Source organism: Arvicanthis niloticus, chromosome 24 (assembly GCF_011762505.2).
Source record: "Arvicanthis niloticus isolate mArvNil1 chromosome 24, mArvNil1.pat.X, whole genome shotgun sequence".
NCBI lineage: Eukaryota > Metazoa > Chordata > Mammalia > Rodentia > Muridae > Arvicanthis > Arvicanthis niloticus.
Genome location: NC_133432.1, coordinates 30,258,939 through 30,326,917, shown reverse-complemented (window position 1 = coordinate 30,326,917; position 67,979 = coordinate 30,258,939). Strand labels below are relative to the sequence as shown.

General features: G+C 48.5%; 1 protein-coding gene across 1 annotated transcript; it reads left to right on the top strand.

Moving 5' to 3' along the window:
* Nucleotides 1–53,278: 53,278 nt before the first annotated feature.
* Nucleotides 53,279–67,717, top strand: Zfand2a (zinc finger AN1-type containing 2A). The gene is made up of 7 exons (XM_076923475.1): nucleotides 53,279–53,501; nucleotides 56,073–56,167; nucleotides 56,833–56,927; nucleotides 60,129–60,260; nucleotides 63,574–63,725; nucleotides 65,196–65,264; nucleotides 65,447–67,717. The coding sequence occupies exons 2-7, from the start codon at nucleotides 56,113–56,115 to the stop codon at nucleotides 65,460–65,462; spliced, it is 519 nt and encodes a 172-aa protein (XP_076779590.1). The 5' UTR covers nucleotides 53,279–53,501; nucleotides 56,073–56,112; the 3' UTR covers nucleotides 65,463–67,717.
* Nucleotides 67,718–67,979: the final 262 nt, after the last annotated feature.

Genomic DNA, 67,979 nt, shown 5'->3' with positions numbered 1-67,979 from the left:
TAATTTGAGAAATGGTGACGCCAATTTGTGAGGAGCTCTTTGTGCGGAGACATTTGCATTTTCGCTGGCTGGGTTTGCTGTTAATCACAGCTCCGTTTGATGGGGGGGGGCGAGGGTTTTTTCTTTTTCTTTTTTTTTTTTTTTGCAATTTGACTTATTCCTTATTATAAAACTTCAATTTAGTAATTTAACACAATGAGAGAGAAAATGTAACCAAATCTTGAGATAACCCCCATTTCATTTCTGCAACACCTACAGAGTTCGGGAGAGGGAGAGGGGGAGATTTGAATTGGAAATCAGCTTCATTTTCTGGTGGTTTAAAAAAAAAAAACAGTTTTAGAATTCTTCATTGAGGGGCAAAAGGCAGCCCTATAGGTCTGAAGGTTTTAATCCAAATTTTATAACTTTTTTCTAACACACACACACACACACACACACACACTGCAATATGTCACCCACTATAAAGAGCCCAGAGAAAGCGGTTTTTTTTTTTTTATTACTCCCTCACCCTGTCCCTTCCCTAAGAGAGTTGGTTGTTTCAAACCCCTGCACTCCCCAGCCCTCCAGCACTTCACACACCCCATGGGGAGCCCCTGCTGGCCCCTGTTCCCTGCTGGCCTCAGTCCAGTCAGGCCCAGCCAGAGGGGCCCCTCTGACTGCCCTTCCGTCCTGGGCCCATCTCTTCCCTCCCCTCAAGCCACCAGTTTCCCTCCTCGGGTTTCTCAACTCTTTCCCTCTCCTAACTCATCCCTGATTTAATCACCCATGGATTTGTTTCGCAGGCTGCTCCTAATTTGCTGTGCTTTATTTGAAAGTGCAATGAAAAGTAATAAGAAGGTTAATATTTTATAAACAATAAAATTTTAGCTCCAGTGGTTGCCTTGTATTTTATAAATTCAATCTGCGCCGTGTGGCCCTCCTGTGAGCCATTTGTAACTGCCTTGCCTTCCCCACTAGATGGGCCAAACCCAAGTCACCTTGGGCCAGGTTCTACAGCCAGGATTCAAAGTGGCTTCTTTCACCCAAGCCAGCAAAAACAAACAAACAAACAAAAAACTGGTAACCTGCACCGTGTGAACCAAAGCAAGGTCCCACTGGTACAGGCCAAGTTTAGGGTACAGGGTTCTTGGGGTGTGGTAGCAGTCAAGCGCCTGGGGGGAAAGTGTGCCTTTGTGTGGGGGGAGGGGTCTTGCCAGCTCAGCAGAGACTTGGAGCTGGCATCCCGGCTGGCCACTCTGGCCCAGTGGCAGCGTGTGCCTGGTGAAGGGGCCTTCTGCTGCTGTTGGAGTGGGGCCTCCAAGGCCTGAAGCACGAATAACTAGCCTGGGCATGCTCTGCTGCCCGGTGAGTGTGGCATCTCTGTAGATCAGCACAAGCATCGCTTTACTGTGGGAGGGAGGCTGGATTCTGGGGATCCCAGGCCTTACATACATCTCAGTTCCCTACATCCAGGAAGAACTCAGGCCAGCAGGAAGGCCAAGGATCTACGGAAGGTCCCTATACCTTCAGGGACTCATCTCACACTTAGTGGAGGACATTGAGGTCCTCGATGTAACAGAAGGCAGGGTGACACCTAACACTAGGGTGTGGGATAGGGGGTTGTGGACGGGAGGCAGGAAAGAGAGACAAGAGCAGGGACTCTGGTTGGCCAGGTGGCGGCCAGGCACTAAGATGTCCCAATTACAGGAAGCTGATAACTGCTTCTCATCCCAATACTCATTTCAGAGTTGCCACTTCCTCTAGTTGCCACTTCCTGGGCTCCTCTCCAAGGTCTTGGGTCCCTGACGTCTTGGCCTACACATCCAAGTGTTCCACAGACCCCTCAGGCCAGGGCCAGCCTCTCCCTCGGAGCCTCGGAAGGGTTAACCGTCTTTGTTATCTCTCCTTTTAATCCTCAGATGGGCCAGCGGCTCACGTTGTTCTGATCTGGTAGAGAGAAAGCGTTAACTATTATCTGCTCGGAGCTGACCATCTGCTGTAGCAGAAAATTCAAAACCCTGGAGATCTACTTATATCCACATCGTAAACGAGAAAAGATGTTTTAATTAAGGGAAATCAGGTTAACTTAGCTCTAATTTACAAGCCGCCTGCCTAATGAATTGTCTGGGCTGCTCTCTCTTTGTAGAGAGTAAATCTAGGATCCTTTCCCTCCGCAGTTCAGACACTAATTAACTAACCAAGAATTTTAGTAGCACACCCGCCTGTCGCCTAATAGTTTTACCTAAAGCCAGCCCGGTCATTGCTCGTACAAATTGCCAATTAAATGTGATTGATATAATGAAATTGGATTTATTTTTTTCCCACTTACCTTCTTGTGTCCTCACCCCCCTGCGACATCGTACCCCCTCTGTCAAGGACCAGGCCACGCTGTACCCACCACAGTAATGCTAAACAGACCCCGGTTGGCACAGGGTACCACAGTTCCAAGCGGCGCCGAATCCAAAGCCCGAGAAAGTTCCCGTTGAGCCCTCATTTCTGTTAGTTGGAGTTAACAGGCAAAGTCTTGTTACCAGATATTTATCCACGTTGGGAGGGCTGTAGTTACATGTTTGAAGTTAGAGGGGAAAGTGCTAGATCTAAGCAACCATTCTCAAAATACATTAACAGTTTCCAAAATCTATATCGCTGCTTAATTAAATATGTTATCCTGTTTATAGGATCTGCGGCTAATTATTTAGAGTCATTTAATCTACTCAATTTGCACGTTAATTAAACAGCATCGGTTTGCAGCGAGCGGCCCGGCGGCCTGGGAGGGAAGCAGCGCCCCCTGGCGGGAATCGCACTCCGACAGGAGCACAGGATGCAGTCCAGCAGGAGGGTTGTGCGAGGCGCTTCTGTGCCCAAGAGCCGCCCACACAGCGAAATTCCAGGGTAGGAGGCTCTGATGGGTGAATACCACTGGTATTCGGGCACAGGAGGGACTGAGGTGCCAAGGGAAACCTTCCCAGGCAACCTCAGAGAGAATTTAGAGTCGCCTGTCCAGGCAGATTAAGATTTAATTCTGATTATTTGTGGGTAAAGGGATTCATTTATTTACCCAACTATCCTTCCATCCTCATCCATCCATCCATCTGTCCATTCTCCCACACATTCGTTTACCCACCTACCTATCCACCCACCCACCTCGTGCATCCATCCACCAATTTACCTACCCGTCCATTCACCCACCCATCCACCAATCCTCCCTTCAAAGGAGCGGGAAGGTCCAGCACAGAGCCAGTGGGAAGCTAGGGTGCAACTCCAGGCTGGAAAGGGGCCCAGAAGCCTCGCTCCACGGGTTGCAGAAGCAACTCGCGTCCCTCCCCTCTCCAGCCTGGGGCGAGGGGCCCCAGACCCGCCTGGTTAACTGGAAAAAGATGAAGCCTCGCCCCGCCCCCGCACTCGCAGCCTAATTGTTTTCTCTCTCCTGTCCCATCTGTCCTTCTCCGCCCGTGTGTATTTTGGCCTTTGTCTGGCTGCCCTACGCTGACACCCTCTTTCAAAGCCCACTTCTGTCACCCTTCACCGATCTCTTCTGCCCCATTAACCCATCGGCACGAGGCCCCAACAACAAAGGCCCAGGGTGACACTGGCGCGAGGGCAGACCACGCATTGTCCGGAGTGGACACTGAACGCTCGGCTCGACGGGCAGGATGGACCAGCTACACATGGACGGGGCGGGCCTCGAATCTGCACATCCTCCAGTGCAAGCAGGCCTTGGCAGAGCCTTCGAAGCAGCTGCAACAGGGAAAGCTAATCCACCCGACCTCCTGCTTTGTCCTTCCCTGGACCCGGATGTGGCCACAGCTCGAAGCTGCCTGTGGGAGGAGGAAGGCAGCCCACCTCGTGGCTGGGTAGATAAGCAATATCCTGGAACTCAGCCTTGAATTTGTCTGATTCTGTCTTCCTATGAACCCCCCTCGGAAAAAACAAACAAACAAACAAACAAAACCGCAGCCATGATGTCCAGCCTGTAAGGGTGCATTTCTGTTGGGTTGACGGGTCTCCCTCACCCTTCTTGTTTCAAGCAGGAGGAAAAGGGACTGTCACCTGAACATTGACCACAAATGACCACCAGAAGGCCACCTTTCTCTACAGTGGGGCCAAGTGGCAGCAAAACTCTTAACAGACATTGCGACCAAATCAATTACCAGAGTGGTCTTGAGGTGAGACTTTATTTTCTCGCTGTGTTCTGCTACTAAGCAAGTCTACATGTCTGAGGAGAAAGCACATCTCAAGTTCAAGCTGGACAGCAGAGAAATTTGGAATGTTTTGTCTGTTTTTGTTTGAGGCAGGGTCTCTCTATGTAGTCCTGGCTGACCTGGAACTTATTATGTGGCCTCCAAAACTCTCAGAGATCCTCCTGCTTCTGTCTCCTAAGTGCTGGGATTAAAGGCGTCACGGTCACAGCTGGCTCACAATGTTTTTTTTTTTTTAATTTAGCTTCTGATATTTAAAAATATGTGTTCACCTATGTATATGTATGCATGGGTGAGCCCACAGACATCGAAAAAGAACCCCAGATCCTCTAGAGCTGTAATTACAGGAGGTTGTGAGCCTCCAAGTGGGTATTGGGAATTGAACCCCTGGTCCTCTGCAAGCGTCGTAAAGGCTCTAAAGTCCTGAGTTATTTCTCCAACCCCTCCACTGTATGTTTTTATTATTTAAGATAAAGTCTTGTGTATCCCAGGCTTGCTTTGAACTCACTATGTGGCTAAGGATTTGAAACGCTGATCTCCCACCTCCCAAGTGCTGGGATTACAGATATGAGCCATCATTCCGGGTAATTTATTTGATCGGGACAGAGTCTCGTGGATTCTAGACCGACCTTGAATTTGCTGCATAGCTGAAGACGACCTTGAACTCCCCACCTTTCAAGGGCTGGGATTACAGATAGATGAATCATGCCTGGCTTATGCATGTGTGGGGCATCAAATCCAACATGTCATGCATGTTAAATGAGTACTCTGGCAATTATGGTTTTTATTTAAGAGTCATTTTTTAATTATGTGTTTGCATGTGTGTGCATGTACATGTCTGAGTGCAAGCGAGTTAGGCCAGAAGGAACTGCTGGATTCCCCGGAGCTGGCATAGAGTGGGATGCTCACCCCACTGTGTGTGCTAGCCGAGGGGCTTGAACGAAGCTGGGTGTGGACACCTGTTTTTACAAGAAGATGCTGAACACCTGTAATCTCATCACAGGGAAAGCTGAGGCAGGATGATTGTGAATTCAAGGCCAGCCTGGGCCTTACAGCAAGAACATGTCTTAAACATAGAAACAGCCGGGCAGTGGTGGCGCACGCCTTCAATCCCAGCACTTGGGAGGCAGAGGCAGGTAGATTTCTGAGTTCGAGGCCAGCCTGGTCTACAGAGTGAGTTCCAGGACAGCCAGGGCTACACAGAGAAACCCTGTCTTGAAAACCCAAAAACAAACAAACAAACAAACAAAAAACAACAACAAAAAACATAGACACAGACACCCAGATACACACATGAGGGGTGGAGGCAGACAGACAAAAACAGACAGACATACACATGAGGGGGGAGGCAGATAGACAAAGACAGACAGACAGACACACACACACAAACACACACACACACACACACACAGAGAGAGAGAGAGAGAGAGAGAGAGAGAGAGAGAGAGAGAGAGAATATTCTTAAGTCCGAGGGTCCTTCTCTCTCCCCTGTTCCAAAGTCACCTCCAGTGACTGCTCTGGTCTGTTGCACCTTGGTATAGGTGGATGGTCTAACTCCAAGGAATTTTGTCATTTCTACCTACTTCCAAAGCAGGTGCCTGGTTTTCTTTCGGAACCTAATGGGTTATTAAATCCCTGGGAAACAAGTGTTCTTAATTCTTTCCATCCCTCTGAGTGCAGGCTAAGGTTCAGCTTTACTCCTATAAAGTGTGTGTGTGTGTGTGTGTGTGTGTGTGTGTGTGTGTGTGTGATCAGTGTGGAGGTCAGGGGTCAGCATCAAGTGTGTCTTCCTCAGCCACTCTCTACCTTACTCTTTGAGACAGGATCTCTCTAAGGAGACTCACCAATTTGCCAAACTGTCTGTCCAGCAAGTCCTTAGTGTCCTCCTCCCACGTCTTCACTGTTGGCATTGCTAGTATGTGCCACAGTCCAGGCTTTACATGGGTACTGGGAATCAGGCTCAGATCCTCACTTGCTCAGCAAGCACTTTTCCCACTGAGCCCTCGCCCCGCCTACAGGATTTTTTTCATTAGGCGATACCTATGCATACATACAGACACATGCACGTACATATTATTGGCAGTCCACATCCTTTGAAAGTCCATGTGCTTCAAGACATAGCTTAGAGAGTTAACCAAGGTCAGACCTGAAGGTTTCCTGTATCTGCAGCTATGGCACATGAGCCCTGAAAAGGAAAAAGGGAAAGACAGCTTGAAGGGTGACTGGCAGGACTCACAGACACTTCATGGATGCCAACAGCCCACTATAAGAGGCGTGGCTTTAGGCTGTGGAGGCTGAGGTCAGCAACAAGGGGCAATGTGCCAGCCTCATTGCCCTAATCATAGAGCTGCTGGGACACGGTTCGGTCGCCTTTCCAAGAGTACCATTTGGTATCTTAGGTTTCCAGGGTATCAGCAGAATGATGTGGCAGTCACCCCCCCCCCCGTTCACTCCTGGAGCCTTTTCTTCACCCCCAAAAGCCCCTCTGCACCCCCATTAGCAGTCACTCCCCATCCCTGACCCTCCCCCAGCCCTTGGCAACCACTAATCCAGTTCTTGTCTCCACGGATTAGGCAAGGATAATTTTGCAAAAAAGAGATTCTACCAGTCTGGGAGGGAGTGTGTAAATGAGGAATGGGAGAGGGAGGGAGACACTCTCTCCTGCGGATCAACACAGTGGGAAGGTAATACACAGGACCGAGGAGGGACAGACGGGATAAAAGCATCTTGTCCATTCGTTCTCATCCAGAGACATATGTTTTTCCCCACTGGCTCTCCTTTCCCCCACCTCAGGATTCAAAGATACACTCTTCTTTTAAAAAAAAAAAAAGGGTTTTCACTTGTGTGTGCATTCATGTGCACGTGCACAAGAATAACTCAGGCATCACCCACCACCGTTTGTGTGTCTGTGTGTGTGTTTGTTTAAATTACATTTATTTATTTAGTGATGTGTGTGTGTGTGCATGTGTGTGCATGTGTGTATATGTGTGTGCATTTAAATTACATTTATTTATTGAGTGATGTATGTGTGTGTATGTGTGTGAGTGTGTATGTGTGTGTATATGTGTGTGCATTTAAATTACATTTATTTATTTAGTGATGTGTGTATGTGTGTGTGTATGTGTGTGTGTGTTTAAATTACCTTTATTTGGTGATATGTGTATGTGTGTGATGTGTATATGTGTATATGTATGTGTGTTTAAATTACGTTCTTTTATTTAGTGATGTGTGTGTGCACGTGTGTGTGTGTGTGTGTGTGTGTGTGTGTGTGTGTGTCTCCAAACATGTGCCACAGTGTCCTTGTGGAGGTCAGTGGACAACTTCCTGGAGTTGCCATTCTCTTTCCACAAGTGGGTTCTAGGGATACAACTCACTTCACTGGGTCGGTACAAAGAGCCTTTGCCTGCCGACCTATCTCAAAGACTCCTTTCCCTTGTTTTTTGGTTTGGTTTTACTTTGCTTCACCTTGCTTTTTGAGGCAGGATCTCCCACTGGCCTAGAGCTCAAGTATTCTAGGTTAGCTGGCCAGAGAGTGCAGCCATCTTCACTTCTCTGAGGCTGGATTTGAAAATACCATTACAGCAATTTAACCTTTAGACTGTGTGGGGTTTTGTTGTTGCTGCTTCTATTTGTCCTTGTTTGGCTTGAGACAGGGTTTTATTGTATAGCTCTGGATGACTTAAAACTGGCTATGTAGATCAGGCTGGCCTTGAACTCACTTTGATCCCAAGTGTTAGGATCAAAGGCGTGCAACACCACTGCCCAGGATCATACTTGGCTCAGCATCAGGACAAAACAAAGGCTTCAGATACAAGATTAGGTCCTTAAGTCTGGTGAGAAGGCATGGGATGGCATAAAGGGCCTTCCCTGGGGTCCTGCATCTGACATAATGGGATGCAGAAGGGACAGTGGGCTGTGTGGCCTTTTCTGTGCTGAGAGACTGCGCCATGTCCTTCCCACCAGCAAGAGAAGAATAGTTCAGAGCTGAGGACGTGGCTCAGCTGGTAAAGTATTTGCCATGCAGGTGTGAGGAACTACGAAGAGAATCCCAGGACATTCAGGGCTAAATATGCCCTGTCTCAAACAAACAAACAAACAAACTAGAAAGAATGAACAAAAGACAGAATGAATGAAAGAAAGAGAGAGAGAGAGAGAGAGAGAGAGAGAGAGAGAGAAGGAAAAGTGATCCTGTTTGAATTGGATTGTGAGATTTTGTTATTTGGAGAAAAAACCCACGATTATTTATTTGTTTGTTTGTCCTCTATTTTTCTATTAATAAAATGTGTCATTTGATGATTTTTTTTTTTTTTTTTTTTTTTTGGTTTTCCGAGACAGGGTTTCTCTGTGTAGTCCTGGCTGTCCTGGAACTCACTCTGTAGACCAGGCTGGCCTCGAACTCAGAAATCCGCCTGTCTCTGCCTCCCAAGTGCTGAGATTAAAGGCCTGCGCCACCACCGCCCGGCCCTTTGATGGATTTCACACATATAAACAACCCGTTCTGGCTGCTCTTTCTCCATCTTGTTGCTTTCTCACCCTACCAGCCAACGTCTTTCCCACCAGGCTCTGATGGACACGAACAAACCACTGCACACACAGGCTCTAAATAAATAAAAAAATATATATATCACTTTGCTTTATTTCAGTTTCTTGTTATTTATTTACTTATTTGTTTATTCACTTATTTGAGAGTGTGTGTCCATGACGGAGGTGTGTGAGCAGCTGAGCCACTGCGCATGCGTGAAGATCCGAGGCCAGCTCTGTAGAGTTGGCTCTCTCTTCTACTCTTACGTGGGTCCGGGGGAACTGAACTCAGGTCACCAGGCTTGCTTAGCAAGTGCTTTTTACCCTCTAGGCCATCTCACCTACCCTTATTTTAATTTCTCAACTTTTTATGTAGCCCAGGCTGGCTTCAAGCTCACGGTGAGGCTGAGGATGACCTTAAACTCCTTATTCTACTGCCTCCGCCTCCCCAGTGCTGCCAGGACAGGCACCCACCACCACATTGGTGATGGAAACCACAGTTTTGAGCACACTAAGCAAGCACTTTGCCAACTGAGGCAGCTACGTCCCCAGGCCCAAAAACCATTTTAAATATTAGCCTGTTTCCACACCAGATTCTGCCGTCCTCCCAACCCTTCAACAAGCCCAAACTGAGCAGCCTCAGCAATCTTGACTTCTAATGAGACTTTTCTTAATTTACGGCAGAAATGAGCGGTTGTCTCCTAACAACCCGAATCTGAAATTAGCAGGACTGGAGAAGAGAGACCAAAGCACACATATCAGCTCAGTTAAATAAGATCATTGCACAATGACACATCCCAGCTGGCTCTGCCATGCCTCAGATCAATGGTGCAGATACACAGATGCAGTGTGCTCCTCACTGGAGGCTGCGATTATTTAAAAGCATTTAGCAGGACCTATGCACTTACCCTAGGAACGCTTAGCGGCCATTTTTAAAACTGATTCTCAGAGGAGCTGTTCAGCTTCGGGTATGCAGAGAAACTGAGGCAGGGAGGAGAGAGGGCAGACTGGGAGTCTTACACAAGAGCTTCATATCTGAGTGTTCCTCACTTCCTCCCTCCCTCAACCTTTAACAGCTATGCCATTGGTGTCCCTAAATCTTCCTGGGCACTTCTGGGAGTCAGGGGTGGCTGAGCCTCTTAGAAGCAACCTACAAACAGAGGCAGTGTTTAAACAGTGTGTTCTGGGCTGGACACGTGGCTGTGTCAGTACAGTGCCTGCCTAACCTGCACAAAGCCCTGGATTCCTAGCAACATAAACTGGACGTGGTGGTCCACACCTGTAATCCTAGCACTCGGGAGGTGGAAGCAGGGGATCAGGAATTTAAGGTCATCCATCCTTGACCATAAAAAAAAAAAAAAATACGAGAAACAACAAACAGTTCGTATCAAAGAATTCAGTGGTTAAGGTTGGAGAGATGTCTCAAAGGGTGAAGCGCTGGCTGCGCAAGTGTGGGGACCTGAGTTTGGATCCCCAGAACCCACATTTTTTTTTTTAGAAAAGCCAGATATGGTAGCACACCCCTGTGATCTCAGCATGCCTACAGCAAAACAAAGGATCAAGACTGGATCCTCCCCAGCACCCTGGGTAGATTCCAAGTACTCACACGTCAGCTCATAAGCGTCTCTAACTCCTGTCCCAAGAGACTCTATTCTGGCCTCTGTGGGTATTGCACACATATGATGCAATATATACATGCACACAAAACTCTCATACACATATGGTTAAAAAGGGGGAAAGAGATTTTTTAAAAAGAGAGAGAGAGAGAAATAAAGAATGGAAGGAAAGCTGTGAAACTCATCTCCCACCCCCCTCACCCTCCCACCTCCCTACCTCCCCCGGTTTCTGGGGGGTGGGGGAGTGAGATCCTGTCCAAAACAAGGAGCAAGGCAAAGTCCAAAATCCAAGATTGTCCTCTGACCTCTACGTGCCTGCCATGATATGAAAGTGCGGTACAGCCGCACACGTATTACACACAGAGAGACACACGCACAAACACATGTCAACAGTAACCCCCTGAGCATGGTGGCTCATGTCTGAAATCTCAGTGCTTGGAAGCATGTAACAAACACCCTGTCTCAATAAAAGGGGAAGGAACAATGGAAAAGCACAGGTGGTTGTAAGTCTATCCTGTGGAGGGAGGTAGAAGCTTCCAGAAAAATCCACAGTCTGGATGACAGAGTCTTGGGTGCAGATAGACCTGGAAGAAAGGAAGTTGATTTCCTTCCTTCCTTCCTTCCTTCCTTCCTTCCTTTCATTTTTCTTCGTTTTTGTTTTGTTTTGAGAGAGTCCCCCCATATAGCCTTGGCTGGCCTACAACTTGTCATGTAGACCAGGCTGTCCTCAAACTCATCGAGATCTGTTTGCCTCTACCTCCCAGGTTCTGGAATTAAAGGTGAGCGCCATCAAGCCCATATTTTGTTGTTTGGTTTCTGTTGTTGTTGTTGTTGTTTTGTTCTTTGACTGTCTCAGTCCAGGCTGGGCTCAAACTCACTAAATAGTTGAGGATGAGCCTGAACTCCAAACACTCCTGCCTCCTCTTCCCCAGTGCTGGGATAACAGACCGTGTGACACCAAGAACAGTTTATGCAACAGTGGGGATGGAGCTCAGGGCTTTGTGTGTAGGCAAGACTCTACCAACTAAACAGTTGTCTCTGTAAACCAGGATGGCTGAAAACTTGAGTCTCTCTTACCTCCGGCTAGGCTGCAATAGAAATTCCGTGGGCCTGGTCTGGTAGCCAGCTGGTCCATCCAGTATCACTGCAGAGGTCAAAGTGGCCCCTCCGGCTTACTTCCACAGACTCATTCCCTTCCTTGGTTGCCTGAGGCTTCAACACATCAAGACTCAAGACACTTCATGTTCAGAACAGGCCAAGACCACACAGATGTATTCTTTCTCTAGGTTGAGTGATCCTTTTGGTTCTAGGGTCTAGGTGGGATACTCAATCCAGTCTCATGAAGTTAAAGCAGCCACAGACACTATTTATGGCCCATTTCTTGATTAGAATCTTTTAAAACTAGAGGTTGAACTCAGCGCCTCACAAATGCCACTCAAGCACTCTACCACTGAGCCATGCCCCAGCCCCTCCCTGGGGGATTCTAGGCAGGGGCTCTACCACTGAGCCACACCCCCAGCCCCTCACTGGGGGATTCTAGGCAGGTTCTCTACCACTGAGCCACACCCCCAGCCCCTCACTGGGGGATTCTAGGCAGGTTCTCTACCACTGAGCCACGCCCCCAGCCCCTCACTGGGAAATTCTAGGCAGAGGCTCTACCACTGAGCCACGCCCCAGCCCCTCACTGGGGGATTCTAGGCAGGGGCTCTACCACTGAGCTACACCCCAGCCCCTCACTGGGGATTCTAGGCAGGTGCTCTACCACTGAGCCATGCCCCCAGCCCCTCACTGGGAAATTCTAGGCAGAGGCTCTACCACTGAGCCACGCCCCCAGCCCCTCACTGGGGGATTCTAGGCAGGGGTTCCACCACTGAGCTACACCCCAGCTCTACTTATTTTATTTATTTATTTATTTATTTATTTATTATTTATTTATTTAGTTTTTTTCAAGACAGGGTTTCTCTCTGTATAGCCCTGGCTGTCCTGGAACTCACTCTGTAGACCAGGCTGGCCTCGAACTCAGAAATCCAACTGCCTCTGCCTCCCAAGTGCTGGGATCAAAGGTGTGCGCCACCACCGCCCGGCTCTCAGCTCTAGTTTTATTTCAAGACAAGATCTTACTAAATTGCCAAAGCTGACTTTGAACTTTGCAGACCAAGCCTTGGCCTTTAAATCTTCCAGCTTCGGCCTCCTGAGTAGCTGATGTCACAGGCCTTCAACACACTCAGCCTTTTCAGGTCAGTTAACCAGACTGCTGGTCATGGGAGGAGACCCTTGACCCACCAAACCCTTGCTGAGAATTGACTTAGACATCTTGAGACACCAGGCTGCAACACTACTCAGAAGCCCTGGTGGCTTTCATCACTATAATTGATGAGCCCATGAAGAAGCAGGCACCTGCTTCCTTCACATAATATCTGCTCAGGGCTGGAGCTTAGCCCTGCCTCGCTCTGAGGAGCTTACAGCACAGTTTATTCATGATTTTGTTTCCCCAGCTCTAAAAGACCTACAGCTGCCAGATGCAATGGTGCTTGCCTGGGACCCAGGGAGGAGAGATAAGAGAATCGCCACAAGTTCAAGGTCAGTCTGAGCTACAGAATGAGTCCTGCCTCACAAAACAAACAACAACAACAAAAAAACCAAATCAGTACTAAGTGGGCCTGGTGATGTTTACCTGTAATCCTAGCTAGAGGCCAAGGCAGGAGGATTATGAAGAATTTGAGGCTAACCTGGACTACATAATGGGTGGGACCTTGTCTCAAAAGGACTATTAGTGACTGGCACGCAGCTCAGTTGGTTAGAGTGCTTGCCCGGCATGCACAAAGCTGTGAGTTTGACTCTTTGCATCGCATAAACTGTACCCAGTTTATATAACACATACCTGTAGTCTACCCAGGAGGTAGAAACAGAAAGTTCAGGAGTTCAAGGTCAGCTTGGCCACATGAGACCCTTCTGTTTTCTTCTTCTTGTTTTTTCTTTTCTTTTCTTTTCTCTTTTAAGTATTAATTGAAGATCCAATACAAGTTGAGACGCCCAGCACGGAGTGAGGAATACACTTGGGGTCGGGTTCTCTCTTGCTGCCAGAGGAGGCTGAGCCCAGACCGCGCCCTTTGTTTGAGCTGCGTAGTCCCTGCCCTCTGGTGATTTATTAATTTTTTTTATCTACCATCCTAAACTTCTATTGCATTTATTAGAACAATAGGGAAGCTTATTGAGGTTGTATTTTTATTAAAATTTCTATTAACTTTTGCTATCAGGGCAGCTGTAGATTAATTAATTTTTGCTACTTTTCTAAAGCCAAAAAAAAAAAAAAAAAAAAATTAGAGCAGATGCCAAATTATTTCAAATCTGAAAGAAGCTGGATTAGAAAAGCAAAGTTAGAAAAGTGATTCAGGTGAGGAAGACGTTTTTCAGTAGACAGTGGAAACTTGCATCTGTCTGAACTAGGGGTGGGCACACACCTGAAATCTTGGCCCCTGGGGAGGCTGAGGCAGGAGTGTTATGAGTTCAAGGCCAGCCTCAGCTACACAGTAAGAGCTCTGTCTCAAGAAATAAAAAGGTATGAGTGTATGTGTGTGTGTGTGTGTGTGTGTCTTTATGTGTCTTGTGTGTGTCTGTGTGTGTGTCTATGTGTCTGTGTGTCTGTTTGTGTGTCTGTATGTGTCTGTGTGTGTGTCTGTATGTGTCTGTGTCTGTGTGTGTGTCTGTGTGTATCTGTATGTGTCTGTGTGTATCTGTGTGTGTGTGTCTGTGTCTGTATGTGTCTGTGTATATCTGTGTGTGTCTGTGTGTGTCTGTATGTGTTTGTGTGTATCTGTGTGTGTCTGTCTGTATGTGTCTTGTGTGTCTGTGTGTGTGACTGTGTGTGTGTCTGTGTGTGTGTGTCTGTGTGTGTGTGTCTGTGTGTGTGTGTGTGTTCTGGAGAGATGTCTCAGAGGTTAAGAGCATAAAGGGAAAGTAAGCACATTCTTCCAGGGGATGCAGGTTAAATCCCTATCACCCACATGGCAGCTTATAACCATCTATAACTCCAGTTCCAAGAGACCAAAACCCTCTTCTGGCCTCTCTGGACATTGCACACATCTGGTGCACATATATATGAGCAGGCAAAACATCCATATGCATATGGTAAAAAAAAAAAAAAAAGGAAAATAGTTTTTTAAGTAGAAATTTAATAATGGAAGACAGGCTTGTGAGACCCATCCCTTCTCTTCACCAAGAAGCTATAAGTAGGTAAGGTTTCTGGAGAGGTGAGAATAGTTTTCCTCAGTGGTACAAATCGCCTGTACTCTTGTGACTAACCCTCATCCATCCTCATGCAGGCAACCCCAGGGAAACTCAATGGGTCGCCAAAACCCTAATCACGCAACCAGGAGAGACCTGAAAGTAGGAGTGGCATGCTGGATTAAGAAAGGACAGGAGTAGCAGGTGGAGGAAAGAGGGTTGTAAGGGTTAAATATACCAAAATACACCATATCTTTGTCTGAAAGTATTAAGGAATAATAACTAAATGGAAAAGCCTCAAAAACATCAAATAAAATCATTAATGAGATGAAGGCTTCCATATACTCTATCTTGGTTTTGTAAACAGTGACACAGAGGCTCAGATACAGCCAGGGTGGAGGGGAACCTCAGTTTGAACTCATCTGCCTGCTCTCAGTATTCACGGTCCCACTGCTATGACAGAATGCCTGAGAAAATGACGTAAAAAAGAAAAAAAACCCTTTTGGCTCATGGTTTTAGATGTCTCAGCCTGTAGTCACTGGTCTCTACTGTTTCCGGGTTTACAGCAGGACTGGGAGCACGCGGAGAAACAGCCACTCACCTCATAGAGGCCAGGAAGCTGAGAGGCTGAGCGATCCAGCGTTTCTAGGGAGCTTCTGCTCTTATTCCATCAGCTTGCACATTATGGGATGGCCCCACCCACATTCAGACAGATGTTCCTGCCTCTCACTCAATGGAATGTTCCCATGCAATGGAAACGCTCTCGCAGACACCCAGAGGTCTTTACTGTGCCAGATACTTCTCAATCCAACAAAGAAGAAACTATTACATCACAGATGCCTGGAAGAGGGGCAAGGACCAACCCTACAGAAGAGGACTTTGTTGAAGTAATTATTTAAAACGGCGTTTTTCTTGGGCTGACTATCTAAGCAGTGGCAGCTCTGCCTAGCTCAGCCCGCCATGTTCCGTGGCCGGACCAGAAACACCAGCCCTGCTACCCACGAGACACCAGCACGGGAGATGTCTCTGCCAATCTTCCATGCTGTCTCTGCAAGGCTGGGCAGTGCCCAGACCATCCCGCCATCCATGCGGGCCCAGTAAGAAAATGAGACTCTAATGCTTAAATATTAATCAAAGGCTTTATATGTTTGGGAATGCTCAATAACAATATGCCCATACAATTAGAGGTGTTTCTCAATTATCTAACCTAAATAAAAGTTGTTACCCGTGACTGGTCTCCATACCTGTGTGGCTCTCCATCGCTCCTACCTCTCGGCTCCCTCTAGCTCCTCCCCTCCTTTTCCTCTTCCTCTTCTTACTCCTCCCACCTTAGCTCCTCCTACAGGACTTTCATGAAGAGATGCCTCTCCTCAGGAGACAGGGCCTCCCAGGCAAATCCCACACACTGTGCTTACTTTCTCTTTATGCCATATGTGTGGGGCAGTCTGACTGGCCCTAGCTTCTCACTGTACTTTAAACCCAGCCTAGAGGCCATCGCCTGGCTGGATCCTCTAATGCTGGCACTAGAGGTAGATCTGCCCATAGAAAGGTCACCATGATGCCTGTGCCCAGGCCTGTGTGGGCCAGATACACAACATACATTCCCCAAAGTTCTAGGTTTTGCTTATTTGTTTCTCTACTGATGCTAGGGGTAGACCTCAGGTCCGATTCATACCACTGAGCCACACCCCAACCCCTCACTGGGGAATTCTAGGCAGGGGCTCTACCACTGAGCCACGCCCCCAGCCCCTCACTGGAGAATTCTAGGCAGGGGCTCTACCACTGAGCCACGCCCCCAGCCCCTCCCTGGGGTATTCTAGGCAGGTGCTCTACCACTGAGCCACGCCCCCAGCCCCTCACTGGAGGGATTCTAGGCAGGGGCTCTACCACTGAGCCACACCCCAGCCCCTCACTGGGGGATTCTAGGCAGGGGCTCTACCATTGAGCCACGCCCCAGCCCCTCACTGGGGGATTCTAGGCAGGGGCTCTACCACTGAGCCACGCCCCCCAGCCCCTCACTGGGGGATTCTAGGCAGGGGCTCTACCACTGAGTCACACCCCAGCCCCTCACTGGGGGATTCTAGGCAGGGGCTCTACCACTGAGCCACACCCCAATCCCTCACTGGAGGATTCTAGGCAGGGGCTCTACCACTGAGCCACGCCCCAGCCCCTCCCCTGCAGAGTCTGTTTGTAGACTTCTTTTTACATTTTATTTTGAGGCAAGGTCTAGCAGACCGTGAAGTTGCTCTGCAACCCGGGCACGCCTTGAATTGTGCTAACTACCTAGATGGACAGGACTCTATCACTAGTCTCAGTTCTCTACCCATGCTTGAGAAAAACATCACTTTGCTATTGCCACTTGGCTGCCTTTACTAACACGCATGCCCTAAAGATTCCCCATGAGGAATTTAAAGCAGGACAGACAGGCTTGAATCAGCTAAGTAACCTCCTGATCCACGGTTGAAAGCTCCATGGGACCAGAGCCATGGGCTCTGCTTGACACTGGCCCACCGGAAAGTGTTCAGCATGCCTGGAAGATTCCAGAGAGGAAACAGAGATGGCAGCAGAGAGGAACCAGGCCCCAACCATCCACCCTCAGGCTGGTCTCATGGGCCTCATTCGGCTTGGTAGAGCTAGTTCTATGAGGCTGTGTGGCCACCGGGTCAGCCATGGCCCTCCACACAGGCACATCTGGTACCCATGTGTGGGCTGCTCCTGGCAGCCAGCTCCGGCAAGATAGAGTTTCTTTCCCTCTTCCCTCAGCCCACCTCTATCTCCCTCTTTGACCACTAAGCAAAGAAAATCTACAGTCGTTGCCCAAATTGGACGGAGCTGAACGGTAAAGCTACTTCCATGTGAGAGAGCCGTGCCCTCCCCCCATGCCCACTTGGCTGTCTTCACTAACACTCATGGCTGAAAGATTGCTGGCTGGGAGAAGGGAGCGGTGGGCTCAACTGTGCAGCCATCCAGATTGGAACATCTGGACTTGGGAGGTGGTGGAACCCACCAAGGCCAGCGCCACAGGAAGGGTGAAGTACTCTTTCCTCCCTTTCTTAGTTTGTGTGTATGTTGTTTGTCCATGCACAGGCATGTGTGTGTGTGTCTATGCACAAGCATGTGTGCATGTGTGTGTGTTGGGGCATGCAGCTATGTAAGCATGCTTTGTGTATGTGTGTGTGTGCGTGCACAGGTGTGTACATGTGCATGTGTGTAGGGTCATGCAGCTATGTGAGCATGCTTCTTTTGTGTGTGTATGTGTGTGTGTGTGCATGTGTATTGGGGCATGCTCGTGTGTGTGTGTGTGTGTGCATGCACTGGTGTGTGCATGTACATGTGTGTTGGGGCATGCAGCTATGTCAGCATGCTTTGTGTGTGTGTGTGTGCATGCACAGGTGTGTCGTGTGTATGTGTGTTGAGCCATGCAGCTCTGTGAGCATGTTTCTTATGTGTGTGCATGCAAAGGAGTGTGCATGTGCACATGTGTTGGGGCATGCATCTTATGTGATTATGCTTTGTGTATGTGTGTTTATGCACAGGTGTGTGCATGTGTGTTGAGTCATGCAGCTATGTGAGCATTCTTCTTGTGTGTGTGTGTGTGTGTGTGTATGTGTGTGTGCATGCACAGGCTTGTTGTGTGTATGTGTGTTGAGTTATGCAGCTACGTGAGCATGTTTCATGTGTGTGTGCACAGGTGTGTGCATGTGTGTTGTGGCATGCAGGTATATGAGCACGTTTCGTGTGTGTGTGCATGTGTGTGTGCACAAGCGTGTGCATGTATGTTGGGCCATGCAGCTACATGAGCATGTACAAGGAGGCAACAGGTGGACGTGTGCCTTGCTATTGTTACTTTATTTTTAAATTTTTGTTGTTGTTTTCAAGACAGATTTTCTTTGTGTAGCCCTGGCTGTCCTAGAACTAGCTCTGTAGACCAGGCTGGCCTCAAACTCACAGAGCTCCACCTCCCTCTGCTTCCGGAGGCCTGGGATTAAAGATCTATGTCTCCACCACCTGGATTACTTTTAAACTTTTTGTGTGTGTGTGTGTGTGTGTGTTTCTTTGTTTCTTTGTTGAGATCACATGCTACAACATGCATGTGGGGGTCAGAGCACAACTGACAGTTGGTTCTTTCCTTCCAGTATGGGGGTTCTGGGATCATATTCAAATTGTGTAGTAAGTCCTTACACACTGAACTATCTCCCCAGTCACCTTTCTTCTTTTTCCCTCCCTCCCTCCCTCCCTCCCTCCCTCCCTCCCTCCCTCCCTTCCTCCCTCCCTCCTTCCCTCTCTCCTTTCTTTCCTTCTTCCCCCTCCCTTCTTTCCTTCCTTCCTTATTGGCCTCAAACAAATAATGAACTTCTGGTCTTTCACTTCTACCTCTCAAGTGGTGAAATTACAGGATGCCTTGGGTAGGAGATAGAACCCAGGGCTTCCTACGTGCTAGGCAACCCTTCTGCCAACTGAACTATGGACCCAGACTCTGCTGTTTTGAGATATGGAGTTGCCATGAAGCCCAGGCTGGCTTGGAACTTGGGAGCCTCCTGTTTCAGCCTCCAGGGTGCTGAGATGACAGATGTATTCTTCCAAACCTACCTTGGAAGTTTCTTAAGCATGCTCTGAGCAGAGACCTAGGGTTACTCTTGTGCAGCCTGCAGGGAGGCTCCCTGGGGTCCTGTTACCTGGGATATAGCTGGAGGGACCTAAGAACCATAGCTTTGCCTGTTTAATTCCTCACAGAAAGCGAACACCACCTCCTACGATTCATATAAAGCTCTTGAGTTTGGAAAGGACGTTTGCATGGTGCATTTGTATGTTTTTCTCTTCTGAGAGACGGCTGCCCTGCGAGGCTCCCTCGCCAGACAATTAATTGCACAGGACAAACCGCAGCCTGTGGAGGGAGGCGGCTGCTTCTGGCGGGAGGTGAGCTGATGTTCGTGACCGCGAGGAAGCCCAAGGCGATGATTTGTCTGCCAGCGCTGGAAAGCAAAAATGCAGTTATCAAAATAAGAATTGGCTCGTGAGCATGGGACCAAAAATAGATTGGGACGGGCCTGAAAGATGCAGGCCGGCTGCCAAGTGTCCACGCAGGCAGTCTAAAAGAGACATCTATAGATGAGCTCGCATGTTTTCATAAACTTCTCAAGGGGAAGGTTTCACTGAGTGGAATTCTGGGTGTTTGTTCCTGTTCTTTCGTGTGTGTGTGTGTGTGTGTGTGTGTGTGTGTGTGTGTGTGTTTTGGGGGTGGGGGCAGGCAGGGGAAGAGTTCCAGTTAGCTTGGCCTAGGCTGGCCTCCAAATAATAGCAGTTCTCCTGCCTCAGTGTTTTAATTGCTGGAATTTCCAGCATGAGGCATCATGTATCTCTCTCTCTCTCTCTCTTCCTTCCTCTTTCCCTTCCTCCCTCCCTCCTCCCTCTCTTCTCCTCTCTTTTTGTATGTGTGTGTGTTCATGTCTGTTGGAACATACATATGGAGGTCAGAGGAGAACTTCTGGTGTTATTTCTCAGGCTCTGTTTACCTTGCATTTTTGAGACAGGATCTCTTACTATCATAGAGCTCACAGACTGGCTAGGCTAACTGGCCAGTGAGCTTTGAGGATCCATCCATCCCCACTCTGTCGTGGCTAGGGTTACAGATTGCTAACAGAGGCTAATCTTGCTGATCACCTTTTACTATGTCCTAGAACTAAACGAAATCCAAGTCAAGCCAGGTGTGGTGGTACATAGCTCTAATCCCAGCACCCTGGAGGCAGAGACAAGCAGATTTTTCTGAGTTCCAAGCCAGTCTGCTCTATATAGTGAGTTGCAAGACAGTCAGAGCTACATAGTAAGGCCTTGTCTCAAAGACATACAGAAATCCAAGCAGCTGAGCACACTTGTGGGGGATTTTCTTGATTGGATCATTAGAGACAATGAGACACACCCTAAACGTGGGCCACATCTTCTGGTGGCAGCCCATGTAAAAGGATGCAAAGAAGGAAGGTTTTGCCTGTTTTCCTCCACTCTTGCTGGCAAATTATCTATCCTGAAGCTGTGACATTCCTTCACTGGTATTGGAACCTATTTGTTTGGTGTTCCAATGTGTGCTGGGGACCTCCAGCAGCTCCCTAGAATTTTTCTGGGACTTTAGCACCACACTGGGACTGCTGAGAAATCCAACCTCATGGACTGAACAACTACCAGATTCTTGACCTTTCCATTGAGAGATTGCCATTACTGGACTTCTATGACCACGGCATGTAAGCAACTCGAATAAATAATAAATATTTTCTAAACTATTTATTTATTATGTATAATAGTGTTCTACCTGCATATATGCCTGCAGGCCAGAAGAGGGCACCAGATCTCATTAGAGATGGTTGTGAGCCACCATGTGGTTGCTGGGAATTGAACTCAGGACCTCTGGGAGAGCAACCAGTGCTCTTAACCTCTGAGCCATCTCTCCAGCCCCAATAATAAATATTTTTATTCTATCAGTTCTGCTCCAGTGCATGCAATGCAAAACAGCAATGCATATAAAATAAAATTAGGTTAAAACTTTTAGAAATAATTATAAAGATGAAAAAGACAGAGACCGATGAGAAGTTTGATTTTGATTCCCTGAGTTTGATTCCCTGGAGAGCTACCAGAGAGAAAAAAGTCATCACTCAGGCAGTGTGTCTAAAAATCTTAACCCCAGCTAAGGAGCATCTGTGAAGTCTTTCTGTGTACTGGGAGCTAGGCCTCATAGATAAGCTTGTCATCACAGCTACTTGGGAAGCTGAGACAGGAGGATGGAAAAATTCAAGGCCTGTCTGGGCAAAGTAGTGAGAGTATTAAATGTCACTAAATATAAAGTTTTAAAAAAAGAGCCATGATATAGCTCAGTGGTAGAGCCCCTGCCTAGAATCCCCCAGTGAGGGGCTGGGGGTGTGGCTCAGTGGTAGAGCCCCTGCCTAGAATCCCCCAGTGAGGGGCTGGGGTGTGGCTCAGTGGTAGAGCCCCTGCCTAGAATCCCCCAGTGAGGGGCTGGGGTGTGGCTCAGTGGTAGAGCCCCTGCCTAGAATCCCCCAGTGAGGAGCTGGGGTGTGGCTCAGTGGTAGAGCCCCTGCCTAGAATCCCCCAGTGAGGGGCTGGGGTGTGGCTCAGTGGTAGAGCCCCTGCCTAGAATCCCCCAGTGAGGGGTTGGGGTGTGGTTTAGTGGTAGAGCCCCTGCCTAGAATCCCCCAGTGCAGGGCTGAGGGGAGTGGCTCTGTGGTAGAGCCCCTGCCTAGCATATGGAAGCAATGGATTCAATCCCCAGCACCAGGAAACAAAACAATATTTGATTGCTCGGTTGGTAAAAGGACTTGCTTTACTAGCATAAGGACCAGAGTCTGGACCCAGAGACCCATGTAAAGCTGGAGGCAAAAGTAGCCATCTGTAATCTTCCAGCTCCTACGGTAAACTGGCAGGCAATGACGGCAGAATACCCAGAAATCCACTGACCAGTGTGACAGACAGCTGTGAACAAGAGCCCCTGCCTCAAATAAAACGGAAGGCGAGGATGGACAGGAGATCATCCTCTGATCTCCACATGCACACCGTGGCACACACGGCCACTCTCACAGACATGAGTGCATGCATGAATGTGCGCGCAACACGCATGCACATTCACACGCACACACTATTAACACACACACAAATTGGGGGGGGGGGGGAAGCAAAAACAAAAAACCTAAGCTCTGCTTCAATATTAAGAGACAAACTCTTACAACGGGTGTTGCTTCCTGGTGGAACATGGCAGAGGCTGCGCGTGGCTGGAGCACCAGGTCCCTGACTGGGAGACTGGCAGATTGGCTGTCCTGGGGGACAGCCCCACTTTGCATCTTTACCTTAATTGCTTCCCTGAGCCATATGTATTCGGGGCTCTGTGTAAACAACAACCCAAAACAACAGGAGGGAGACGTACTTCTTGCTTGGAACTCCGGGGCAAGTGGGAAGCCTGCCAGCCACACTCCAGAAGCGAGCCCGGAGCCTTCCGCGGGGCTCAAGGCCAAGTGGAAGCCAGGGAGCGGATGGGCCAGGAACCCCCGGGGCTCCACACACTCTGAAACCAGAGAAACTGCCACCTGTCCAGCATACTGGGAACCAGAACAGGGCAAGTGTTTAAAAGAGAGACAACGTGCACTAGGATTTGTGGGGCCAATGGCTTGGGGGCAGGGCGTCCTCCAGAAGGTTAGGTTCAGAAGGTTTAGAATTTAGATGCAAATGAGACCCCGCCCTTATGCAAATGAGACTCCTCCTTCCGTCCAAGGTTTACTTTGTTGTTGTTGTTTTGGTTTTGGTTTGCTTGTTTTTCAAGACAGGTTTTCACTGTGTAGCTCTGGCATCCTGAAACTCACTCTGTAGACCAGGCTGGCTTCAAACTCACAAGAGATCCGCCTGCGCCTGCCTCCTGAGTGCTGGCCTGTGTGTCTCTATGCCTAGTATCAGGTTTCACTTTAAAAGCAATATTTCAAACGGTACCGGTACCGAAGGGGCTGGAGAGACGGAGAAGGCTCAGTGGCGTAACTCCAGTCCAAGAGACCCACTTCTGGCTTCCACTGGCACCAGGCACTTACGTGTAATGCATATATATGCAGGCAATCACACATAGAAAAGAAATAGATCAGCCCGGTGTGGTTGCGCAAGCCTTTAGTTCAGCGCTGGGGAGGCAGAGGTAGGCAGATCTCTATGAATTTGAGGTGAACCTGATCTAGACAGTGAGTTCCAGGCCAGCCAAGGCTACTTATTGAGACCCTATCTCAAAAATGAGTCAATCAATAAAGGCTGGTCAGAAAGCTCAGTGGTTAAGAGCACTTGTTCCTCTTTCAGAAGACCCAGTTTGATTCCCAGAACCTACTTGGCAGCTACGACTGCCTGTAACTCTGGGGGATCCAACACCCTCTTCTGACCCCCGTGAACACCAGGGCATGCGCAGTGCACAGATATACATACAAATAAGACATCTACAGACATAAGATAAAATAAAATTAAATCTTTAAAGAAGGAATAAAGAAAGATATTCTTTAAAAACAGGGACTTGAGAGATGGCTGATAAAAGGTACCTCCCACCAAGCATTATGACCTGAGTTCAGTCCCCAGGACCCACTTGTCCTCTGACCTCCATATTTGGCATGGTGCATGCCACTTAATTTTAAAATGCAAAAATATAATTTAAAGATTAATGAAATTAAAAAATATGAAACTATTCCTACCTTTTCTCCTATAAAATAGCCACGGTCAGTCAGTCCAAGTGTGTATTCGGCTTGGTGGAAGATGTCTTGTGTCTTGCCAATAGGGAAGGTAGAAGCTTCTGTTCCCCTATAAATATTTATGGGCGACCTAATCCACCGTCATTACAAGACCCTCCCCTAGCATTTCATAACACTGGCCACTGCTGTGGGAAGGGTGAGAAGTGCTTTCTCTAAGCAATCCCGATGTTGTTGAAGACCTTGCCCTGGGCTGGGAGGGAGATTGGTCGGTGAGTGTTCATCTAGCACATGTGACCCTGGGATCATCCCCAGCACCACCTAAACAGGGTGTGGTGGTGGGGTACAGATCCATTCCAAGATGGAAGCAGGGAGCGAGCAGAAATTCAAGGTCATCCTCTACTATTTGGTGAGTTCAAGGCCAGCTTGGACTATGTGTGTGTGTGTGTGTGTGTGTGTGTGTGTGTGTGTGTGTGTGTATGAGAGAGAGAGAGAGAGAGAGTGTGTGTGTGTGTGTGTGTGTGTGTGTGTGTGCAGAGTTAAATTAGCTTGGACTTTGGCTTTACCTAAATTGGCCCCAAATGTAATAGTACAGGAAAAAATTAAACTATTTATAGATGTTTCCACTCTATTAAAAATTATTTTATGTTTGTGTGTGGGGGGGTGGTGGTGTATGCAGTGTGTGTGTGTGTGTGTGTGTGTGTGTGTGTGTGTGTGTGGTGTATGTGTGTGTGTATCTGTGTGTGTGAATGGCACCTGTGGCTGATGCCTTGAGACTGGAGTTACAGATAGTTGTGAATCATTTTGTGGGTGGTGGGAACTGAACCCAGGTCCTCTGGCAGAGCAGTCAGTGCTCTTAACCACTGAGCCATCTCTCCAGCCCTCCTTCTATCGTTTTAATTATTGTTTGTTTAAGATAAAATCTTACCCTGGGTGGTGGTAGCACACCTATTTAATCTCAGAACCTAGGAAGCAGAGGCAGGCAGATCTCTAAGGACCTCTGAGTACAAGGTCAGCCTGGTGTACAGAGCGAGTTCCAGGATAGCAAGGAATACACAAAGAAACCTTGTCTCAAAAAATACACACACACACACACACACACACACACATCACATATATGTGTATATATGTATATATGTGGGCACATATACGATAGATAGATAGATAGATAGATAGATAGATAGATAGATAGATAGATACTTACTTTATAGCCCAGGCTGGCCTCAAACCCAAGTTCCTCCTGAGAGCTGAGATCAGTGTCCACACGCCCCAGTCTTTAGCCCCTCTTGAAGAGAGCTTATTGCAGCTTGTCCTTGCAGATAATCAGCACGCAGCCTCCTTTGTGGAGACTTGTCGCCTTATCTCTCTTCCATTGATTCCGCAATGGCCGGTCTAATGGTTAATTTAATGACTATTGATTGGCTAAGGACTAGGCCAGTGCTTCTGATCACTGGCAACTTGGTGTTTTAGGGACAGACGGAGAATAAAAATAGTCACTTAGCTTGAAATAGAGTGTCCTGGTTCAGAGCAGGGAGTGAGACAGTCTCAGACGACACGTGGAGTCCCGGTGCAATGGAGAAGAGATTTTTACTCTGGAGTGTCCATGTGACATGTCTGTGACACATCTTTGTGAGCAGCAGAAACGAACCGAGCCACTGGGGTGTGTGTGTGTGTGTGTGTGTGTTCACACTCCTGTGCATCCACCTTTGGAGACCAGAGTTGACACTGAGTGTTTTCATCTATCACTTTCTGCCTTAATTTTCTTTCTTCCTCTTTCTATTCTATTTTAAAAATTTATTTAATTTCATATGTGCACCACATGTGTGCAGAAGTCAGAAGAGGCATCAGATCCCCTGGGACTGAAATTAAAGACAGTTGTTAGCTGGCACGTGGATCCTAGGCTGGGAACGGAATGGAAGTCCTCTGCAAAAACAAGCATTCTTAACCTCTGAGGCATCTCTCCTGGCTCATCCACCTTATTTTTGGAAACATGGTGTGGTGGTTTGAATGAGAATATATTTGAATATTTGGTCCACAGTAGGTGGAACTGTTTGGGAAGGATTGGGAGGTATGGCCTTGTTGGAAGAGTTGTGTCACTAGGGGTGGCCTTTGAGGTTTCAAAAGTCCATGCCAAATCCAGTTAGTTCTCCCCACTTCCTGTTTTTAGATCAGGAAGTAAGCTCTCAATCACTGCCCCAGCACCATGCCTTCCTTTCTGCTGCCGTGATCTCTGCCATGATGGCTAGGAACTCACCCTCCAAAACTGTAAGCCCCATTAACTCTTTCTCTTATAAGTTGCCTTGGTCATGGTGTTTTAAGTTGTAAAAGTAACTAAGTAACCAAAAGTTGTAAAGTAACCACAAGTAAAAATTGCAATTTGAACTGTGATTGAAAAGTAAGACAGAGTCTCCCACTGAAACTGGAGCTCATCCATTAACTCCACAGACTGGCCAACAAACCCCAGGGGACCCTCCTGTCCCTGCCACCAGCTCTGTGGTCACAGGCGTGAGCGGCCATGCTCAGCTGCCACCATAGGGGTGCAGAGAGCTGAATTCTGAGCCTCCATGTTTATGCCCCAAGCACTTTATCCACTGAGCACCTCAGTCCACTGATTTATAAAAACATCATTGTAGCCGGGTCTTCCTATGTAGCAAGGAAGAACTGCTACAGTCTGAGACCAGGCTGGCCTCAAATTCACAGAGCTCTGCCTGCCTCTGCCACCTGACTTTTGGGTTGCTAGGTGCACACTATCACAAATCCTTACTTTATTTTCTTATTTATTTGTTTGCTTATTTATGGTTTGTTTGTTTGTTTTGTTTTTTTTGTTTTTCGAGACAAGGTTTCTCTGTGTAGCCCTGGCTGTTCTGGAATTTGCTCTGTAGACCAGGCTGGCCTTGAACTCAGAAATCCATCTGCTTCTGCCTCCCAAGTGCTGGGTTTAAAGGCGTGCACCACCACTGCCCGACTTATTTATGTTTTTTAAGATAAATTCTCTGTATAGCCCTGGTTGTCCTGAAATTCTCTCTGTAGACCAGGCTGGCCTGGAGCTGGAACTAAAGGCCTGGCCCTTTTTTTTTTTTTTTTTTTTTTTTTTTTTTTTTTTTTTTTTTTTGAGACAGGGTTTCTGTGGTAGACCAACTGGACTGGAATTCTCTATCCTCCTGCCTCAGCCGCCCCAATGCAGGGTGTTCACTACCCGGCTGGCTCAAATCACAGATTAATAATATAATAAACAGTTTCTTAATGGGACAGGAGTGTGGGTCAGTGGGTCAGTGGGTCAGTGGGTCAGTGAGTCAGTGGGTCAGTGGGTCAGTGGGTCAGTGGTAGAACTTGTCTAGCAAATGGGAGGCTCTGGCTATTATGCTGGGTACTGGAGAAGGAGAGGTGGAATGGAGAGAGGAGGAACAAAGAAAAAGAATACGGTCACAATCGATTAGATCTCTTTCTAGAAGTGTATGTGACAAAGAGAAAACAAAACACTTTTCAAGTTCATTTTCTCCCTATATGAATTAATAAACTACAGTCTCTGTTGCCTGAACCTCAGGGTGCTAAGACAGCTAACTGCCTCTGTGAGTTTGGGGCCATGCCTAGCCTCTTGACCATGCCCATCACCCTCTGCACACACAGGTGCAGTGGCCACCAAGGATGCCTGACTCACTGGAGAACCCTAGGGATTTAGTTTGGTTTTTCGCTTCCTTGTCCTCCATTTCCAAAACATGCATCCAAGAAACTAAGCAGGCGAGAGGCTTTTCTAGTCAATTCATCGATGGGGAAAAAAAAACCACCATAGCAACAGGGCATTTTCACTGAAAACTCTGGAATGTCTGAGTGCTGTCGAGGAAGCAAGCCACCCACCCAACCACCCGCTATAGGAGGCACCTGTGCCACTCTGAGAAGCTGAGACCTGTGGCTAGCAAACAGTGCCACCCTATGGCACCCAGCTCTGAAGAGTTCATACACGGTTTCAGTGAGGCTGGGATGTCCATGAGACGGGGTGGGGGGAGGGGAGGGAGACAGAGACAGAAACAGAAAGAACACCAGCTACAACCAGAGCCCAGACTTCAGTAATACTGCCCCAGGACCAAACCCACCACTCTTTCCAGTTAGTATTTTTGCACGATGATTTCAGCACAACCAAACTTGGATGCTGGACACTAGCCTCAGAGGTGGCTGTTCTGACCCTGGTCCATCTTGGCAAAGGAGGAGCTGGAAGTTTCCAGAGCATACAACTGGGACATGGCAGAGTCCCATCTCATAAACCAAGTCTGTCTACCACCAGAGGCTACAACCAGACACCAGGACCATACAGCCCTTAAACGGTCCAGGTGACAAAGGCATGCACAGCTATTGCACTCAAAACAAGACGTCGCTTTCCTCCTGCATGAAGCTTCCTAGTGGATCTGTGTAGGTCAGAGACTAGACAGAAACAGGCAGACCTGGTGTGCAGGTCTATCAGCCCCCAGTGCCCAGAAGGCTGAGGCAGGAGAGTGAGAGTCTGAGACCAGCCTGGGCTATTATATAGCAAGGCTTTGTCTCAAAACTAAAGTGAGACTCCATTGTAGAGAATTATAAATTCCCAAGTCTAACAAACAGTAGAGAGAGCTCCCAGCTGTCTCAAAGAACCATAGCCTTGTCCCAGCCCTAGAGACTGTCTACTGCAGTTCCAAGCTTACTCAGCTTGTTGGTTCTGGATGTGTGTCTGCATTCCTATCTGCACACGCAATTCCACTAGACATGGGTACCACCACCACGAGGACCCCATGCGTATAGCCACGGTCCTGCTGTCTCCCCACCACGCTGTGGCCCCCTCAACCCCAGCCCGTCCCTTGTGTCTGCAATTTTCTCATTGCAAGGTCATTACATAAGCAAGGCCTCGTGGTGTGTGAGCCTCCTGGGGTTGGTTTCTTTCCACTCCATGCAACCCTCCCGAGACTCATCTTACCTGTGTATGAAAACTCTGTGCCGACTTATTGCTAAACAGTATTCTGCCTCATGGGATTTGGAAGAAAACAGCAGTTTACTTTATTTACTGATTTATTCTACTTTGTTGCCGCAGGGTCTCACTACGTAGACTAAGTTGGGTTAAAACTCACTGTGTAGCCCAGGCTGGCTTCTAAATCACTCTGTAGCCCAGGCTGGATCTGAACTCACTATGCAAGGTAGGTTGACCTAGAACCCACTATGTAGCCCAGGCTGACTCAAACTGTCCATCCTCCTGCCTCTGCTTTCTCTGAGCTGAGACTTCAAGTGTTTACCATGATGCCCAACCAAGGGAGGGGTTCTAAGGAACATGGACCACTTTTAGCTGAAGAGTAATCTGCTTTTCTAGAATCTTTGGCACACTCACACATAAACCATGTACATCTCTAGAGCCTTACAAATTCAACACTATATTTGGTATTGTATCTTTTTTTTTTTTTAGACAGGGTGTCACTGTGTTGCCCTTGTTAGCCTGGATCAGACTGACCTCTAATGCACAGAGATCTGCCTGCCTCTGCCTCCCAAATCCTGGAATCAATATTGTGTGAAGGTAGTAAGCCATGGTGATGCATGCCTCTGACCCCAGCACTCAGGAGGTAGAGGCAGAAGGATCTCTGAGTTCAAGGCCAGCCTGGTCTACAGAGTGAGTTCCAGGACATTCCAGGCTACACAGAGAAACACTGTCAAGAAGAAGAAGAAGAAGAAGAAGAAGAAGAAGAAGAAGAAGAAGAAGAAGAGGAGGAGGAGGAGGAGGAGGAGGAGGAGGAGGAGGAGGAGGAGGAGGAGGAGGAGGAGGAGGAGGAGGAGGAGGAGGAGGAGGAGGAGGAGGAGGAGGAGGGAGAGGGAGAGGAGGGAGAGGGAGAGGAGGAAGAGGGAGAGGAGGAGGAAGAAGAGGAGGGAGAGGAGGAGGAGGGAGAGGAGGAGGAGGGAGAGGGAGAGGAGGGAGAGGGAGAGGAGGAGAAAGAAGAGGAGGGAGAGGAGGAGGAAGAAGAGGAGGGAGAGGAGGAAGAAGAGGAGGAAGAGAGAAGGGAGAAGAAGGGGAGAGAGAGAGAGAGAGAGAGAGAGAGAGAGAGAGAGAGAGAGAGAGACGCAGAAGATAGGGATGATGACTTATGCCTGTGACCCAGTATGATAAAAGTTTGCCTTGAGTTCCAGGCCAGCCTCGGGTATATAATGAGGATGTCTTAGGGTTTCCATTACTGTGAAGAGACACCATGACTGACCATGGTAACTCTTATAAAAAAAAATTTTTTTTTAATTGGGGCTGGCTTACAGTTTCAGAGATGCAGTCTATTGTCATAATAGTGGGAAGCATAGTGGCATGCATACAGACAAGATACTGGAGAAGGAACTGAGAGTTCTACATCTGGATCAGCAGGAGGAGAGAGACACTGGGTCTGGCTCGAGGACTTCAAACCTGCCATCAGCAACACACTTCCTCCAACAAGGCCACACCTCCTAATCTCTGTCAAGTAACACCACCCCCTAATGACCAAGCATTCAAATATATGGGGGGCATCTATCTATCTACCTATCTATCTATCTATCTATCTATCTATCTATCTATCATCTATCTATTATCTATCTATCTATCTATCTATCTATCTATCTATCTATCTATCTATCTGGGTTTTCAGGACAGGGTTTTACTGTGGAGCCTCAGCTGTCTTAGAACAATCTCTGTAGATCATTTTGGCCTCGAGTTCAGAGATCTACCTGCCTCTGCTGCTTAAAGGCTAAGATTAAGACATCTACCACCATGCCCAGCTCAATGGGGCCATTCTTATTCAAACCACCACAGAGACCCTGTTTCAAAAAACACCAAAGGATCAAAGAGATAACTCAGAAGATAACACAATAAGCAAACCTAACAACCTGACTCCAAGCCCTGGGACCCACATAAAGTTGTCTTTTGACCTCCAGATGCACACCAGGGCACCTCTTATCCTCGCCACACACCATACACACATATACAGACAATAATACATAAATAGGCCGGGCAGTGGTGGCACACACCTTTAATCCCAGCACTTGGGAGGCAGAGACAGGCAGATTTCTGAGTTTGAGGCCAGCCTGGTCTACAGAGTGAGTTCCAGGACAGCCAGAGATACACAGAGAAACCCTGTCTTGAAAAACAAACAAACAAACAAACAAAACAAAACAAAAAAACCCAACCATAAATAGAATAGCCAGATATAGTATCACATGCATTTAATCCCAGCACTGGGGAGGAAGAGAAAGGTGGATCTCTAGGAGTTCAAGGCTATCTTGAACTCCTATAGAGAGATCCTATTCCTCCACAAAACAAACAAAATAAATAAATGCAATATAAAAATCAAAACCAAAGAAAAAGAAAGAGAAGAAACAAAGCCAGTGGTGGAGACACAGGACTGTCTTCCCAGTTATTCAGGAGGCTGAGACAGGGGGATCATGAATTTGAGGCCATCCTGGGCTTTAGAGTGTGTCAGAGTAAGTTATGGGCTCCATTTCTAACTCCACAAAAAGAGAAAGGGGAAAGGGAGGGAGGGGCAACTTAGAAGCCTGCACGGTGGCGCAGTGTGGCCTCAGCAGTTTGGTTGAAGGCGGAGGATTAGAAGTTTAAGATCAGTCTAGGAAATTTAGGGAAGCCTTATCTCAATGTAAAACCACCAACCACAGCAACAACAACAGTAATAACGAAGTTAGTCTCCAGTGTAACGCTTCTATGAGGCGTTACCACCTCTTATTATCCTGCAATTAAATAATTCCCCCCAATACATTAAAAGCAGTGGACGCCATCTTTATTATTTCTCTTTAAAGTTATTTACACACAGGATGGAACTTACATCTTATTTCTATTTTATTTTCTTTCTCCCTGGGCTGAAACGCTGCCCATTCGTCTCTTAGATGGTCTGTTTTCTTTATTGTGCAGAGGATCTAATATATGGGTTTATTTTATTAGTTTGTATCTTCTATTAAATTATGTTCATGCAAGATTTGCAAGAAAAATAGCTGCTTGGCTTGCTTGGGAATTAGAGACTTAATTTGGGAGGTTGATTCTCACTTAAGAATTCAGTCGCTAAAGTGAAGTGTCAGAGAAACACTCTGCCAGGGGACAAAAGCAGATACCCGGGACACTGGGTCTTACCCTTTCTCTAACTGTTAAGAGCGCCTGACGAAATTGTTTTTCTTAGACACCTTTAAGTACAAGGGACCGAGACCTGAGGGGGCTGTGGCAGGAACAGGTGCTGAGGTGCTGAAGCACATGCAGGTTCTCCAGCATGCTAGAAGAACAATGTATCACAGAGCCACGCCCCCAGCCCCTCACTGGGGGATTCTACACACACTTTCCATTGATGAGTCACACCCCCAGCCCTGTTTTACTTTTTTGAGACAAGGTTTCCATAAGTTGCCCAGACTGGCATTGACGTCACTTTGTATCCCAGTCCAGCCTTGCACTTTCCCTGTTTGCCTGCCACAGCTTGGCGAATAGCTGGGGGTAAAAGCAATGCTTCGAGGCAGAGCTCTTGGTTCAAATTATTCTCATCTGAAACTGAGGCTCTACCAATTTAATGGGATTTGCCCCTTCCACCCAGATTGCAGACAGGCTCCTAACAAGGCATTTACCTTCTGCAGTTTTGTTGGGCTGGGGTTAGGGGTGGCAGAGGCTGGGTCAAGTCCAGACTGTCCAGACCTGGACATAGTAAAGCCCCTTGGATGGGGTTAGGAATGTACACACACACACACACACACACACACACACACACACACGCGCGCACACGCACACACACACACACACACACACACACACACACACGCACGCACGCACACACGCACGCGCACAAAAAGTTGGAGCTCAAAGAGATGCCCAGAAACAACATCGTGTGGAAGGGCTTTATTATTTCAGGTTCCTGGCAGGGAAACTGAGGCAGACAAGGGTTCGTTGTGAATTAAGGCTCCTTAGGATGACAGCATCATCTGTTTCTCCACAGTTAGAATGCAAGTTCACCAGAGTAGGACAGGTGTCATCCTTAGTAGCCCAGGGCCAGCCTCCCATGCACTGCGTTCTTGGGAGACACTGTTGAGTGGTTGATGCTGGCTTCCAATATCAGGGCGGCCGCCCAGCAATCACCTGTAGCTATGACCAAGGGAAGGGATTAGCACACGGGGCCCAGAGCACAGAGTTCAAATAGTGGGAACTGAAGGGAAGAGAGGAGGGGAAGCGGGTAAGAGTGGGAAGGGGTCATCTAATAACTTAGCAGTCATTCTGACGACCAACTGTCCTGCGGTTGGGAGCCTTCCATGCCCTTGCAAAGGCTCCTCTGGACTCTGGACTAGCCTGGTGGAAGGTGACTCTGGCCGCTGCAGAGGAAGGTGAATCCTTGCTCTGGGCGCCCAAGATTAGCCGCCCTCCTGCCCTGTCCGCTTGACTCCTGGCTATGCATCTGAACCCGTGTCCTGCCAGTCTCTGGCCACTAGGTGGCAGGCGCGAGATGGGTTGGACGAGAGAACTGTAAGGAACTAATCAGAAAAAGACAATCGGGGCTGGATCCCCAGAAATGAGTAATTTATACCTCAGGATTTATACAAAAGGGTGAGCTTCAACATCCCACTAGATGTTTCGGGATTTTTTATTTTGTGTTTTTTTTTTAAGTAAAAAATAATTTTACACACGTGGGTGTTTTGCTTACATGTATGCGGGCCACATAACCACATACATGCCTGTGGAGGTCAGAAGAGGGAATCAGATCGCATGGAACTGGAGTTACAGACGGTTATGAGTCACCATGAGGGTGCTGGGAATCAAACCTGGGTCCGCTGGAAGAGCAACCACCGAGCCATATCTCCAGATCATATTTTATATTAAGACAGGGTCTTGGTATACAGTCCGGGCTAGCTTCAAATACGCAATCCTCCTGCCTCAACCTCTTTAATGCTAGGATGACAGGCCAATGCTATTACCCACGCTGGTAGGGGTATCTCTGAATCAGTGGGTGTGGTCACCTCTGGTGTCCTGACCACCAGGATCTCATTCAGTAGACACTGAAGGGGCGGCCTAGTGGGACAACTTTTGGCCTGCAGAAGTCTCAGGCTTGCTCTGAGCCTGGCCTGGCAGTAGAAAGCAGCTGATTCCTGCCTTAAGTAAATTCGCCAGGGCCAAGCTCAAGCTCACCAGAGACTCTGACCAATGCCTCTAATTTTATCAAATGCATTCACTCAGAAAATATCTACTGAATGGTTGTGGTGGCCCAAAAGCCCTCCATTCCCAGCGCTCTGGAGGCTGACACAGGAGATGCTGAGTTCAAGGCTAGCCTGAACTGCATGGTGAGACTCTTTCTCAAAATTTGAACTCCCGCCGGGCAGTGGTGGCGCAGGCCTTTAATCCCAGCACTTGGGAGGGAGAGGCAGGCAGATTTCTGAGTTTGAGGCCAGCCTGGTCTACAGAGTGAGTTCCAGGACAGCCAGGGCTACACAGAGAAACCCTGTCTCGAAAAACAAACAAACAAAAAACAAACAAACGAAAAAACAAAAAAAATTTGAACTCCCCCACATAAGAAATATTTATTGATTTATAAAAGTATTTCTATTTTAGTCAAAAGTGGAAACGATCCAAAGCTTTACCCCAAGATAAATGAATAAATCAGATGTGGGGTCACAAAAAAATAGGAGTATTAGTCAGTGGGAAAAGAAATGAGGACATGATACTTGATACATGGGTTGTATTAGTCAGGAATCTTCTGAACAGGTTCTCTAGAACCTGTGGGTCTTGACCCCTTTGGGAGGATGGAGCTATCCTTTCACAGGGGTCGCCTAAGACCATTGGAAAACACAAATATTCACATTCATAACAACAGCAAGGTTACAGTAAGGAAGTAGCAACGAAAATAATTTTATGGCTGGGGTCGCCATAACATAAGGAATTATATTCAAGGGTCGCAGCATTTGGAAGGTTGAGAACCACTGCTCTAAGAGAACAAAACTTATAGAATATATATATATATATATATATATATATATATATATATATATATATCACATATATGTATATAATTACATATGTGTAATGTATAACATATATGGGATTTGTTTAGAATGTCTTACAGGCTGTGGTTCAGCTAGTCCAACAATGGCTGTCTAGCAATGAAAAGTGTTAAGAATTCAGTAGTTGTTCAATTCACAGGGCTGGATGCCTCCATTGGTCTTCAGCTGAATCCTGAAGACACGGGCTGTAATGGACTTGCCAGCGAGAGTAAAAGCAAGCAGGCACAAAGAGCAAGCTTCCTTCTTCCATACCCTTTATATAGGCTGCTAACAAGATGTGGCCTTCTGCTGGTGAGTGTGTGTGTGTGTATGTGGGTGTGGGTGTGGGTGTGGGTGTGTTGGGAGAGGCCCATGCATATGTGTACGTGTGCATATTGGAGGCCAGAGGGCATCCTCCAGTGTCCCTTCTCAGGCAATGTCGAACTTTTAGAGACAGAGTCTCTCACTGAGCCTGCAGCTTACTGATTTGACTACACCAGCTGACCAATGAGCTCCAGGGCCCTACCCTGGTATTATAAGCATTCACAACCTCCCACCCCCTTACCCCCTGTCAGCCGTTTCAGCAGCAAGGCATCAGAGTATTGAACTTGGATTGTCAGGCTCACAAGGCAAGCAACTTCCCCTCAAAGCATCTCCCTCCTGCTCTGGGGTTTGTTGCTGCTGTTTTGATTTGGTGGTTTCTGTATGTTGTTTTTGAGGTGGGTTTCACATAGCCCAGGCTGGCTTCACATAGCCCAGGCTGGCCTCAAACACTGATCTTCCTGCCTCCACCTGTTGAGTGCTGGGATCACAGACATGTGCAACTGGTCCTGGTCCATGAAGTGCTGGGGGTGGAACCCAGGGTCTTGGGCATGCTGGGAAAGCACCTACTGATGGAACCACATTTCTGGGTCCTCTCCTTGTCTTATGCTTGTGATAGGGTCTCTATGCGCCCTGTACTTCGGCTTCCTGATTTCTTGGCTTCCAGGTAGACCCCACCATGCCCAGCAAAAATGCTCAGTGCTGAGAATATGGCGTTTATTCTTCCATTCTTCTCTCTCGCTTTCAGAATAAACCTATACAGAGCACATTGCCTAATTCTTCAGAGACATAGACCAACAAAGCACGCCCGTTGCCCATTATCCATCTCAAATACAGTATCTTTGGCAATCTTCAGCACGGCTCACCGGCCTTTCTCCTGTCTTCATCTAGGCTGCCTGTCCCAGATCAAATTCTGCTTGCCAAGCAATTTCCAGATAAATCCTCCCACTCTGCCTGCGATCTCGTCTCCACAAAGGGCACTAAGCTAACTGTGTGTGATCTTTGCCGAATTATGCTGGGCTCAGATCACTTTCCTGCTTTTAGAATCTTCGTCCCTCGCTGGCGGAATTCTAAAAATATCAGCTAAGCCACCAACTAATTTTTAATCCTCACTTCTGCTACTATTGACAGATGGGAAGTTCGTCTCTACCCTTTGTCCTTCCCCGATTAAGCAATTATAATCTTTTCCTGACAATTTGATTGTTGACAGTCTAAGAGTCTGGTTGGACCAAGAGACCAGGCGGGATTCTAGCCGACAAGGTGCTGAGATTAGCTCAGCTGCAGGGGATTGCAGGTTCTTATCCTCCTACTGATTCTTTCTCTTTCCTTTTCCCTGTGTGTGTGTGTGTGTGTGTGTGTGTGTGTGTGTGTGTGTGTGTACACGTATGTATGATGGTGCACATGCATGTGGTGGCTGTGGTTGATGTGAAGAAATTACCCTTCATTACTTTTCCACCTTATTCTCTGAGGCAGTCTTTCAGTCAATCTAGAGAGCACCCATGTAGCTACTCCCACTACCCAGCCCGTTTTGGGGAGTCCCCGTTTTTGCCTTTGAAGACTGGAATTACAGACCTGCCCAGTCAGCATTTCCAGGGGCCCTGGGGATTGGAACTTGGATCCTCATGTTTGCATGGTAAGTGCTCTAACTATGAAGCCATCTCCCTAGTTCCTGCACCTCATTCTCTTTGGGAAGAAACCAACAATACGTAAGATATATGAGTTTAATGGGCCGTGGAGACCTTAGTTTTCGGAGCAAGCGTGAGGACCTGAGTCCTATCCCCCAGAATCCATGTCAAAAACCTTGGTGCTGGCAGAGCATGGATGTAACCCCAGGGCTGGGGAGGCAGAGATGGGAGGATTTCTTGGACTCACAAAATCCAATAACCCATGTTTTAAAAGTTGGGCAGACACCAGTGGGCTCAGAAGATGGCACTGGATGCCCTGGAACTGGAGTTACAGGTGACTAAGCCACCATATGGGTTCAGGAAATCAAACACAGGTCCTCTGCAAGTGTTCCTAACTATTGAGACATCTCTCCTGGTCATGGGTGCTGGGGATCTAAACCTGGGCCTTCATGGCTGCACTCGAAGGCTGCTGCTGTACAAAAAGCTCTCCTAAGGTGGAGGGCAAGTCATGGAGACTGCTTTCTTAGAGTCTCAGTCTCTTTCATCGCCTGTATACTCCAGTACCCAATTCCATGTGGGGGTCAGGAAGGGTGGCAGCTGGAGTTCCAAGTAGGAGCTGCTGCTGACATTCCATCAATAGTCAGAGAAGGGAGAGAGAGAGAGAGAGAGAGAGAGAGAGAGAGAGAGAGAGAGAGAGAGAGAGAGAGAGACTGGAGCTCAGTTCGCTTCTTCCTTTCCATGGGCTGGTGCTGCCCATATTCACTGTAGGTCTTCCCACCTCCATCAGCCCAGTCTAGAAACTCTCAGACGTGCCCAGGAGCATTTATTTTGTCCTCTAGGTGGTTCTAGATCCTGTTGAGTTAACAATCGATGTTAACCATCGCACTAGATCAAGTGACCAGAGGCTGCCATCCTGTCTGTGATGCTGGTGACTCCGGAGCTGGCACAGCTGACTTACGAGTGGCATCTCCACAGAGCAGAAGCACGCTGTGCAGGGTCAGTACACCAGTCCCCCCCTCTCTAGGACGGATGACGTCACAGCTGCTGCCCAAGGTCCATCTGTGGACTAGAAGGCCAGTGTTGGACCAGTCTCCAGCTTGGGATCACGTGCATAAGCCAGAGCTGCCGACCCAGAGGCATCTCATGCTGGAGTGGATGCCCGTCAGAAGTGGCTTTGCCTTGCCCACTGGCAGAGCATGATTGGCAACATTACTAGAGACAAGCACAGCGATGTGGCCCTGCACACAGGGCCCTGCTCTGTTCTCAGAGAAGGGCAGCTTCTTCCCAGCAGTGATGGGCAGTCATGGATGCTGGCCTGCAGTAGCAGAGAGTACTTCCTTAAAGACACATCGAAGGACCCAGTAGAAGGCTCAATCAGTATGACATTTGCTATACAGCATGAGGGCCTGAGTGACATTCCATTTTTTAATGGAAAAAAAAAGGGAGCTTGTGCAAGCTTGTCATCCCAACCTTTGGGAGACAGAGATAGGCAGATCCTTGAGGTTTGATGGCTCAGAAGGCTAGGTGAATGGGAGAGCCTCAGGCCTATGAGTAATCCTATCTCAGAAACTAAGGCGGAGAATGACTGAAGAAGACAACAGTCGTTGACCTCTGGCTTACACACACACAAACACACGCACACACGCTAACACACACGCTAATACATATACACATACTAATGCACATATATACTAGGATAAACACACATACCTTTGAGCAGGGTGGGGTGACACACCCCTGTAATGCTAGCATTTAGGTGGTTGGATTGGGTTGAATCAGGATGATCAGAAGTTCAAAGCCAGACAGGGCGACATGAATGAGACCCTGTCTCAAAACACAAAACAAGGGGCTGGAGAGATGGCTCAGCAGTTAAGCGCGCTGGCTGCTCTGCCAGATGACCCAGGTTTAACTCCCAGCAACCACATGGCAGCTCACACCTGTCTGTAACTCCAGTTCCAGGGCTTCTGACACCCTCACACAGACGTATATACAGGCCAAACACCCAGGAGCATAAAAATAAATAAATAAATTCCCACAAAACAAATGACAAAGCTCTAGAACTGGTAGGATGGCTCAGTGGATAAAGGTGCTTGCTGTCGAGCTGGGTGACTGAGTTCCCACATGGTGGAAAGAGAGAGAACCAGCTATGCAGTTGTTCTCTGACCCTCACTGTGCTGGGCATACTTCATCCTGCCAAAACAAACAAAATCCCCAAACCCAAATCCCACACTGCTTGGGGCCGGGGTGTGGCTCAGTGCTAGAGTCCTTGCCAGTAAGAACAGCTGCTTAGTCTTTGAAGGAGGTGTCTGGGTCTGGAGTTAGCCAGTTAAGCAATGCCCTGGCCCACTCCTGCCTTTCCATCCTTCAGAACGTTTAATCACAGTGGGACCAGAAGACAGTGAGCAAATGTGGGGCTGAGCTGTGGCCCAATTGGTAGGTTGCTGACCCAGCAGGCCTGATGTCTGACCTCCCATCTCCAGCACTGTATAAACTGGGAATGGTGATGCACACTGTAATCCCAGCACTTCAGAGGTGGAGGCAGGAGGATCAGAACTCAAGGTCAAACGTGGCTACTTAGAAAATTCCAGGCTATCCTGGGATACATTATACATATGTATATATGTATGAATGTATATGTACATTCATATGTTTGTGTGTTTATCTGTGTATTATGTGTCTGTGTGTATGTATATGTGAGATATATATATATACAATATATATATATTGTGCTAGTTAGTTCTGTTGTCAACTCTACACAAATTAGAATCTTCTTGGAAGAGGGACAACTGAGGAATGATCTCTGCAATCTTGGCCTGAAGGCAAGTCTGTGGGACATTGTCTTGATTAATGATTGATGGGGGAGGCCCAGCCTGCTTCGGGCAGTGCCATCCCTGGGCAGATGGTTCTGGGCTGTATAATAAAGTAGGCTGAGCAAGCCATGCGAGCATGCCAACAAGCAGTGCTCCTCCATGTTCTGCTTCGTTTCCTTGTCCTGGCTTCCCTTGATGATGGACTGTGAGCTGAAAGCTGAAACAAAACATTTCCTCCCCGAGCTGCTTTAGGTCAGTGTTCTGTCACAGTGACAGAGAGAACACCAGGAGCAGAGAGTGAACAAGATGCTATAAAATCAGATAAGGTGTAGTGTAAGCAGATAGACATCGTGGGGTGTGTGTGTGTGTGTGTGTGTGTGTGTGTGTGTGCGTGTGTGCGTGCATGTGCGAGTGTGTGTGGGTGTGTGTGCATGTGTGTGTGCGCTAGAGTGAGAGTGTGTATGTACGTGTATAAGTGTGCGTGTGAGTGTGACTGTGTGAGTGTGTGAGTGTGTGCGTGAGTGTGAGTATATGTGTGAGTGTGTGTGTGCATGTGAGTGTGTGTGTGAGTGTGGATGCATGTGAGTGTATGTGTGTGAGTGTGTGTATGTATGTGTGCATGTGTGTGTGCAAGAGAGAGAGAGAGACAGACAGAGAGGAGAGAGAGAAAGGAGAGAGAGACAGAGACAGAGAGACTGGGCATAAGTTCTTTGTTGTTGGTTGCTTGGTTGGTTTTCAAGATGGGGTTTCTCTGTGTAGCCTTAGCTGTCCTAGAACTCACTCTGTAGACTCAGAGATCCACCTGCCTCTGCCTTCTAATTGCTGGGACTAAAAGCATGCAACAGCCGGACGGTGGTGGCGCACGCCTTTAATCCCAGCACTTGGGAGGCAGAGGCAGGCGGATTTCTGAGTTCCAGGCCAGCCTGGTCTACAAAGTGAGTTCCAGGACAGCCAGGGCTACACAGAGAAACCCTGTCTCGAAAAAAAAAAAGAAGAAATTGTAAGCAAGCCCCCAGTGCTCTGTTTTTTGAGGGTTGCCTTGGTCCTGGTGCAGGCAGGCTCCCACAGCTTCTCCCACAGCATGTGGTTGCCACTGTTCTATTTCACCATAGATCTCGCGATAATCTGGATCTTAATTTACAGGTCAGGCTCTGCCACAGGCTCAGGTTTGTGGTTTGCAACCTCATTGCTGTCATCATTTACCCAAGAGAAGTGACTCAAGGGAAGAAAGGTTTGTTTTGGCTCACACTTCTGGGGGTGTTTTTGTCTGGAGGATGATCTATGGCAGCTTTAATTTCAGGTATTTTGTTTGTTTGTTTTCTCAAGACAGGGTTTCTCTGTGTAACAGCCCTGGCTGTCCTAGAACTTGCTTTGTAGACCAGACTGGCCTCAAACTCACAGAAATCCCCCTGCCTCTGCCTCCTGAGTGCTGGGATTAAAGAGCTGTGCCACCACCCCCAGCGACTTTCAGTTTTTTATAAAAATGTTGTTCCCTTTTTTTTTTAAATGTGTGTATGGGTATTTTGCCTGCTATGTCTGCATCAACGTGCATGCAATGCTCTCAGAGGCCAGAAGGAGGTGGCAGATCCTGGAATACACAGTTGTGAGGGACCATGTATGTACTGGGAATTGAAACTGGGTCCTGTGGAAGAGTGGCTTTTAACCTCAGAGCCATCTCTCCAGCCCCTGTACTTCTGGTTTTGAATGAGTGAGTTTAAGTTTACAGCAGGCACAAATGAAAGAACAGGCAAGAAGCAGCACACAGAGAGAAAAAGATAATTGTGTCAGGTGCTCACCACATCCAAGAGAAGTGACCGGGGAAGTGTGGTAGAACAAATGGAGGTTACAGAGCCAAACTGGGGACTTACAGCATCCAGTAGAAATCCACTGATCCACTGAAGAAGTCGAGGCACTCAGCTAGAGTTCACAACCCAGCTGTCTTTCCATGGTTAAGCTTCTGGCTTCTCGTTCCCACCACGGGCGTTTTTATAACATGGATAAGCAATTGTTGGAAATAGATCACACTCTAGCTGTTTTCAAGGATGCAGGTTTGCCTGTTTATTTATTTACTTATATATATGGGGGAAGAGAGGGGATGCAAGTACTTGTCATGTCATGGGATGGAGGTCAGAAGACAACTTTCAGGAATCATTCCCCCCTACTACCACCATGTGAAACCCAGGGATCAAACTCAGACTGTCAGGCTTGGCAGCAGGCAACTTTTACCCACTGAGACATTCAGCTGACCCATACACAGCCTTTTAATACCTTCAGTTCCTTGCTGTTCCCTCCCTCCTCATTATGGAGCCAGAAGACCAGCCTGCCCAGGATACGGGGGTTGGAGGTGACAAGGGAGGGCCTCCCCACTCCCATGGTCTGCTTTGAACTAGCTTAAATAGCACGTGATAGCAATGGACTACCTAGCCATCCTGTAGGGAAGGTTTAGTGCAGGTGCTGCTCTGTCCATGGTGGCGGGAGCTTGGGACACCGCTTCTCACTTGGTGGTTCCGGAGGCAGACAGGGCTGGGAGCAGCAGCACTGGCTATAGCCCTCATCCTGTCCCTCCATTGAGGTCCCACTCACCTCCTGAGGTTTCCACAATCCCCCAAAACAGCATTACCAGCTGGGCACTAAGTGTCCCCCCAGAAGTCTATGGGAGAACTTTTACATCCAAACCCCAATGGTACATACAGAAGGGAAAAAAAATAAACCTACCTTAAGACTCCATTCTATTTGTGCTCGATTTTGGATGGCTATTCAGGGGTCTTGGAATATATCTTTATGAGTAAGGGGGTGGGGTGGGAGATCAGGTACTTGGTCCTCTCAGTCAAAAGACCACCAAGAGACAAGAATTATCAAAGGGATGGAGATGTGGATCATGGTTGGAACACTTACAGCTCTCCCAAGAAGACCTGGGTTTGGGTCCTGGCATCCACCTGCGGTAGTTCCTAAGTCCCTATAACTCCAGTTCATGGAGTTCTATCGCCCTCTCCTGGCCTCTGAAGGCGCCTCCATACATGTGATGCACACACAGACAAGCACACACATACGTATAATATAAAAATATAAAAATAAAGAGTGAGAATGGAGTGAGGTTAAGACAGCATGACTTCAAACCAGCTCAATCCAGTCCTTGCTAATGATGGCAGCCTAGTCTCCCAGTGCGGTTATTTATGACACCCGCGGGAGTTGAGTAACTGCCAATTATTATTGCAGAGAGCAGGTAAAGAGTCTTAAAGGAGTTTTATGCCTCTCCCGTAAAGGAAGGCATCAGGCAAATGGGAAGGAATGGGTCTCTGAGAACGGGAAGCTCAATCTCAATGTATGCCCAGCACAGAAGGCTGCACCATGTGTGCGCGCAGCGCCCGCCCCACTCCCTGGGGCTAAGGAAGGCGGGTGCCAGCCACCCACTCCACTCTGAGGTGAGGTGGTCGAAGTGACTCGTTTGTCTCATTTGTGCCTGTTTTTATTGAGCGCCTTCCTCCCTCCGCCTGGATCTGTTTGCATCTGGGAAATGTGACGCCATGTCTTCTTAGGCATCCTGGCATCTTCTCCTCCTCCCCTGCCTGGACTTAACAGGAATGGATTTCAGTCCCAGGGGTTCTAATGAGTGTCTGTGCAGCCGACGAGAGGCGCTTGGCATAGGGAGCCAGTGACAACCGATGTGACTGACACCTAGGGAGCACGGGCACTCGTGTACTTAAAGGCAAGAGTTAGGTGTCGGTGACACACGGAAGGTTGCTGTGTAGGTGATAAGGGGACATATTGCATCCGTGTTGATCCAGGCAGATAATGGCCCACCCCAGACACCTGAACCAGAAATGTCATCACCAGGGAGCCATAGAGTTCGATTCACCACCACTGAGGATGGCAGCCATTACTGCATCCACGCTGCCTGGAGTTGGCTACACAACAGAACAGTAGATCTGAAAGGCTTTGTCCCTTCACATTTGGCTAATGGCCATAAAACTGGGCTGGGGGCATAGGTCACCAATAGATCCCTAAATCCCCCAAGGGAGGGGCTCCAGCTCAGTAGATGTAGCTCAGTAGCAGAATACATGCCCCAGTGAGGGGCTGGTGGTGTGGCTCAGTGGTAGAGAATTTGTCTTATTCATACATACATACATACATACCTTATACACGCATACTTATACATACATACATACATATGTAGATACCTTATACATACATACATACATGCATACATACATAGATACCTTATACATACATACATAGATACCTTATATATGCATGCATACATGCATGCATACATACACACATACATACATACAGTCTTATACTAAATCTTTCGGTACCATCTCCAGTACTAGAATGAAAACAAAAACAAAAGCATCCAGTCACTTGGCAGCTGACTATCTAAGATCTTGCACTTTACCTGTCAAAAGAGTTTTCCATGTCCCAAAGGGTGGGGAGGAGCTAGGCAAGCAAAGAGCGAAGAGAGCAGAGCCTTCCTTCTCTTGGCAGGTGCTCCTGGGCACCTCCCTTTTTGTTTCTGACCCAGGGGCCCACCAGGCAGGGCTTGGTAATTTATGGCCACAATTAGTATTTGTTGTCACTGCTTAGTGGCTGGCAGAGGGGGAACATGGGAGAACTTTCCAAAGCCCAGTCAAGGGAGCCTCTAGGGCTGTGGGGATGGTGAGGAGCCTGGCAGAGCCTGCTGCCCAGGAGGTCTGCACCTGCCTCCCTCTGCCCTCCTTCTCTGGAGACCAAGTTACTGCTCCCTGCTTCCTCCTCTTCTAGCAGGGCTGTAGGTCTGATCTGGGTGGTGCCAGGACTGCAGGACCCACCCAGCTCCAGTCAGCGATCACCTTGCTGTGAGGCTTGGCAAAGGAGCATGGACAATTCTGAGATGAATGGAGCATCCTGTCCCAGCTGAGGAGAAAATCTTTCTGGCATCTCTGCCCTCAGACAGAGGCCTGTGCTTTCCTCAGAGATCCCAGGGTCACCAGGCTTCATAACACATACACATAATTGCAGCACTCTGGGGGCTGAGGCAAGAGGATTGCCACTCATGTGACCCCAATCAGGGCTACGTAATGAGTTTCAGGTTCGCTTTGGCTACAGTGAGATACTGCCTCAAATAAATTAATATATAAATAGATAAACAAATGTTGAGAAGATGGCTCAGTTAATGAAGTGTTGGCTGTTTTCACGTGAAGATCTGAGTTTGATCCCCAACAGCATGATTGTTTGTTTGTTTGTTTTAAAGCCATGGCTGGTGGGATGCAACTGTAATCCCAGTGCTAGGGTTGCGGAGACAGGAGGATTCCTGGAGCTCACTGGCCAGCATGCCTAGACAATCGGTGAGCTTCAGGTTTACAGAGACCTTGTCTCAAAAAAAAAAAAAAAAGTGAAAAACAACTGAGGAAGACCCAAAAGTCCACCTACAGCCTCTGCACACACAGATCTGCAACACACATTCTTGTGCACAAAAGCCAGACATAAATATTTTAGAGGCGCTCACATCAACGATCTTTGAGGTGATGCTGACTGCTGGCTTCAGCTGAGCTTGCTGGAGAGGCTAGGGTCTTTGGAGGACTCCCACCCTTCTGGGTCATATTGATGAGAAGGACCCCTCCTGATTCACACAGGCATCTGTACAGATATCATCTGTATCATCTCTCGAGGGCAGCTTCTCTGAACAGTGTCTTGTTTTCTCTGCACATCTCCATATTCTACCTGGTCCCACCCTCTTCCTGACCGACCCGGGCTCGGCTTCAACAGAAGCTATCATCTCTCTATGTGCATCACCAGTCCATCTACCTATCAATGCACATATCTGTCATCCACCTATGCATCTGTCCACGTATCCATTTATGTATCTATCCATCATCTGTATCATCTATTATTTATCAGCACCTATCTATCTACCTACCTACCTACCTCCCTATCTGCACCTATCATCTATATTCTACCATCTACATATATATACACATATACATATACTCATGCATATATCCATCCATCTATCATCTATCCATCTCTCACACATGTGTACATCCCATTTGCCCATTGTCCATCCATCCATCCATCCATTATATCTTTACCTTCTGGGAAGCTTAAGAACTACGATTGTGTGCTTTTCTCACCTCCCCGCTAACAGTGCTCAGGGAAGTATGTTTGTCATATGAAGTAGGTATCGCTCAGAACCCTGCACACTGGCTGACCCCCGAACTTCCCCTGCCCCCTAGGGAGCAAAGTGCACCTCAGAATCACCAGATCGGTCAGTGCCCTTTGTGTGTGTAGCAGCTGGAAGTGACAAGATCTCCCCTCAGAGGCCCCGGAAATCAATTCCCTTTCAATTTCAAACCAGTACCAGTGGAGCGGAGAGGAGACAATGTCGCATCCCTGGCCAACATGCACAGATGAAAATAATGAACCACACCAGCAGCCAACGGTGTGGGTTGATCCACCGAAACTCGGCTGCCTCAAAATGGAGCCGTCGGGGCCCAGGGCTTCAATATTTAATGCCGAGACTGGAGGGATAGAGCAGTGAGCCTGGGTGGGAATACACAGCCAGTCACTGGCAAATCGGGTGGGTTATTACTAATTTAGAAGCCCCAGGACCCGACAGAGCTGGAAACAAAGGGATGACTTCACAGTATTGCTGATCAGTGAGGGTGAGGTTCCCACTGTTCCCTCCCAGGGTGACGGCTGCAGTTCCTAAGGCAGGGGACAGGTGAGGCCCAGATCAGAACCTGAAATGCAGAACAGTATTTTGGACTGGCCTGAGGGCTTGTGGTCCTGGATACTCTGAAAGCCGAAGTAGGAGGATCATGAGTTTAAGGCCATCACAGACTACACAGTGAGTTTGAATGTGGTTTGAACAATTTAGTGAGACCCTGTCTAAAAATTAAAGTGTAAACAAAGAAAGATGAGATGAGATGAGATGAGTTTCTAGGAAAGTCAGTGCTACATAGCAAGACCCTGTGTTAAAGACCAAAACCAAAGCATGGGGTATGGCTTAATGGTAGCACACCTGCCTAGAATCCCCCAGTGAGGGGCTGGGGTGTGGCTCAGTGGAAGAGCCCCTGCCTAGAATCCCCCAGTGAGGGGCTGGGATGTGGCTCAGTGGTAGAGCCCCTGACTAGAATCCCCCAGTGAGGGGCTGGGGTGTGGCTCAGTGGTAGAGCCCCTGCCTAGAATCCCCCAGTGAGGGGCTGGGGTGTGGCTCAGTGGTAGAGCCCCTGACTAGAATCCCCCAGTGAGGGCCTGGGGTGTGGCTCAGTGGTAGAGCCCCTACCTAGAATCCCCCAGTGAGGGGCTGGGGTGTGGCTCAGTGGTAGAGCCCCTGCCTAGAATCCCCCAGTGAGGGGCTGGGATGTGGCTCAGTGGTAGAGCCCCTGCCTAGAATCCCCCAGAGAGGGGCTGGAGTGTGGCTCAGTGGTAGAGCCCCTACCTAGAATCCCCCAGTGAGGGGCTGGGGTGTGGCTCAGTGGTAGAGCCCCTGCCTAGAATCCCCCAGTGAGGGGCTGGGATGTGGCTCAGTGGTAGAGCCCCTGACTAGAATCCCCCAGAGAGGGGCTGGAGTGTGGCTCAGTGGTAGAGCCCCTGACTAGAATCCCCCAGAGAGGGGCTGGGGTGTGGCTCAGTGGGAGAGCCCCTGCCTAGAATCCCCCAGTGAGGGGCTGGGGTGTGGCTCAGTGGTAGAGCCCCTGCCTAGAATCCCCCAGAGAGGGGCTGGGGTGTGGCTCAGTGGTAGAGCCCCTGACTAGAATCCCCCAGAGAGGGGCTGGGGTGTGGCTCAGTGGTAGAGCCCCTGCCTAGACTCCCCCATTGAGGGGCTGGGGTGTGGCTCAGTGGTAAAGCCCCTGCCTAGAATCCCCTGACTTTCCTAGAAACTCACTGAGTAGATCAGACTCACCTTGAACACTTGAGCAATCCTTGTGCCCCTAGGCATGTGCCACAATTCTCATCTTTCTTTGTTTACATTTTAATTTTCAGATAGGGTCTCACTAAATTGTTCAAACCACATTCAAACTCACTGTGTAGCCTGGGATGGCCTTAAACTCATGATCCTCCTACTTCAGCTGGGGTACAGCAACATCTACTTGCCATTTCCAAGGCCCTAGGTCCCTGAGTAAAAGAAAGACCATGGGAGAATCCAAAGTTACATCCAATGAGTCAGTCAGTGTCCTTAGTTGGGCACTTGGACACTGCGACCTGGCATCTCCAATGGACTAGGCAGAGAGAAGGGGCGGGGAACAGAGAAGAGGGGAGGGTCAGGTGAGAGATGGAATACTGCAGGAAAGCTGGTACACAGCTCAGCCTTTCGCAGCAGTGTCGTTTTGGACAGAGTGGCAGTGGCAGCTGGAGGATGCTCATTCCCCCTGCCCTGACGTCACCGTGTGCAGAAACTAGGAAGTCAGCACTGGGGCCGCCCATACTCAGTAGGCTGTGGGCTTTCCTTAGATTCCCCAGTTCTTCCACTTACGTGTGTTTGCCCCAGCGGTTCCCCTGCTCTGTTCCACTTGTCCTGCATTGCCATTCGATTGTCCTGGGAAACTCTTCCACAACTGTCAGTGTGAGGAGCCGAGCTGCACTATGGCGGCCTCGGCTTTGGCCACGGGCCAGAGATCCTCATGGCGGGAGGAGGAGCACGTGGATCCGTTCATGTAGGCGACTGCCCTGCATGCTGAGAGGAGGTGGCCCCCGTGGGTAGAGGAAATCAATGCACTGCCTGCGCGCTCGACTTCAGTAATGGAATCCTTCTGATGGAAGGCTGGAAACATCCTCTCAGGGGCGGTCTTCAGCACGCTCTCAATATATCTCATTTTTCTTTTCTAATTTTGTATCTCCAAGTCACACAGTTTTTGTATGGACAGTTGTCAGCTACAAGTGGGCACATATCCATGACTGCTGGAGACTCAAAACATGAAATAGCTGTGTGTGGTGGTGCAGGCATGCAAGTCTAGGGCTCAGTAAGCAGGCCAGGGCAGGAGGATCATCATCGTAAGGTCAGCTAGGGGCGTGGCTCAGTGGTAGAGCCCCTGCCTAGAATCCCCCAGTGAGGGGCTGGGGTGTGGCTCAGGGGTAGAACTGAATCCTTAGAGTCCTGAGAGGTTTGGAGCTGACAGAGCTCTTGCTAAGCATGTTCGTGGTTCTAGGTTCAATGCCCAGTATCAGAATTTGAGTCTGTGTGTGTGTGTGTGTGTGTGTGTGTGTGTCTTTAAGACAGAACCTAATCAACCAAGATTCTGAATTAAAATAGGTCCCACCCTTTGGATTACATGACATTATCAAATTAAGAAATAGAGCAAGAAACTGGGCAGTGGTGGTACATACCTTTAATCCAGCACTGTGAGACAGAGGCAGGCAGATCTCTGTGAGTTTGAGGCCAGCCTGGTCTACAAAGTGAGTTCCAGGACAGCCAGGGCTACAATGAGAAACCTTGTCTCAAAGCAGGGCGGGGAGGGTGGCTGGAGAGATGGGTCAAGGGTTAAGAGCACTAGCTGCTCTTCCAGAGGTCCTGAGTTCAATTCTCAGCAATCAAGTGGTAGCTCATAATCATGTATAATGAGGTCTGGTGCCCTCTTCTGGCCTGCAGGCATACATGCAGGCACAATGTAGCATACACAATAAATAAATCTTTTCTTGTTTTAATGGGGCAAGAAACTATGAGGCTATCGTTCCATCTCTCCTCCCACTCTGTGATCCTACATTCCAGCTGTTGATAATTCAGTTGGGAACCTGAACAAGTATCTTTTTCATCCACAGGACATTTGCTTAAAGTATCAGAAGAAAAAATTGTACCACACTCTCCTATATACCATATAATTACTTTCCAGAATTAACATTCCTGTTTAGCTGCTGTCTTTGTTCTATGAAATATTAACACTGAGTTTCACATGGCCTGAGTTAGATTGGCAATCTGAGCTCCAGAGCACATTTCCAAAGTGATGGAGTGGTGCACAGTGCCAAGCCAGAGCAACACAGTCCTAAGAGGACGAGGGATTTCTAGGGGCTGTGCTGTGCGGTATGAGATCAGCAGGCCTTCTCTCAGCAGAAAACGGGCTTGAAAGCTACAGATACAGCTCAGTGCTGATTGTTTAGCAAACACAGGACACTGGCTTCAATCTCCAGTGCAAAGAGGAAGAGAGAAAGAAGAAAGGATTCTATGATAGAGCCCCTGCCTAGAATCCCCCAGTGAGGGGCTGGGGTGTGGCTCAGTGGTAGAGCCCCTGCCTAGAATCCCCCAGTGAGGGGCTGGGGTGTGGTTCAGTGGTAGAGCCCCTGCCTAGAATCCCTCAGTGAAGGGCTGGGGGTGTGGCTCAGTGGTAGAGCCCCTGCCTAGAATTCCCCCAGTGAGGGGCTGGGGCCATTGCTCAGTGGTAGAGCCCCTGCCTAGAATCCCCCAGTGAGGGGCTGGGGTGTGGCTCAGTGGTAGAGCCCCTACCTAGAATCCCCCAGTGAGGAGCTAGGGTGTGGCTCAGGGGTAGAACTGAATCCTTAGAGTCCTGAGAGGTTTGGAGCTGACAGAGCTCTTGCTAAGCATGTTCGTGGTTCTAGGTTCAATGCCCAGTATCGGAATTTGAGTGTGTGTGTGTGTGTGTGTGTGTGTGTGTGTGTGTGTCTTTAAGACAGAACCTAAGAGGCAAAAGCACCTGCATGGAGCTCATGACCATCTTTAGTACTGTGTCTGCGCATAGCCTGGTGACTCGCTTAATGACACATCTGTATCTTGGTCTGGGGAAGATCATTGTGAGCTCTGGGTTTGCCTGGGCTACACAGTAAGCCTCTGTTTAAATCAATAGACATGTATCCTCACCATGAGGCTGCCTGAGGCCCATGCAGTTTGGTTGTTTTGTTTGTTTGTTTTAACCTCTTCCCTTATTTCTCAGATAAATCCCTAGTGCCACCTCAGGGGTAAGTATCATACACAGAATATCAGGACCTAGTCCCCATCCTCAGGGCCTATGGTCTAATTGTTTTCAGGAATGACATCATTCACTTAGCACAGACAAAAGACAGACCATGTAGTAAGTGTGTTGAACTGTTCACCTGTCCTCCAACCCCGGCACCCTGCTATGCTATGACATCATCAGGTGTCAATCTTCGTGTTCTATGTTGAGAGGGTCTTTTGCTCAATGCTGTTTAACATTCACTGGCCTTGGAGCTCTGGGGAATCCCTGTTTTCATCTCTCCTCTCAGCATAGGAATGCTGAGGTTACAAAAGTGTGCTACTGTGTCTGAGCTCATGTGACTTTGAACTCAGGTCCTCATGCTTACATAGCAAACATGCTCCCTACTGGGTTACCACCCCTGCCCTTGTCATGTTCACGGTTCCTCTGGTATCTGTAGTCCTCTTCCAGACACACCATAGGACCACAGCTGTGGTTAGTGAACCCCAAGGAGAAGTCACAGGTGGAGGCTGCAAGCAGGGTGTCACTGGTCGACAGAGTGAAGCTCCCAGAGCCAGAGTGTCCAGGGATGTTCTTGAGTGTGACTTCTTCGTTGTTCCAAGATCCAGAGGACGGGATGGCAGCTGACAGTGCTCACCTAATGACCCTCGTACAGAATGGGAGCAGAAAAATCATTGTGTAGTTTCCAATCAGTGCATGTTAACAGTCCTTCCTGGCCACAGACCTCCTTCTCCCAAAGATCTGGAGGCTTTCCAACCTTTCTTTCTGAATTTGGCAGAATATGGGGGTTCTGTGGAGCCCTGGACTGACTCCTTTCAGAGAACACCTGCATTTCTTCCTGTACTCTCAGGTTCCCTTCTCATATACTCTTCCTCCCATGCCTATCTCCAAATCACCTAGAGGACACACACACACACACACACACACACACACACACACAGACAAGTGGCCAACATCGGATGCCTTTACCTCCTACTTCCTACCTTGTTTTGAGACAGGATGCCTCGCTGAATATGGGACTTGCTTGTTTCAGCTAAACTGGTTGGTCAGCCCGCCCCCAGGGTCTGTGCCTCCCTGTGTCACTGGAATTACAGGCATGCACAACCACGCCCTGCTTTTTCCATGGGTTCTGATCACATTCAGATGCTCATGCTTAAACACTTTATTGAGCAGGCCGTCTCCCCAGCTCCTTTTGCCTACTTTTGAGCGGACTGAGCTAGTAACACGATGAGTGAAGAGGTCCAGAGTGCCCAGGAGCAATGAAGGCCACACAAGGTGTTGTGTTCTAATCTACTCCTTGCCTAGAACTCTCAGGCTTCAGTAAACATCTACGTGCCTTGCTGAGGACCAATCTGCAGTGTCACTTCCTCAGACATCATCTCTAACACTTCAGAGCAGCGGAGGAGAGTGGAGTGAACTGGTTCTCTTCAGGCAATCACTAGCCAGCTGAATAAAGACTCTCCAATTTCAACACTGGTTTTGTCAAATAATTCATGGCATCTTTGCCCAACCATGACCAGAAGCAATTCTTACACTTCAGTTAACAGTCCCTCACAGTAGGAACTCGAACAAGGAAAGAATCTGGAGGCAGGAACTGAAGCAGAAGCCCTGGAGGACCACTACTTAGTAGCTTGCTCCACCTTTTTTTTTGTTTTTTTTTTTTTTTTTATTTTATTTTATTTTATTTTTTTTTTTTTTTGAGATGGTCTTTCTATGTAGCCCTGGATGTCCTGGAACTTGCTATGTAACAGTGGCCAGAGGACTGGAGATGGCTCAGCAGTTAAGAGCACTGACTGCTCTTCCAGGGGTACTGAGTTCAATTCCCAGCAACCACATGGTGGCTCACAACCATCTGTAATGGGATCCAATGCACTCTTCTAATATGTGTCTAAAGACAGCTGCAGTATACTCACATAAATAGAAAAGAAATAAATCTTCGAAAAATAAGATAAAATAAAAATAATGTTGGCCAGGCTGGACAAGAACTAGGAGATCCACCTACCTCTGCCTCCCATGTGCTGGGATTATAAGTGTGCACACCCAATCATCAGCCTGCTTTTTAGTTTCTTATAGCACCTAGGATAACCAGTCTAGGGGTGGCACTACTCACAATGGATTTGGCCCTTCCATATTAATCACTAATTTAAAAATGCCCCCAGGCCTGTCTTATAGAGGTTATTTCCTGAACTGTGGTCCCCTCTTCTCAGATAGCTAGCTTACGTCAGACTGACAAGTAAGTAAATAGATAAATATAAATATAAACGTAAATAATCAGGACAAAGCTGTAGTATTCCGGGTCTGTTAGCCCAGCCCATAGGCCTTTGGTATTCAGGGGCTTGGGTGACCAACACTTAAACATCTTTCTTAATCCACATGCATAGTGCGACGGTGCTCCAACCACGCTGGCAACAGAAATACAAGCATTTTGGGTATCATCTTGTAATTCATCTGCAGACTGGACCTCACTCTTCCAAGGCATGTTTGTTCAGATGTCCTGTCCCAGACGTTCTGTCTCCCCCAGTCCTGGGATCCTTACAGCCTCACAAATGGGCCATCAAGTCTGTAAATACTGCAGTTCCAGCCTTCGGGTAACTCCTACTGAGCCACAGGAATCTCGTGTAGGGCCGGGTCCTGTCTCAGGCTCCCCGGTACAGGCCTGTCACCTCACCCAGAGCTGCCTCACCGTGACTCAGCCTGGCCAGAGATGTTGCCTGACTGTTCTAGAAAAGAGGCGTCGGGCTGGGAGGGACGAAAAGACAGTGGAGCCGCCGGATTGGTAGCAAGGTAAGTGACGACATCACGGCGCCCAGCCCTCTGGGGGTCATAGCACAAAGGGATTGGCCGATTGTCGGTGACGTCTTGGGCGCGCCGGCGAGCCGGGCCTAGATGTTAGGCGATTGGCTGGTGTGGCGTCATCGGAGCGCGCCGGGGACGCCCAGGATGTGTGACTCTGGATCTGTCCGCTGCGGATAAAATGGACCGGGCTGCTGCGGGGGCAATGCTACGCTTTCCGGCCTTGCGAGGAGTCGGACGCTTCGCATCGATTGGAGCTGCAGGTTCTACTGCGGTGTCACCGGGCTGACCACAGAGGACACCACTTGTCTGTCTCTCCGCCTCTGACTGCCCGTGAATGCCAGGTACTGGTTGGAGTGTGGTTGCGGGGCGCTCTGACCTGGATCATAGTTGCTGCTGGGGCCCGGGGAGCTGGTGAGCCAGGAGCTGGCGTCTCCACTCTGTGATTTCCCGTGGCCTGGGCATCAAGGAGTTACTGTCTCAACACAGTGACATCTCACATCCTCAGGTCAACGGTCCTGAGCCATTGTCGTGGCAGCCAGGCATAGTGGTTGTTGCAGGCCTGTAGTCTCAGCACTGGGATGTTGAGCTGTTAGATCACAAGCTCCAGGCTTACCTGGAGACCGTGTTTCAAGAAACAGTCTACTGGCAGGGCATGGTGGCTCATGCCTTTAATCCCTGCACTCTAGAGGCAGAGACAGGCGGATGTCTGAGTTAATAGCCAGCATGATCTACAGAGTGAGTTAAGGGACAGCCAGGGCTGCATAATAGTGTCTGTCCTCCTGCCTCCCTTCGCTGCCCGCCCACCCCCCCCCCCATTTAAAAAAGAGAGAAAAGGTACAGTCGATGGTCGTTTGGTAATATGTCACCTGCTGCTCGCTTTGAACAAAAACATGTCATAACGTGGACTCTGTTTCTCCCCGACAGGAATGGGATCCACCATAACCAACCACTAAATGCAGTCGGAAGGGAAGGGCAGAGGGCGGGAAGTGAATGGGAGCTCTGAGGTGTTAGAGATGATGTCTGAGGAAGTGACACTGCAGATTGGTCCTCAGCAAGGCATGTAGATGTTTACTGAAGCCTGAGAGTTCTAGGCAAGGAGTAGATTAGAAGTTCCCAGCAGAAAAAGTAATAGAAAGATGTGAAAAGATCTTTGGGGACTTGAACTCTGGAAAGTGCAAGAGTCATTTGATAGGTAACAGGACTTGGAGGAGACTTTGATTTAAGCCTGGTCTCTGGGATGCCTGCCTCTCTGGTTGTCTGTTTCTTGTGGTTAATTAAAGGCAGCTCTTCTATACTTGGAGAGGGGAGGAGATGTCAGGGTCAGCCCTGCTTATATACTGAAGGCCTAAAATCAGCCATAAGCCTAAAATCAGCAATAGGCCTGACATACATGCCTGCTAACACAAAGTCTTGGGTCTCTATGGAAAAAACACTGAAACAGATGTCTATAAACTATTGTAAACAGGCAGCTTTTGTTGAAATCTACCAGCCTGAGTAGTCATAGACCTTGTAAATAGGCAGCCTTTGGCAGATAGTACCAAATTAGATAAGGACAAGTGAATCATAGGCAGAGTCATAGTGACCTGACCCCTGAACCTTCACCCAGCTGATACCCTGTTCTGAAAGATATCTGTACTCCCCCTGAACACCTATGCTCCTGTATCATCCCCTTCCCCATATCTTGCATTTTTGTGCTTATAACCCCTGTGTTAAAAAGTAAAAATTATGATTTGATAAAAAAAAACACACACACACACAGTGTACCCCTGGTTCTGCTGACTTAGCTCCTAACAATCTATTTTCTTGTTCTCAGAAATACTTTGAATTATAAAATGTTATTGTGGTTTTTGTTAGTATGCTGGGTAAAATGATTTTTTTTTTTTTCGAGACAGGGTTTTTCTGTGTAGCCCTGGCTGTCCTGGAACTCACTCTGTAGACCAGGCTGGCCTCGAACTCAGAAATCTGCCTGCCTCTGCCTCCCAAGTGCTGGGATTAAAGGCATGCGCCACCACTGACGGGAGGTAAAATTTTTATTGATCTCATTTTAAACTTCAAAGTTTGTAGTGAGTTAAAATGTCCTTTAACATAATTATAGGTCATATTTATTTTTGTATTGTAAAATGCTAGTTGGTCTGCTGAACATTTTTAAAAAACTGGATTCCTTTTTGAGAATTTCATATATGAACACTGTATTTGCATAATTTTCCCCTTTCTCTCCTTCCTCCCACTTTTCCCAACCCCCCATACTTTTTAAATACATCTTATTATTATTATTTAATTATTGTTTAGATATGTATACGTGTATAAGTATATATGTTTATACAAATATTGATAAAGTGTTTTGGAAAAAAATTTTAAAAATAATTAAAGGCTGCTTTCCGTGATCATCTCTGGCTTGATATTATGGAGTAAGCACAAAGTAAAACTGCAGGCATGAGGGAGTGAGAGGCAAGGGACAGAGTACTCTGGGGAGTGTAGTCGACTAATGCCACTTAACACCTGGGCACAGAATCTTGTTGATGTCAACAAGAGTACTGAGGAAATGAATTTGCAGCGTGAGATCCAAGGAGACTGTAATTTTCAGTGGCAGCTATGGATTGTGTTTGGAAGCCTTTCTCTCTTTCACCACATTTGTTTCGTTTTTGCCAGAGCTGGGGATTGAACCCAGAACTTTCCCCCTCCCACATGCTAGGCAAAGCATTCTGTTATTAAGCTGAGACTTGGTATTTATGATGAAACCACCACTTTCCTCTTTGCTGAGAATTTATGAAACATCAGTCTTTCCCGTGGCCCCAGGATGATTTGGGTCTCCCGTGCTCCCCACAGATAGCTTCTCTGTGCTCCTTGGCTGCAGGTTACAGGTCCTGGTGACCAACTCGGGACCTCATTCTCTTTACCTGTATTTCCCACAGGTGATACTTAAATACCTGTGTGTTTTGGACACCATTCATAATGGAGTTTCCCGACTTGGGGAAGCACTGTTCAGAACCGACTTGCAAACAACTAGGTAAGAACTTTCAAGGGCTCTTCCTGGGAAACAGTATTTCATTGGCTGTTTTATGGAGGGCATCTGGCTATTGTACTCATTACATTGGCTAGTTGGCCTCTGTCCTGGTTTAGCTTCTCAGCATGAAAACTCTGGTGCAGGACACAGGATCTGCTCAGAATTGCAAGTGACCATCTTAAGGCCAGGCAGTAGCTGCCAGGGCTTTGCAGATAACAAAGACAGACAGCTTGAATGGTTGTGATACCACGAGAGATGGCATCTGTGTTGAAAAGACAGCTTTGTGGGTCCTTCATTGTCTCTTGGCCTTACTGCTTTTCTAACTTTGGCGCTGGGGTTGCTGCTACTGGTATAACACTTGTTCAGCATATCTGAAGCTCTGGCTTCCTTTCCAGCACTGGAGAGGTGCAGGTAAGGTCCTCCTAGGCTACATAGGAGTTCCGGGCTAGCCTGCACTAAATAAGACCCTGTCTCAGCTTTTTTTTTTTTTTTTTTTTAAATTTCATGCCCCAAAGTTGTTTTTTCTCACATGTGGCACTTCCATGCTGTGTCTGTCTCTCAGGAGTGAGGAGTCTGATATGCAGAAGCTCCTGCTTTGAATAGTATGGAATTTTCTGGTTCCAGTTCTTCAGAGGATTAACCGTTTTATCCTGATTTTTGTTTTTTAGATTTTCTGCCTATAACATGCGACGCCTGTAAACAAGATTTCTGTAAAGACCATTTTTCCTACACGGGTCATAAGTGTCCCTTTGCCTTCAAGAAGGTAACACATTATCCTGGGGTCTAGACAGCACGGGCTACAGCCGCTCTGTCCAGTTGTTCTGTGCAGGCCAGAGAATGATCTATGATCACCTTGCTTTGAGTTTTGAGTGAGTGGGTTTATTAAGTATATAGGGCAAGCCAAAGAAAAAGTAGCTAGAGAGAGCTGGATGGATGGGTAGGTGGGTATTAAAGCGCCATCAAATTGGGCACTTGGAATATCCTGCAGAAACAGACTAGGGAGGTTGACAGAGTCAGCTGGAGTGTCCAGTTCAGCTTCCTCTCTGGCTGAGATCCCCCTGCTGTAGTCTTCTGGCTTCCTGATCCCAGTCCAGGTATGTCTCTACCTCAGGATAAGCAGTAAGTAGTCCCTCCGTTAGAAGTAGTTTCCCTTCTAACTGTTCTCCAGGACATGGTGCTTTTATTCACGGTCGGCATTGCTCTTTGTTTCTCTGTCACAGTTGGGGGGGTTGACTCCTGCTCATCTAGAAGTCTTGGAGGACACCCTGAAACTTACATGCTTCTGTCTAAAATGGGTTGGGAGTAGGTTACAGCACAGCTGCCAGAGCCAGCTTCTCAGTGAACTCGAGACAGTTTAGCAATATGATGTATGTACGTTACATCAGTAGAGTGGACAGCTACTTAGTGTAGTTATTTATTTATTTTTGGGTTTTTGTTTTTTTGAGACAGGAGCTCACTCTGTAGCTCTGGCATTGCATAGCGCTGGTGGCTTGAAATTTGCTCTGACAATCAGGATGGGCTCAAACTCAGAGAGATCCATATGTGTCTGCCTTCTGAGTGCTGGGATTAAAGACATGAGCCACCTGCCCAGCTAATGTTTTTTTTTTTTTTTTTTTGAGCCAAGGTCTCATATAACCCGTGCCTGCATCAAACTCACTATGTAAACAAAGCTGGCCTTGAACTTGTGATCTATCTACCAAGGTACCAGGCTACTAGAACACACTTCCAAGTAGTTCAGAGCCCATATATGCCCAATGACTTCCTCACTGGACAGTGCAGGACTGCAGGATGTAAAGCTATCAACATTTATTTCCAGAGACTTGGAGTCAAATTCCTGTTTTAACTGAATCACACATTAATGAATCAGGTTAAAATTCACACAAGATGGTTCTTATCTAAGGGCAGAATGGATTTGCAGATCAAGAGACAAGGCTCATTTAGAAACCGAACAAGTGTTCTCAACTATTTTATATATGCAGATGGGGCAGGGGAGAGCAGGGGACAAAGGCAGCCACCTCCCTCTCTTACTCTCCACATTTTTTGAGACAAGATCTCTTTTTAAATCTCCCAGTTGGACAGCCAGGCTGGCCAGCAAGCCCAGGATCTTCCTGCCCTGCCTCCCCAGCATTGGGATGACAAATACATGCTGCCAGCCGGGCATAGTGGTAGACACGCCTTTAATGCCAGCACTCCAGAGGCAGGGAGATCTCTGAGTTCAAGGCCAGCCTGGTGTACAGAGCAAATTCCAGGACAGCCAAGACTACACAGAGAAACCCTGTCTCAAAAAAACAAACAACCACACCACCAAAAATAATTGCAAGCGCCTGGCTCTTACGTGGATGCTGGGGTCTGAGCTTGGGTCTCTGAGCCATCTCCGCCACTCCGAAGATTGGGTTACACAACCATGGAGCAGATGGCCAGCTCTGCTCACTATAAGATTGTGTGGAAGGAAAGACCATCGTAGATTCTGGAGGATGTCTGCTCTAAGCTCTGCCTGAGAGGTGGCAGAGTGTCAGCAGTCAGTCTTTTGGGACAGTCAGGAGGTCAACAGTCAGGAGGTCAGGAGAGCTGCACGATTGCCAGTGGCTACAGCCTGTGATCTCTGCAGGTGTGCTCTCTCTAGGTGGTGTATTTGTACAGAAATCAGGCTGTGACCCTCACCGAGCCTGTGGGAAAGTCTGCATCCTCTTAACCAGACTGTGCTGGGTATGAGGGCTGAGTAGAGGACAGCCCCAGATGACATCCACCTTGTTTTTTTGAGGTAGAACTCACTGCCAGGAGTTCACCAAGTAGGTTAGGCTGGCTGGCTAGCAAGCCCCAGGGATCCTCCTGTCTCCACCTCCCCAGTGTTGGGGTTACCAGCATACTCCACCAAACCTGGCTTTCAGGTGCATAATGGGGGGTGGAACTCGGGTTCTGATGCTTAGGTGGGGATATCTTTACCAACTGGACCGTCTCCCATCCCTCAGACTGCACCCTTAGGATGTGTCCCACACTGAGCAGTCACTGCTGGTCCTTCCTCTTCACACACTGAGCTTGCGTATCCCGGCACCAGGGAAGAGCAATCGTCCAAGTTTCTTGTTTATTCAGTCTCTGTAGCAAGTGTTTCTAGGAGATTCCACACCATCCCGCTAGAAGGTCCCTCAAGTCCAGGGCTTCACTCTATCCCAGAAGTGACTCACAGATGATATCAGTGAACCCTGCCCACTTCCCCTGGTGCCATATGGATAGTGGATGACTTAGTGTCACATGCCTTAACTGGGGCTGGCCCTGGTCTAGCCAAGCCATTGGGATGGGTGGGGTAGGTGACTCAGATTCCTGTTTACCAGGCTCTGATGACCAGTGGCTACCTATTTGTGGACCTTTCCTTGTGCCCATATAGGTAGCATCTATCCAGAGATCACACAGGAGTGCTTTGTTTCTTGGTGGTCACATTAGGCCACTGAGGTAGCTGCCCTCAGACAGCAGACCAAAAAGCCTGTGATCCTGTTTCCATCTGATGGCAGCCACCCCATGCCCTCTGGCATGGACCCCTCCCTCAACAGTCTTGGCTCAGAGTTTTGACTATGCTGGTTGGTCACTCTTAGAGCTCCTCATTCCCTCCAGAGCCCCTCAGTCTCTGGCTGGCACCGTAATGGGCGCAGCCTATCTACTGCTGAGGGCATCTCCCTCCTTATAAAGCCACGTGAGCATCAGAGGCAGCTGTGCAGAGTGACTCCTGGGATCCTTCCTATCACCTTGGCTCTGAGGGGTCAGGTGGGTCCCCTCCCACAGCCATGATATGCCCCCACCCAGATATCACCAGCTTCCTTTCTCACTTGAGGGGCCTCCAAAGCTGGTGGTGGCCCTTTTTGTCTTTAAACCCCACTAGGCAACCTTGGGGGGGGGGGCGGGAGACAGAGAGAGAAAGATGGAGGTGTGCGTGAGTGTGAGTCTTGGCATCATTGTATGTTTGTTATTTCAGGATGTGCAGGTGCCTGTGTGTCCACTCTGTAATGTCCCCATTCCTGTGAAGAGAAGTGAGATCCCAGATGTGGTGGTCAGCGAGCACATGGACAGAGATTGCACCTTTCACCCTGGGAGGAACAGAAACAAGGTGAGAGTTGGCTTAGGGCCAGCACAGGCCAGTGTACACATGGTGCTGCTGCCGCTGCTGCTTTTCCGGGAAAGGTCAATTTTCTTATCTTTTTCTTTTTCTTTTCCCCTCATCCTCTTCCTCTTCTTCCTCCTTCTTCCTCCTTCCTCTTCTTCCTTCTTCTTCCTCCTCCTTCTTCCTCCTTCTTCTTCCTTCTTCTTCTTCCTTCTTCTCCTTCCTTCCTCTTCCTCCTCCTCCTCCTCCTCTTCCTCCTCCTTCTTCTTCGATAGCTATGTGGTATACATAGTCCAGGCTGGTTTACTTTTGCTTTATAGTTCCTGATCCACCTGATTGCCTCTCCGGAGTGCTGGTTTGCACGACCACGCCCGTTGTATATGGTGTTGGGGATCACACTGAGAACACGGCTCATTAGGCAAGCAAACGGGATGAAGCACATCTTCAGCCCCAGAGCTGTATTTTCTAAGTGTGGAGTGCTGGCCGTCCATGGGAAGCGGCGATAGACCTTCCTGTGCTGTGCATGGAGAGTCTGCCTTGTGACCTTCCTGTGCTGTGCGTGGTGACTTTGCCTTGTGGAAACAGTTTGCGAGCCTCCCAAGGCTCCCAGGTTAGGTCCTTGTTTTCAGGGAATTGCAAGTTTCTGAGATGAAAAAGGGCAAGGCTTTCTACAACCTTCTGTTAACTCTCCTACACTCCTGGGGACAGAAGTGGGCCACCTTTTCTGTCCTCTCCCTTGGGTGTGGCAGTGAGGGTCCCTGTCTTTGGTCTCTTTTAGAGAAGGCAAGTCCCCTGTCACAACGGGCAGCACAGGCAAGGACTGTGTGGCCCCTGTGGGCACTGTCTTCTCCATCCTGCCCCACCTGGGGCTGGCAGCCTCTATCCCTCCAGGCAGGTCTCCTGCTGCTCTGAAGAAGCTGTGCCTCTGACTCTAAGGAGAGCCTGAGGTCTCTCTCGGGGATGTGGTCCTGCTTCGCCCAGTCTCCCAGCAGCCATTTCTGCCCCAAGTGTGGTTTGTTTCCTCAGTGGACGTGCTCTGAGTCTTTCTTCCAGCTGATGCTGGGTCTTCGCTCACCTGCAGCTCCAGCGTCTACAGTTTGGCTAAGCACTCCCCCCACTCCCTCTCCTCCTGTTTCCCCTTATCTTCACCTCTCCCTCCCTCCCTTCTTGTTTTTGAGACCTAGTCCAGCTCACTCCCAATCCTCCTGCCTCACGTTTTTGAATTACAGGCCTGCACCACTGTGCCTAGTGCTTTCTGTTTGCTTTTCTGGTTCATTTCTTTTAGGGAAATCTCTTTTTGCTGCTAATGTGACATTCCATGAGGGCAGATCCTTCCCCAGCAGCTGCAAGCCGCACGGTCCCGGCCTGGGCTGCAGGCTCTGGGGCCCTCACCACTCCTGCTGCTCCTCCCCAGAGGCTCCTCTCATGTTTACTCCTGCCAGCTCTTTCCTTCTAAGCCCGGCCTCACCCTGCCCGGCCTCACCCTACCCACCATTTTTCAGAGTAAGCACACACACTACCATTGTGCAGCTTCTAGAAGAGTGTTTTGCACACGCGTGTGCACTGGCAGAGCATGCAGCTTAGTGGATAAAGCTTTTTCTGCCTGGCCGTGCAAGCCTGAGAACCTGAGTTAAATCCTTAGAAGCCATGTAAAGGTAGAAAAATAAAATTATTTTGCTAGGGTCCTGACCTTCACATACGCGTGACTCACATCTGTGTTCCCCACCCTGTCACACACAGTTTCTTTAGAAATAGCCTAGTGTCCTCCTCAATTGTCATCTGCTTAACAGCTCTCAGCTCCTAGTACTTCGAAGCTATCTTAGTGCACTTCTCAAATGCTTTGACATAAGTATACACGAAGTCCACTGAGCACCTCCGCCTCAGACAGGAGGGCATGAAGTCTGTTCCACAGTGCACCACACCAAGCCACAGTTAGAAGCCTGTCCCATTCTGCAGCCTGGTCCCCACTGCTGTGCCCATTTTACAGGATGTAGTTCTGCCTGACACTCCAGGCTCTTATGTAAAATAGTATCTCATTCTCTCTTGGCTCCCCCGACCCCTGCATCCAAACATCTGTACCTTCCTTTCCTCCTGGGGCATCCTGCTCACACACAGGCTCCTGCTGCAGGCCTCTTGTGCCTCTGGGTAAGTCTGCCAGAGGCTGGCTGCTGGGTGCTGCCTAAACCACCCGTTATAGTTCATAGGAGTCAGGGGCTCTGGGAATTTATATCATCATCCGCCCCTCCCATCCAGAGCACTGCTGGTGTGTGTGACGCCACAGATACACCAGCGTTCTTGAACTTGTGAATATAACCTCTGCTGTCTCCACAGCTTGTCTCCACAGCTTCTGATCCATTTGTCCTCATGGGGCTGCTGCTGGCTTTGCCTCTCTCCCTGCCGTGTCTTCTTTCATTGCCTGTTGCCTCCCCCAGGTGTCCCAGCTTTGCTGTCTCCATAGGCAGTTTTTACCCCTCAGCTGGCACAAGCTGCCTAATCAGAACCTTTGCATCCTCTTTCTGAGTGTCCAGGGCCTGTCAGCTTTTTATCTCACCTTTAGAAAACCTTTTAAAGTCACATGGCATGCACACCTGTATATCTAGCAGTTGGGAGGCAGCAGCAGGGGGATCACTGAGTTCAAGGCCAGCCTGGTACACAGTGAGCTCCCAGCCAGCCAAGGCTGCATAAAGATAAAATGTTTATGTTGGTGTGTGTTTGTGCACCTGCATATGTGTGTGCATGTGTGTCCATGCATGCATGTGTGTGTGGAGGCCAGAGGAGATGTCTGCTGACCTGCTCTACCATTCTCCACCGTATTTCCTTCTGACAGTTTCTTGTTGAACTTAGGCTGACAGTCTGCTAGCTATAGTGACCCTCCTGTCTCTGCTCCTCAAGGGCTGGGGTTACAGGCATGTGTGTAACCCTGCCCAGCTTTTTATGTAGGTGCTGGGGATTTGACCTTTGATCTCTGTGCCTCCCGTGTGCTCATAACCCCTGGGCCACCTCTTCCTCCTCAGCTTCAGGGTTTTTGTTGTTGCTGTTGTTTTTGTAGGGCAGAGTCAGGGAATTGATGTAATGCTTGGCTTTAGCATAGTCCTTCCTTCTACTTTAAACAGCCTTTATTACATTATTCATGTGTGCTAATGGTGAGGTTGAGGGCAAGGCGGGGTTCAGCAGAGGCCAGGGCTCACATATGGAGTCTGTTCCCTTCCCCCGCAGCCTCTGTGAGTAGTTAGAATCACAGCCTCGTGCTACTGGGCCAGCCACCAGTGCCCATCTGGGCTGTGACCTGCTGATGACAGAAGCGACTTTGTTCTTGCAGGTTTTCACACACCGCTGCTCCAAAGAGGGATGCAGGAAGAAAGAGATGCTGCAGCTGACTTGTGCTCAGTGCCATGGCAACTTTTGCATTCAGCACCGCCATCCTCAGGACCACAACTGCCAAGCTGGGAGTAGCTCAGCCAGCCGAGGGAGGTGAGCAGGGATCCCGGTGATGCTGATCTGGTGTGCAGCGTGCCACACAGAAGGGAGCTTAGACCACAGTCAGAGCTGGAGTCCTGTGAAGTTAGGCCTGTAGCTGCCACATACTGGGGGCTTCAACCGGGGCATTTATTCTTTCACGGGCTAGAGCGAGTTAGCAGCTGGCTCCTTCCAAGACACCCTCTCCACCTCTCCCAGTTTCTCCTGTTTTCTGGTTTACCCAGCACTCCCTGGTGAGCCTGGCTTTGTAGCCCCATTGCATCCACCCTTGCTATGTTTTGGTGTGGTATTTCCAAGCATGTCTGCATCCTGCTTCCTGCTCTCTATCGGCTGAGTGGCCTGCTGCCTTGACTGATGTCCGGACAGCAGATGCTCAGTTTGATCACCTCAGTGAAGACTTGTCTCTAAATGAGGTCCTTCCTGGGCGCTAGTGAGATTGGGTTGGAACATTGGCCTTTTGGTGGAGGCAATACAGGTCAACCGTTATTGCTACCTTTTTCGGTAGTAGAAATCTGCACTCCTGAGTCAGAATGACACGTAACTTCCTTTTTTGTTATGTGTGTCCATGCATGAATGTCGTGCACACATGAGTGCACATGGACGTTGGTCCTTCAGTTCCACCGTGTCTGACCCAGGTCTCTCATTTGCTGCACTGTGTGCCAGACCTGAGAGCTCTTTGCGGGAGCCCTGCAGACACACTAGCACCTGGCTTTTATGTAGTGCTGGGAATTGAAACGAGTCCTCGGGCTTGTGCAGCTGTGTACTGAGCTGTCCACCAGCCCCGTAAGTGACCCTTTATGTTTTAGTCTTTCGTTGGGGGCGAGATTATACACATGTGCTGTGGCGTGCACGTGGAGGCCAGAGGCCAGTGGAGTTACTGTGTAATTCCACTTGACTTTCTCAGACTGGATGTGATCCACAGATGTGAGTGGGTGGGCTCTCTATCTATCTCTACTATCTAAGTGCGCAGATGTGAGTGGGTGGGCTCTCTATCTCTACTATCTAAGTGCGCAGATGTGAGTGGGTGGGCTCTCTATCTATCTCTACTATCTAAGTGCGCAGATGTGAGTGGGTGGGCTCTCTATCTCTACTATCTAAGTGCGCAGATGTGAGTGGGTGGGCTCTCTATCTATCTCTACTATATAAGTGCGCAGATGTGAGTGGGTGGGCTCTCTATCTATCTCTACTGTCTAAGTGCACAGATGTGAGTGGGTGGGCTCTCTATCTATCTCTACTATCTAAGTGCACAGATGTGAGTGGGTGGGCTCTCTATCTATCTCTACTATCTAAGTGCGCAGATGTGAGTGGGTGGGCTCTCTATCTATCTCTACTATCTAAGTGCGCAGATGTGAGTGGGTGGGCTCTCTATCTATCTCTACTATCTAAGTGCACAGATGTGAGTGGGTGGGCTCTCTCGACGTGGGTAAGAGGGTCGAATAAACATAAGTCTGACTTTCTCTATAGGGCTTCCACATCCAGAGCTGCTGAGCAGAAGAAGCCATCAGGAGTCAGTTGGCTGGCCCAGCGGCTCAGGTACGGAGACTCAGGCTGTGTGTCTCTGTGTGATGTCGTGTGCTTCCATAAGAAAGGCCAGAGCTGGCCACCGTAGCTATTTTTTAGAATGCGCTGAGTTTCCTCCCAGGCCATTTTTCACTTCAGACCCCTGCTAGGCAATTCCGACATGTGTGGTCACCCATCGATTCTGTCTCTTTCAGGAGGACGGTGCAGTAACGGCGAGGCTCCTGTCTGCCACACAGCAGCTCCTTTCTGTTGGGTTTTAATCCTGGTGACATGGCCTCCAGCACTTTCCGGCTTCTCCTGAGTCTGAGTCTTTATGGAAGAGTCTCCCATTGACTGCCCAAGTTAGGACAAGGAGATGGCTCAGTGGGTGAAGTGCTTGCCTCAGAAGCCTAAGGACCTGAGTTCATCCCCAGAACTGAGTGTGCTTGGTGCACACTTGAACTCTCAACACTTGGGAGGTGGCGAGAAGAAAATTTCCAGGGCTCTCTGACCAGCAGCCTAGCATTATTGGAGAGTTCCAGGCCAGAAAGATGCTGCCTCAGAAACCAAGGTGGATACTCTCTACAGAAGGACATCAGAAATTCACCTCTGACCCCCCCCCCCACACACACACACACGTGTACCCAGATGTACACACACAAGATGTACAATTTATTTAGTAAAATAAGTGAGGCTGTTCAGCAACTCCTTAAGGTGGGTTAGGTTACCATAGCAAAAAGCTGCAGGGTTCAGGAGCTGAGGGCTTGTGTACACCTCCTTAGTGGTGGCTTTGGCCTGTGCTAAACCACTCCAGGACTCAGTATTCTGGAAAACTCTGTCCTATAACAGGAAAGAACTACCATCTGCTCTATATTCTTCCCTCCATGGCTTTTGTAATGAGGTGCCTTTGGGGCACAGTCTATTCATGGTCCCCAAGAACAAGAGTCAGTGTGGTTCCCTTTCCCGACCTCTGGCTGAGGCTGCTGTGGAGGAAGGGCGTGCAGTGATGTCTCCAAGGTTGAGCATCAGCCTCACCATGCCGTGGCTCCACATGCCTGGGTTCAGGTTGTTTAGTTTTTTGAGACTATGGAGCCCTGACTGTCCTGAACTCACTCTGTAGACCACACTGCCCTTAAACTCATAGTAACCCCATGACTCTGTCCCTTGAGTGTGGATTCGCTTTTAACTCCCAAGAAGAGCACCAAGGAATGGGAGCCATTTCAGAACTGTGTGGTTCTGCAGTAGAAGCTTCTCGTGCTGAAGCACCACAGCAGTGGACTGAGTGTGTCCTTGGGCCAAAACTGAGGCTCTGGGCCTCAGGGTGCAGCCAGAGTCACTCCGTGCCACCTGTGGCCTGACCACATCTGCCAGCTGGCCATGACAGTGGGGGGAGATGCTTGGGGTACTCTAGTCACCTCCATATAAGGGTTGACCCTCACTTTCCAGGAGCTTGGGTACTGGGATGACATAGGACCAACCACTCAAGCTGGTTTTGACCTTCACCTTAGTTCTGATGGCCTTTGGGATAGTTAACTGCATGAATTCCATTCGTAACAGCATTGTGCAGGTTTTGTGGCCTCTAGCTGGCATGGGCAGGCCGGGGTGGGTTCCACTCACTCTGTTGTCTAAAGACCTGACTCTGTCCTAAGCCAGTGCCTTCATCACAACACCAGCCTGCTCAGTCCATCTCTGGACTCATCGGTGCACTCTGCCTGTCCCCAGTGTCTGGCTAGATCTGGGGGGACTCGGAACAAGGTCTAGGCAATGGTGCTCTGTGGGGACACTGAGACAAACCAGTCTTTTATACTTCCACTTCCCAGGGTGACAGCCGTTCATCCTCATGCTAGTAGACACTTGAGATGTAGCCACTATAACAGCTTGTAATTCAACTTAAGTTTTAAGGCAGCTGGGTTCAGTAATTAGACAATATTTAAATAAGGTCTTAGTCTCCCGTCTAACCATTGTATGCAATAATGTTTCCGCTGAGATGACTAAGCTGGGTATTGAAAGCACATTGGGTGGGCTGGGGGAATGGTCCAGTGATAAGAGCTTGTATCTCTCCTGCAGAGGACCAGAGCTTGGTTCCCAGCACCACCCATACCAGATAACTCACAACTACATGTAACCTCAGCTCCAGGGGCATCTGATGCCTGTGAACTCTGTGGGCCCTTGCATACACATGCACATATTCTTAAACATGAATTCGGAAGTACACTGGGAAAGGTTAGAGCCTAGAGTTAGTGGGTTAACCCTCACCTAGAGCCCATCGGTGAGGAGCTGGGGCCACAATTCAATAGGAGAGCGCTTGCCTAGAACCCCTCGGGTCTGGGGCATAGTTTAGTAGTGGAGGACCTGCCTGTCATGTCTGAGGCCTCAGAGTCTATCCCTACTACTGCAAAATCACCAGACTGAAGACAATATCAAATGTAAGACATTGTGTGTTGAAATATTTTATATATAATGGTTAATAAAAATATTATATTCCACCTGTTTTTTTTTTTATTTAATTTTATTTTAGACAGTCTCTTTAAATAACCCTCACTATCCTGGATCTCACTATGTAGACCAGGCTGGCCTTGAACTCAGATTCTTCTGTCTACTCCTGGAATTAGAGGTGTGTACCACCACTCCTGGCTTGTTTAATTTTTGTGTGTGTGTGTGTGTGTGTGTGTGTGTTGTCTGTGTGTATGTGCACCATGTTCATGCCTGATGCTTGCAGAGGCCAGATTTTTTTTTTTTTTTTAGGAA

Bases quoted from the DNA above. Each gene is read 5' to 3' on its own strand.
- Zfand2a (XM_076923475.1), top strand. From the start codon at position 56,113: ATGGAGTTTCCCGACTTGGGGAAGCACTGTTCAGAACCGACTTGCAAA. The intron at 56,928-60,128 runs GTAACACATTAT...TTGTTATTTCAG, and splicing joins GTCCCTTTGCCTTCAAGAAG to GATGTGCAGGTGCCTGTGTG. The intron at 60,261-63,573 runs GTGAGAGTTGGC...TTGTTCTTGCAG, and splicing joins CTGGGAGGAACAGAAACAAG to GTTTTCACACACCGCTGCTC.